Source organism: Nicotiana tabacum, chromosome 4 (genome assembly GCF_000715075.1).
Source record: "Nicotiana tabacum cultivar K326 chromosome 4, ASM71507v2, whole genome shotgun sequence".
Classification (NCBI taxonomy): domain Eukaryota; kingdom Viridiplantae; phylum Streptophyta; class Magnoliopsida; order Solanales; family Solanaceae; genus Nicotiana; species Nicotiana tabacum.
Window position 1 is genome coordinate 90,535,807 of NC_134083.1, and position 72,089 is coordinate 90,607,895.

Below are 72,089 nucleotides of genomic sequence, written 5' to 3' on the forward strand. Positions count from 1 at the left end.
TGAATTAAAATCTTAGGCATTATTGTGTAGTAAATTGGGAAATGGAGAAAAATTATTAAATCATCTGTTTGCCATGCCTAAATCCTTATTGTTGAATTTATTTTTATATGATAATTTGATGTGATTGTTACTTAAAATATTTATGAAATTTCGTGAGTATTGTTGGTTTAATATTTCTTCGAAATTAATTTCAATATGAATTTTCTTATGCAAATAATTAATTTAAGTGAGCTTAAGAAGAAGTGTTAATATAATTATATAAATTTGCATTAATGAAGGCTTTGCTTTATGCTGAGTAATCTCTATCTCTATTGATTGTTTCTGGGTGTTATATACATTGTGTGGAGCCTTAGTCTATTTGTTGTGAAACTAATTGATTTTGATATATCTTTGGAATTTGGTTGTGGCCATTGGGCAAATTATGATATGAATTGATTTTTATTATGTTGCCGTGTTAATTTCTCGTGTAAATTATTGTATTGTGTGAGTTATTATTTTGGGGAGATAAGGGTGGCATTTCACCGTTGATATTATGTGGGTATAAGGGTGGCATTTTACTGTTGTTGTGTTTATTGGAATATTGTCTGGGCGGAGCGATAAAGGTAGCTATTGATATTGTATGGGCAGAGCGATAAGGGTGGCTATAGGAGCGATAAGGGCGGCAATAGGAGCGATAAGGGTGGCTATTGTCAGGGACGATATACAATGATGTGGGGTTGTGGTGTTGATAATTTTCATGTGATGTTGTGATTTGCTTGTGTTTATTTTTATACCTTGTGCAATTTGTTTTGTTGTTGGTAAATTGATAACAATCTGATTTATGTTGAAATTGAGAGCATGTGGCCATTGCCATGCGGATTATAAAATGAAATGTGGCATGAGGTGCCTTGAGTAAATAATGAGGATATTTGGCATGTGAATTGTCCGTGCAATTATGATATAAAATGTGGGCACGAGGTGCTGTGATGGAATGATAATGATAATTAGCACGTGAATTGTCCATGCAGTTGTGATATGAAATGAGGGCACGAGGTGTTGGGAAAATATGATGATTTAATTATGGGCACGAGGTGCCGTAAAAATATTAAAATGGGCTGAGACCCGTATTTTTATGATTATGAAATGAGGTGTCACATGATGACTTTTTTTTAATTGAAAGAATTATATTCAAAATATTTATTTGGAAGGATTTTTATTCAAAAAGAATTATATGAAAGAATTGTATTTGAAAGATATTTATTTGAGGAAATTATATTTGAAAAGATTTATTGAAAGAATTATATTTGAAAAATAATTATTTGAGAAAACTACATTTGAAAGAGAGCTATTTGGAAGAATTATATGCGAAGGATATTTATTCGAAAAACTTGAATTAATTGGGCGTACGTGTATTTATTAATTGTTGAATGATATTTATGGTATTCTTGTTGTCTTACTGCGCATACTACTAGTTGTTTTATCCTACCCTTATTGCTATCTGTTTCCTAGTATTTTGTATATTATATTGCACATGTTATTAGACTAGTGAGTGTCTTGACTGTACCTCGTCTCTACTCCACTGAGGTTAGTCTTGATACTTACTGGGTACCGACCGTGGTGTACTCATACTACACTTCTGCATATTTTTGTGCAGAGTCAGGTATTGGAGATATCAGACTTGAGCAGAGTTAAAGCGGGATCGTAAGGATTCAAGGTAGAGCTGCTTTGTCATCGCAGTCCCTTGGAGTCTTTTCATTTCATTGTACTGTTAAATTTTAATCAAACATTATTGTATATTCGGTCCTCATGATCATTCCATGTATTCAGTTAGAGTTCGTGACTCAGTACTACCAGTCTCGGGAGGTTGTACATTCATATTTATTCCGCTGTTAGTTTTGGTTACTTATTTTTAAAAAATGACTTCAAAAGGTAATCTAAATCGGCTTACCTAGTCTTAGAGACTAGGTGCCATCACGACGCATGTGGTAGAATTTTGGGTCGTGACAACAACGCAAATTACAAAACCACAAGCACACATACGGAAAGTATCAACTAGAGGAACGGGGCTCAAATATACAAAATGACCAGCCGAGTCGTTCTGGAAGGTATTGAAAGGTTGTGTGCTATTGAACGACATACAATAACAATATACCTACCATACAACTTATGTAAAAAGATGGAGGATATCGTATCATGACTGAATAAATACTAATATATTATTTTATTATATTGATATATATTTTTGCAACACTAGTATACTATTTTGATATACTATATGCTAGAAATTACACAGTTTGCTAGCATTAGTGTTAGTATGATGTCCTTTTATTCATAGATTGCTATTACTACTTAGAGTTCAACTACTTTCTTGGTTTCAGTCTTATTTTTATCTTGTTGTTATTTCTACTTGTTGCTACTACTTTTTTCATCATTTCTCCAGCCGAGGGTCTATCGAAAACAACCTCTTTGCCCTTCCAGGTAGGGGTACGGCTGCGTACATCTTACCCTCCCCAGACCCCACTTATGAAAAATTACTGGGTTTGTTGTTGTTGTTATTGTTGTTGTATATGCTAGAAATATTTGTAGTGATATACATATTTTAAAAAGAGAAAAATAAAAGAAAGTATATTGAATAAGTTATTTTCTGATAAATAATATAGAGAAGTTAAAAAAACAAGGTATACTTTGAAAATTATATAGGAAAAAGAAAAAAAGGAGCGAACGAAGATGTACTATATCAATAATATGTTTTAATTATAAAAAGGGAGAAAAAAGTGAATAAAATCAGGTTATGGAGAAAAGAAAATAAATAAAAAAATTGAATGAAATTAGAAAGGGAGAAAAAATAAAGAAAAAAATGAAAAGGAGAAAAAGATATAGAAAGAATAGAAATAAAAAGTAAAAGGAGAAAATAGAGTGCAAAAAATTAAAATAAAAAGAAAATAAAAGAAAAGGAGAAAAAATGAGGAAAATAATAAGGAGCAAGTTATGTTAATATGACTGCAGGGGACTAAAAAGGGTATAAAGAGTAATTATTTTAAAGGGCACCATTATAAATAGGAGAAAATATGTATTGATGGGTAAATTGTTTGTGTTGTATAGGTAATCCTCAATTTTTCCCTAAAGTGACTATTTGTCAAAATCGTCCAATTTTGCCTCGTGACGTTCTATAGCACCTTGATTATTTTTTAAGAATAAGTAAACCCATGCATAATTTTTCTATTTGTAAAAAAGAAACATTATGAGGTCACATGCATGTTTGACGAATTTGGAGGAAGTGAACGGTGTTTTATTTGTGTTTTATACTTATCATATACGAAACTATAGTATTACAATTTTATTTTCTGTGAGGGGTGTTCTTATTTATACTATGAAACTAACGCTACTGGCACATACAATACATGCACTTTATTCAACGTTTGATTTATATTCTGAATCATGTACAACTAATTCTAATATAACTTAATATATTCATTGGTGTATTATCTTGTACCACCAACAATATGAGATAACTAATTCATGTACAACTTGTACATAGATGAAACACAAAAAGGATAAAATTATCCTTGTATTTTTCCTATAAGCAAATGAAGATCAATCCAATGGTATAAGTATAAACTCATTGCTTTTTACTTTTTAGTTTAAAAATAAATAAATATTTAAATAGTATTTTGTCTATGCAATTTTAGTGTAGAGAACCAAACGCCCAATAAGATACAATTTCAAGTATTACTAATCCGTACATTACTAATTCTTGCATTATAATTCATGAATAACCTATTTTCTTTGTACCAAACAACCCCTAAGTATTAAATAAAAGGGTTTAAGTCTTCGAAAAAAACTAAAAGTTTCACTAGTGACGTATGGCTAAGAAAATGAGAAATTTAGTGTAGTTGTTTTTGTTTTAGAATGAGTTTTTTCACCTATTTATGAAACAAATGCCTAAAATTTGAAATGAAAATAATTTCTATTTGCTTTAGCAACAACGGGAGAATCCAAAACTCCAAGGCGAAGGAGGAGGAGAATAACATTTGAGCATGAGATATAATTTTGACTTGTCGAAGCCCCATGATGCCAACGACGTCAACGACGGTGGCCGTCAATCAAGAACGGCACCTTCAGCTTCTACGTCCAAAGAAGAACTCGAATGGCTACCTTTATAATATTCATTATTTTTATGAACTTTCACTTTTTAAAATTTTTATTTTAAAATTTAAGGACATTGTTTAATAATATTTGTGCATTTTTAAAAAGGTATGCACACGTGCAAAGCGTCCTAAAACTAGTACTACAAATAATGGGAAACTAAAGAGTAGAGGAAACATAATTGAAATACTTTTCTCTTTTCTGAAAACAACAATTTAGCGTTAAACTAGCATTTGTTTTCAAAAATAGTTAAATTTCTTTCAACAAAATAGTAAAGGGTCGTTTGTCATGATGTATAAGAAAATTATCATGGTATATAACTTTGTATAATTTTATACAATATTTTGTCACGATCCAATTTTTCACTATAGGTGTCACGACCTAAAACTCGACATGTCGTGATGGCGCCTATCGTAGTACTAGGTAAGCCGACATCTAACACATACCAACATTTTTAAAACTCAAATGTGCGGAAGAAAGTTTAAATAATTAAGAATTTTCCAAAATACCGGATATGAACCTCGAAACTCAATACAAAATCCTCCCAAAAGATCTGGGTGTCACGGAATATATGAGCATTCTACATATATAACAACATAGTCCGGTACACTGTTTGAAAAGTAAGACTAAATACATAAAACCAAAAGATAAGGAAAGGAGGATCAACGTCTACGGACGCCAAGCAGCTATCTTGATGATCTCCGAACAGGTAGACTCCACGATCAACGACTGCCGTGCCCGAAAACCTGAATCTGCACATGATGTGCATGGTGTAGTGTGAGTACAACCAACTCAATAAGTATCGCAAATAAACAAGGCAAGGTAAGGGAAGCTTAATGGATGAAGTCACTAGTTAAATCAGTACAATTCCATCCTTCTTAATTAACATGATGTGAGATTTAAAGCTAGTCCATAAGGCTTCGTGATACGAATATCCGTGTGTGCATGTGCACTGGTTCTCGACTGTACGGATCAACAGTATTATGGCATAGAGGGGATAGAAAAACAAGTAAATCAGATAAATGATCAAGAAAATACAAGTTTCACACACTGCACGGACAACTCACGTGCTAACAATAGAATCTGCACAGACAACTTATGTGCGACACGGACCACTCACATATCAATAATATCAATATATGGATCTACACGGATAACTCACGTGCCAATAATATCAATATATAGACCCGCACGGACAACTCACATGCTAATAACATAATCCACCCGGCATAACCGCAGGCCCCTGTCCAAAATATCATACAGAAGCAATAAAGCAAGTGTACAGGTTTATAATGAATGAAATAGGATTCCCCTTATCCCTGGACTAGTGTAATAACATGCTAAAGTGTAGGCATATACAAAGTATGCTATCATAGGTAAATTCGGAAATTTCATCAATGAAAAGCATTTATCAAGTTTGTTCAAGGATTAATCCTCTAAGCAGACTCATCATAGCTCAATTAGATCACATAAATTGTTATCACATACTAGATATCGAAACTCGAAGCTTAACAGTTATTTCTGGGCTTATAGGAGCCCGAGCTCAACCCTAACATGAATATACAACCTCGGTGCCCTGCACATGGGATCATCCCCACACATGTGCGCACCCAAAAGCGCGTGGCTATCACAACAATTCAGGCAACTAATGCCTCAACCGAGTTTAAATACGATACTTACCTCAAGCAACTCGAATCACTCTACTAGCAAGCCCTTGCCTCAAGATCGGCCTCCGAACATCTCGAATCTAGCCATAAACAATTCGATATAATCAACACGAGCTAAAGAAATCAATTCCATAAGAAAATACCAAGTTCTTAATCAAAAGTCAAAAGGTCACTCTAAAGTCGGCTCCGCGGCCCACGTCTCGAAATCCGATAAAAGTCACAAAATTCGGAAGCTCATTCAACCACGAGTCAAACCATACCAAATTTACCAAAATCTAACACCAAATCGACACCCAAATCCCAATTTAAACTCTCCAAATCTCTAGCCTCAAACTCTCAAATTTCACCTTAAATACACACAAACTAGGTGAGAAAATCAATGGGGTAACACATTTATTGAATAAATTAGACCACAAGTGACTTACCTCAAGAAATCCCCCGAAAATCCTCTCAAGAATCGCCAACTCCCGAGCTTGAAATGTTAAAAATGGTAAAAATCTTTAGATCATAACGGGTCCTGAATGTTGTCTTTAGAATATCCGAGTCATGAATCATCAACTGGTGATACCCAGACCTCAAGTCAATCTTAGAGAACACCCTCGCTCCCTGAAGCTGGTCAAATAGATCATCAATGCGCTGAAAATGATACTTTTTCTTGATTGTAACTTTGTTCAACTGCCTATAATCAATGCACCTCTGCATAGTACCATCCTTCTTCTTCACAAACAGAATTGGTACACCCCAAGGCGACACACTAGGCCTAATAAACCCCTTATCAAGAAGTTCCTGAAGCTGCTCTTTCAATTCCTTCAACTCAACTGGTGTCATACAATACAGAGGAATAGAAATAGGCTGAGTGTCTGGCACTAAGTCAATACCAAAGTCAATATCCCTGTCGGCCGGCATGCCCAACAGGTCTGCAGGAAACACATCCAAAAAGTCTCGCACTACCGGAACAGAATCAATAATAGAAGTATCAGCACCCACATCCCTCACAAAGGCCAAATATGACAGACATCCCTTCCCAGCCATCCGTTGGGCCTTCAAATAAGAAATCACTCAGCTGGGAACATAATCTAGAGAACCTCTCCACTTGATCCTTGGCAAACTCGACATCGCCAATGTCACGGTCTTAGCGTGACAATCCAGCATAGCATGAAATGGATATAACCAATCCATACCCAAAATCATGTCGAAATCAACCATACTCAGCAATAAGAGATCAACTCTAGTCTTCAATCCCCTAATAGTCACTACAAATGACCGGTACATATGGTCCACAACAATAATATCGTCCACCCGCGTAGATACATGAACGAGTGAAACTAAGAACTCAAGGGACATATCCAAATAACGAGTAAAATAGGAGGACACGTAGGAAGAAGTAGAACCGGGATCAAATAATGTGGAAGCATCTGTGTTTCATACTAAGACAATACATGTGATCACCGTGTCTGAAGCAACGATATCTGGCCTGACAGGAATAGCATAGAATCGGGCCTGACCGCCACCTGATTGGCCTCCCCCTCTTGAGCGACCCCTGGCTGCCTGAGCCCCTCCCTGAGCTGGCTGAATGGGTGGTGTAACTGTTGGTGCTGGTACTATCGGCCGAGAACTCTGCTATGGAACCCCACTCAACAATCTAGGGCAATCTTTCTTGATATGGCCCATGTCCCCACACTCGAAACAACCCCTCCTCTAACGGAACTGTTGCTTCTGATAACCCGAGGAACTGCATGTAGAAACCTGAGTAGACGAGGAATGGTGAGAACCCAGCGCTGGTAGTGCGCTGAATGAAGACGGGCCTAAGTGAGCACTGTAAGAACCGTGGCTACAGTGCTCATCATCAGTCATAACGGGACCCGCCTGGGCCTGAGCAGCTGCAACCGATTGGGCTAGTGCTACCCCTAATGTCTGAAGTCCCTGCATCACCAGCTCTGGTGTATGGGCAGCGGGAGTCTGAATGCCTCCCCCGGCCTAAGAAGTGGCTGTCACAGCCGGAACAGAAACCATCTGAGCAAGGTTTGTGCACAGTGTCAAAATCTGAGCGAAAGCCTCCTAAAGGCCTGGAATCACAATGGGCATAGTTGGTACCTGAGTTGGCCCCACTGGCTCAACCATAGCTGGTACCTACTCCTAAGTTGGAGCAACTGGTGGATCTGCAGGTGCTGCTCTAGCTGTTGTACGAGCTGGACCTCTGCCCCTACTGCGACCTCAGCCTCTCTTGGCCCTAGTTGGTGGTGTTGGTGATTGGCCATCCTGTTCGGTAGCACGTTTCCTCACTATCTGTGAGAGAATAGAACAACAAAAATTTAGTGACCGGAATCAACAAATTTGCACGACAAGAATACAAGAATGTGAAGTTTCCTAAGGGTTCGGTAGCCTTTCAAAAATAAGTACAGACGTCTCTGTACCGATTTGCAAGACGCTACTAAACCTGCTCATGACTCATGAGACCTATGTAACCTAGGCTCTGATACAAACTTGTCACAGCCCAAAATTGGACCAGTCGTAATGGCACCTATCGTAGTACTAGTCAAGCCGACATCTCACACATACCAACATTTTTAAAACTCAAATATGTGGTAGAAAGTTTAAATAATTAAGAATTTCCCAAAATACCGGATATGAACCTCGAAACTCAATACAAAATCTTCCCAAAAGTTCTGGGTGTCATGGAGTACATGAATTGTAAGGCCCCGTAAATATTTGCCAAAACATTTAAGGTTTTGTGGTACCGAGGTAGGCTAATGGGTTTGAGGATTGTAGAAAACGAGCCACGGTACGGACCTTCTAGGTAGAAGAATGCACTAAAGATTCCGCGGACCGCATAAGCATCGGAAAGTGGAGCAGAAAATGAGCAAATTTTGAAAAATAGTTCTGCTGGCTGCATAATCATTTTGCTGGCCGCAGAAAAATTCTGCTGCCCACATAATCGATTTTGCTGCCCACAAAATGATTCTGCTACCACATAATTGACTTCGGGGTTCATTTTTGGAAAATTTCTTATCCGACCCTATTTTGATATAAGGCCTTAGAGGGTCATTTTACAAGGTAAAATCTAATTTTTTATTTTTTATTTTTAGAGAGAGAAGGAGAAGACCTAGCATGCTAATCATCCATTCTTGCCCCAATCTTCAAGAATCAAGGAAGCCAATTACAAGATCTTCATCTAAGAGGTACGGTTCTACTCCCTAGCCCTAAATTTCGGGATTTGGACTATAAATAGATCATGAGAAGTATGATTCTTAGGTGTGAGAGTTACTCTTTGTGCATGAATGTACCCATAAGGGTGGTAGGGAGGTTGTCGAACAAAATTGGGTGAATGATTTATTGTGGGATGAAAGGATTCCACCATATAAACCTTGTAGTGTAATTTGCACACATAGTGCTTGATGAAATGCCTAAGTGAGCTGAAACCATGAAGCTCTCCCTATTTATGGTTCACTTTTGTTATGTTTCTAAATAGATTGAAGTTGCCAGGATTTCCGGAATATTGTAGTAATGTAAGGAAAGCTCAAGAAAGGTATGTTGGCTAAACTTCTCTCTTAAAATTGAATCCCACGATTTTTCTTGTAAGTTCTGAGTTGTTCATTATAAATTGACTATTACGAATAAGCTTTGTGCCTAAAGAGATATGTTCAATATGTCTTCCGAATGCCCTTATCATGTTATGTTATCCTTCGGGAATGTGTTCAAAGTATGGGTTGTGTATTAAAATATTATGGCTTTGAGTCGTGTTTCAAATGAAAGTTATGATGTCGAATTGTGTGAGAAAAACTCGATGTGCTTAAGACTCATAATTGTCCATATGTACACCTAAGGTCTTGATTAGAAATGCCTTGTTATTGATAACCCATAAAATGATGGAAAGTGAAAGAAGTGGGTAGGAGATGTAAAGTGTGCCTACCGTGCCAATAATGAAAATTATATTTGTGGCCAATGGTGACAATGAAATGAAATGATGCGAGAACGATTATGAAATGAGCCTTGATTCAACTGTTCCAAAATGACTTCGAAAATAGATTTGCCTAAAAGCTTATGTACTTAAGTCATGCCCAAATATGGTTGTTTTAACTAATGTTATGCTTTATAAATATTTCTAATGTGTTTTGAGTTCTTACATATTCTTGAGTAGAAATTGTGTATTGCTCTTTTTGGGAAAAAATATTTCGAGAATAAATGGTGTGTTATTCGCTTATGATTTTAACTTGCACTTCGATTGCCAAACATTTTACTCCACCTCTTGGAAAGAAATCTATTGTGTTTAAAGCCTTCATTACTAATGAACCTAAAGTTGTGATTTTCGGAATATTCCGGAATCTTCATTACCTATTTATGTGTTTAAAATCTATTGAGTTGTACAAATAACTCATGTGCCAATAACATAATCCGCCTGGCATAGCCGCAGGCCCGTCCCCTGTCCAAAATATCATACATAAGCAATAAAGCAAGTGTACAGGTATATAATGAATGAAATAGGATTCCCCTTATCCCTGGACTAGCTAAAGTGTAAGCATGTGCAAAGTGTGCTATCGTAGATAAATCCGGAAATTTCATCAATGAAAAGCATTTATCAAGTTTGTTCAGGGATTAATCCTCTAAGCAGACTCATCATGGCTCAATTAGATCACATAAAATGTTATCATATACTAGATATCGAAGCTCGAAGCTTAATAGTTATTTCTGGGCTTATTGAGCCCGAGCACAACCCAAACATGAATATACAACCCGGTGCCCTGCACATGGGATCATCCCCACATATGTGCGCACCCAAAAGCTCATGGCTATCATAACAATTCAGACAACTAATGCCTCAACCGAGTTTAAATACGATACTTACCTCAAGCAATTCGAATCACTCCGCTAGTAAGCCCTTGCCTCGCAATCGGCCTCCGAATGTCTCAAATCTAGCCATAAACAATTTGATACAATCAACACGAGCTAAAGGAATCAATTCCATAAGAAAATACCAAGTTCTTAATCAAAAGTCAAAAAGCCACTCTAAAGCCGGCCCCCAGGCCCACGTCTCGAAATCCGATAAAATTCACGAAACCCGGAAGCCTATTCAACCACGAGTCCAACCATACCAAATTTACCAAAATCTAACACCAAATCGACACCCAAATCCCTAATTTAAACTCTCCAAATCCCTAGCCTCAAACTCCAAAATTTCACCTTAAATACACACAAACTAGGTGAGAAAATCAATGAGGAAACACAATTATTGAATAAATTAGACCACAAGTGACTTATCTCAAGAAATCCCCCGAAAATCCTCTCAAGAATCGCCAACTCCCGAGCTTGAAATGTTAAAAATGGTGAAAATCTCGGAACCCTCGTTTTAAATAATCTGCCCAGCATTCTCGCTTCTACGGCCAATTTAGCCGTTTCTGCGGTACCGCTTTTGCGGTCCATCACTCGCATCTGCGGAAGCCACTAAGCCGACCAACCGCTTCTGCGGGAGTGCATCTGCGCAAATAATCTGCTACTGCGAAAATCGCTCAAATCCCTAGGGCCTGCATATGCGCTCCAGGTTCTGCATCTGCGGAGGCGTATCTGCGGCCCACTATCCGCTTCTGCGGAAACAAATCTCGCCCCTCAACTCCGCATCTGCGAAGCCTTGTTCGCACCTACGGGCTCGCAGATGCGGTTACCCCCTCGCACCTGCGTCCTTCCCCAGGCCAGCCCAGTTCTGCAGCTGCGGCCAATCCTTTGCATGTGCAATCACACCAGAAAACTCCCAGCTTCAACAATGCACTAAGTTTCATTTTCGATCCGTTAACCATCCGAATTTAATTCGAGGCCCCCGGGACCTCAACCAATTATATCAACAAGTCCTAAAACACAATACGAACTTAGTCAAGCCCTCAAATCACCTCAAACAACATCAAAAATACGAAACATACCCCAATTCAAGCCTATTGAAACTAAGAAATTCCAACTTTTACAAACGACACCGAAAACCATCAAATCACGTCCGATTGATCCCAAATTTTGCACACAAATCACAAATAACACCACGGACCTACTCCAACTCCCAGAACTCTAATCCGAGCCCGGTAACCACAAAGTCCACTCTCGATCAAACTTCCAAATTTCCAAATTTTATCATTTCAAGACTAATTCAACTATAGACCTCCAAATCACAATCCGGATACGCTCCTGAGTCCAAAATCACCCTACGGAGCTAACGGAACCATCAAAACTCAATTCCGGAGTTATCTACACATAAGTCCACATCCGATCAACCTTTTCAACTTACGTTTTCATCTTTGAGACTAAGTGTCTCAATTCATTCCGAAACCTTACCGGACCCGAACCAACTACCCCGGTAAGTCACATAGCAGTTATAAAGTACAAAATGAGCAGTAATTGGGAGAACGGAGCTACAGCTCTCAAAACGACCGATCGGGTCATTAAAATAGGCCATGATGGCGTCCAACATCGTCGTCAGACAAGCCAACGGTAAACTATCAACTTAATTATTTATTTTATTGCTTTTGAAATCATTGTTTTTATTAAGTAAAGGAAATTAAGCATAGAAAGCCATGGAGATATGAAGCATAAATCAAACATAAAAATGAAATAGTGACAATATTAAGAAAAATCATAAACATCTACTAGTAATTTTCAAAACTAGGTGTCACAAGTGCACGGACAATCTAGTAGAACATACAAACCACTATAGCTACTGTCTGAAATAAAATAGACATAAATGAAAATATAACAGACAGGAGACTCCGGATGCTGCAGATCGAAGCATGGAGAACAACTCACCACTAAGTCTCCGGATAACGGGTGCGCGCCCGAATGGTCACCAGATGTACCTGCCTCAGTACTTGCACAATTAGTGCAGAAGTGTAGCATGAGTACGTAAATTAACGCATACCCAGTAAGTATCTAGTCTAACCTCGAAGAAGTAGTGACGATGGTTCGACATCGACACTTACTAGTGGTCAATAAATAAAGTACATAAAATTTAAATAGGCATGAAGTATAACAGTAATAATGGAATGGGAAAGACTGTAAGTAACATGATCCCTCAACATAATAACAGTATAAAATCACCAAATATCATGTGTTATCTCAAGCAGATAAGAACCATCAAGTAAATATCAAATCTCAAGTTAAGAAGGAAATATCATGTATATTCTGATTCCTAGCGATATTACATACGAATTATGCCGAGGTCGTACGACCTAATCCCTAATAATCGTGTACACTGCCGATGTCGTATGGCTTGATCCATGAATGCATCTCAAATATACTGTCGAGGTCATACGACCCGATCCAAACTACTATTTCATAGCACTGTCGAAGTGTATGACCCGATACAGGAATAGAGAAACTCTTCGAACTATGGGTCAAACAATTGCAACACAAGGATGGGCACATAATAAAAGCATAATTTTTTGCTAACAATCAAGTATTCTGCCAAAAACTCAAGGTAATGAAGCTCGGCCTAACATAATCCCTAATCAAAATTTCAATCATAAATTTAAGTATTTAGACTAACAAGTTGAGTTCATGTAAAACAAATATTGCATGATAAATAAGTCTATCCTGACATAAATATGATTTTAGCTACATACAGACTCTCTTCGCCTCGTGCCTACATAGCACCCACAACTAGTATCAAATAACAATTTAAGCACCTACGGGGATAATTCCCTCTTACAATATTAGGCAAGAGACTTACCTTACTTTCAAGCCCTCTACTCGGCTCACAAACTATACTAGTCGCCTCAAAACAACGCTGAGTAACCCGAAACTAGTCAGAAGTCGTACAAACTAATCAATATATACTCAAAAGTTTATAATTCATCTATTAGAGTAATTTTCCAACCCAATTCAGAAAGTCCATAAAAGTCAGCCCCAAGCCCACGTGTCTGGATTTCAGAAATTTTCGTAGGTAAATGTTACCCATGACCTTACGAACTCGAATATGTAATTTCTACTCAATTCCATAATCAATTTCGTGGTCAAATTCTATTTTTACCAAACCTTAAGGTTCATAATCCCATGAATTTTACAATTTATATATTAAAATCTACCCATAATCTATGTAGTAAACTCACATTAGGTAGAATTCACTTACCTTCAAATGCTAGGTGAAAATCCCTCTCCAAGAAACTCTAAAATAGGCCAAGAAATGTGAGAAATGGGAACAATTAGTCCAAGTCCAGACTATAAAATGTGATTCTGCCGAGTGACCCTTCTTCGCGATCGTCGAAATCTCCTCGCGATCGCGAAGACAAACCTGCCATCGCAACCCAGAATACCTCTTCGCGAACGCGATCCTGCCATCACGATCGCGATGGCTTAGCCTGGCTAATACTTCGTGAACACGAAGACCAACGACCTGTTGACCCCCAGCCCAGCTCCTTCTTCGCGAACGCGAAGCTTCACAGCCCCAGGCTTCCCGAACGCGGCTCTACCTTCACGAACGTGAAGCACAAAATTTTTCCAGACCAAATCCTTCATTGTCTGTGTTCGCGAAGAAGGAAACCAACACCAAAAAAAAATGTCATTTTGGACCTAACTCCGGGTGGTTCGAAACACACCCGAGCCACCCAGACCCCCCTCCAATTGCATCAACAGGTTCATAAACATAATTCGGACTTGAATGAAGTCTCGGAACACGTAAAACAACATTGAAACCAAGAATCGCACCCTCAAACCAAATTAATCAACCTTTGAACTTCAAACTTCTTCAACTAGCTCCAAACGCGACAAATCATACTTAGACAACTCAGAATGATGCAAAATTTTATGCACAAGTCACAAATTACAATACGAACCTATTCCAAAGCTCGGAATCTCAAACGGACATCGATAACACCAAAGTCTACTTCAAACCAAATTTAGGAAACTCTAAAACCTTCAAGACGCCAACTTTGAACAATAAGCGTCGAAATGCTCCCGGATCACCCGAAACTCGATCCGAACACACGCCCAAGTCCAAAATAATCGTACGAACCTATTTGAACCTTCAAATCCTTGTTCTGAGGTCTCTTACTCAAAGTATTGACTCAAGTCAAACTTGGCCACCTTAGGCTACTATAATGAAACTAAGTGTTCCGAATTTAACCTGAACCCTTCCAAAAGCAAACTAACAATACCTGCAAGTCATAAAATATAAAAAGCACATTCGAAAAGTCTTAAATAGGGAAACGAGGATTTAGAAAGTAAAACGACCGATCGGATCATTACATGTTTGATTTATATTTTGAATCATGTATAACTAATCCTTATATAGTTGAATACACTAATTGGTATATTATACCGCTAACAATATGGAATAACTAATCTAGGTATAACTTATGCATGAATAAAGCACCAAAAGAATAAAATTATCATTGTCCATCCTAGAAGCCAATGAAGGTCAAGTATCCAATGGTATAACTGTAAACTCATTGCTATTTAATTTAAAAAATAAATTAATATTTTAAACGATATCTTGTATATGCAATTTTAGTATAATTAACCAAACACCCAACAAAAGATAATTAATGTATTAGTAATCACAACATAATTAATCCCTACATTAGAATTCATGGATTAACTTATTTCATGCCAAACAACCCATAAGATTAAATAAAAGGCTTTGATGTCTTTGGAAAAACTCAAGGGGTCGTTTGATTTTCCTTTCTTATACCTTAATTCACGTATAATCATGTATAAAATTTAGTATAACTTACTACAATGTTTAGTTGGTACTTCGATCTTCGTACAAAATATTGCACAAATTATACAATATTTTGTTGGTGTTTTGATTTTTGTATAAAATCTTGCACAACCTGTACAATATTTAGTTAATTTTTTCCCCTTTTTTTTACCCATATAAAATAATACTTGTATACCATAGTGAGAGAATATTTGTATTTTATGCGGGATATATGAAATAAGAATACATCTATTAAACAACACGTGGATTAAACTAATAAATGACAAAATTACCCGTTCACTTTAGATTTAAGTTCCTTTTGTATTTTTATGACTTTAATTCATTTCTTTCCGTTGTAGTGCTTTTACGATTTCACATGACACAAAATTTTAATAAAGAGTACATATAAAAAGAATCATATTACTGTTCTTTTCAATAGTAAAACATGTTTGCATATCAGTCATAGATTGAAATGAATCGGGACATCTGCTGGGTTGAAGTGTTAAACTTCATTAATCACTATTTAAAAATCTCTGTTATCTTTTTAATATACTCCTTCCGATCCACAATAAGTGTTCATTTTATCTTTTATTTTGGTCCAAAATAAGTGTTCATTTATATAATCAAGAAAGAATTAATTTTATTTTTCCAAAATTTGCCCTTTTTAAATATTTCAATATGTCAAGCTATTAATTAATTAAGGTTAATTTAATAAATACATCTTTTTTCCTCTAGGAGTTCGTATTTCCTTAATGGATGTGCCAAAGGTAAAATGATCATTGCTTATTGCGGACCAGAGGGAGTAGTAAATATTTTAAACTTGAGTAAATTGATATAAGGCCCTGCAGTCATCCCTAACACATATTATTTCAGTTGCCAAACAATTCAAACATCCAATAGGAAAAAAATTCTATATTGTAATACATGCATAACTAATTCTCAATCTGTCTCATATTATCTGTCATGATTCTTTTGTACACGCCTCCCAAGAAAAATTAGGAGAAAATAATCAAAATCGTCCCTAATGTATGGACATTGGATCCATTTGGTCCCTGATGTATAACACCTAATGGAAAGAGTCCTTAATGTATACCAAAAGCTAATCAGTTTGGTCTTTAGTCTTAAAAAGTGACGTACCATCTAAAAATCCATCAAAATGAACGGAACGCACGTGAGAAACTAAAGTACAAACAAAAACCTTTGTCTTCTTCCATCATCCCCAAATGTGAACCCATCTCTTTTCCAACAAAAACCCTGTTTATCTCTCTTACAGATTGAGTAAAATCAGTCGAGACAAGCAAGGTTTCTCCATTGTTGAACAATGTTAATCAAAAGAAATGATGTCCGAATAATGAAGATGTTACTGGACTTGTCCGAATAAGGTTTCTCCATTGTTGAGCTTGATTGCCGAACTAGTTGCATTCCAAATAATGAAGATGTTACTGGACTTGTTGACAAAGAGCTTGAAAGGGAGAATCACGATTCTTGGAATATTTAACATGATCTACTGTTATTTTTTGTTAAATGGGACAAGGTGTTGCTGCTTTTTGCTATGATGAAACCTGAAGATGCTGCTTTTTTGTTGAATGAATCTACTGTCTTAGAAGAGTAGTTTTAGTTAATTGTTTAATTAAGCCATGTCAACTATTGTTATGCAACTATCTTTTCTGGTATTTCTTAAACCAGAGAGAGACTTTATTTTCTTTGTCCCATAGTTATGTAAAGTTATTCTTGATTTTTAGCTCCTCAGACAAAAATCTACATCTCATGAATTTATTACTAAGTTATATGCTACTATCGTATGCACCTTGTTCATCTAATTAAGAGACAAAAATCTGCAATGGAATATCACTAATAGCTAGTAAACTTTACAGAGTTAGTACGTAATTCATGACATTTTTACCTCCAAAATACAGTAGCATATTCATGACAAAAAGCACAATCAAATAAGACTTTTAATTGGTAAGAGAGATAAAAAAAGATTTTTATTGGAAAAGAGATGGGTTCACATTTGGGGATGATGGAAGAAGGCAAGGTTTTTGTTTGTACTTTTGTTTCTCACGTGATTTTGTTCATTTTAACGGATTTGTAGTGGGTACCGTCACTTTTTTATGCTAAAGACCAAACTGATTAGCTTTTGGTATACATTAAGGATCTTTTCCATTGGGTGTTATACATCAGGGACCAAATTGATCCAATGTCCATACATTAGGGACGAGTTTGATCATTTCCTAGAAAAATTAGTTAGGGTGAGTTTTTTTGACTACTTTACTCTTATTCATATCTTAATATTTATATTTTTCTTCATTGAATATTTTCTCACTTTATGTCATCTCCATCAATTGCATTATCTAAATTTCTACTAAATGTGAATGCAAATCACTAAATATTATTCGTTTGGTCTTCAAACATGTTCACTGAATCGTCAACCTTAAAATCCCTTGAACCTTTTGTATTGCTAAATTTTTTAATATTGTCTTTAACTTCATGATGTCTTGAATCTTCGACAATCAAATGAGTTTTCACTTCCTTCTCCATTTTCTCATAATAGCATAATCTTGGTTTAAGAATAGACTTTATAATATAGTGGTAGAAGTTGTTAGGATTCCGGTGTTTATTGATTGCATTTGTGTAAAATATGATAAAGTGTTTAAGAAAACAAGGTTGATTGATTGGTGTTTGAACAAAGTTATCCATAATTGAGGTGTATATAGTTTTCAAGGATAATTATTATTGAGGGTAAAAAGGAAAAAATAAATAAATTTTGTTTGAACTTTAAAAATGACAAATAATTTGAGACAACTATTTTTAGTAACCATGACTGATAATATGAGACGGAGGGATGTACCAACATAACATATTCATGTATAACTAATACTTACATTGCTAACTCCTACATAAATAATACCTCTATAGTCAAACTTCTCTATAACATCCTCATTTGTTCCATATATTTTTTGAACGTATTATAACATGTTATAGCGAATTGCTGCTATAGAAAACATATATTATAACAAAACATGAAATTTGGTTCCGAAAAAACTTGACTTTTATAGTGAAGTGCTGTTATATTAAGATATTGTTATAGAGAGGTCTTGACTAGGGGTGTCAATAGTTCGGTTCGGGCAGTTATTTTATAAAATTTGTACCATATTAATCTTTCGGTTATTCTATTATGTATAACCAAAATTAGACTTTTCGAAACCGTCTCAATCATGTCGGTTTCTCTTCGGTATCGGTACGGTTCGGTTAATTTTCGGTATTTTTTTAAATATCATGTAATTCACCGGTAGAAGTAGAATGCAATAACATATGTTCTTTTATAGAACTTAGCAAAACTCTATAGACATTTTTACTGTTTAATGGGTGCTGAATTAAAAAAAATGAAAGATGGTTAGAGTATAGATCCATCAACTATTCTACAACAACGTAAAAGAAACCAAGCAAAAGCAAATAAATATAAATCACACGAGTGGAAAGATATTAACCAAGTTGAGACTCAAGAACGAAGTCTATAGAAGATTAAATATTCAAAAAAGATAAATCTAAAATATATGAAAGGAAACATATTCAATACATTATTGTTTGCTACTTATAATCACTAGAATACTTTGTGTCTTGCTAATGAAGATAATTGAAATAACTTTATTTAAGTAGAAGTAGTATAATAGGTTTTAGAATAAGTATTTTGAGTTTAATTATTTGTTGGCTTGTAACAGTTTTCATAATTCTAAGGCCCAAAAAAAATTTAATCCATTATTATTTTTAAACTTACTATATAAATATATTTTTTATATGTAAAATTTATTCGGTACGGTTCGGTATTTTTTCGATTTATTTTTATAAAATAAAAAACCTACCCTAATTATCGGTGTGGTTATAGATTTATAAGTTCGGTACGGTTCCATTTGTTTTCGAATATACATTGACACTCTACACCCCTAGTCTTGACTGTATAACTAACAATCTCCTAACCAAACTAACCCTAAAAGTTTCACTAATGATGTCTGGCTAAAAAAATGGGAAATTAGTGTGGTTCTCTTCATATGCCTAAAGTTTGAAATGACAATGATTTCCATTTGCTAGCAGCGGGAGAATCCAAAACCCCAAGGCGACGAAGTGAGGAGGAGAAGAGCATCTGAGCATGAGATACAATTTCGACTTGTCGGAGCCCCGTGAAGCTGACGACGCCGACGACGGTGGCCGTCAATCAGCAACGCCAACTTCAGCTTCAACACCCAAAGAAGAACTGGAATGGCTACCCTTACAAAACCACCCTGTATTTTGTGCTCCGAGCAGGGATGGCGCTGCCCATTCCTCCAACTTCACAATGCCTAAAAACCTTTTCGCGTGGGACGGAGCTTCTCGTCTCTACTTTTGGGACTCCTACAAAAGCTGTCTGCATCGGCTCTCCGTTCGATTGGGCGAACCGGACCGTACTTCCGTCCTTGCCGCTTCTCCCTCTAAGGTCCCTACTTATTCTACATATATTCACGAAATGCACATTCCCTCTTCATTGTTTGCGATTTTAGTATTCTCAGAAAAGTGAGCATGAGAAACTTTAAATTAGGGCTGAATTGAGGATTATGGCATTCTCCTAAGATTGTTCTAGTAACATATGGAATGCAGCTCCAATGTTTTAAATACAACTCTAACCGAACCCCCAAAAAAGAGAAAAGAGAAGAAAAGAAGAAAAAAGAGAAAAGAGAAAAGAGAAAAACTAAAGAAAAAGAATTTTATATGTATGGATTGTGTAATAGTAACTAAGCATGATGAGATGAGATGGCACACTGAATTGATTGATATATGACAAAAAAGAGAGATTATTATAAAGATATGACACTTAAGCTAGACTCGTTAGGCTTATTGAAGACAATGGGGGATAGAACCTTGAGACTGTTTGATCCTTGTGAACTTTAGAACCTGCGGCTGTGGGATGTATCAACACATTATGCTTCTTTTTTCACTTTTTCCTGAGCTAAGTCATAGGATTATTTCTCCAAAGTTCAAGGAGCTAGAGGGATAACTCCTTTGAGTTCCTCAGACTTTGCTGTTGAAATGTTGATTTTCCTTCTTCAAAAGAAACATAATAAAGCTGAACAATTTGCATTATATGTTAGAATAAACTTCAGCACGATCTTAAACTATTATACCTCTTGTTTCTTCAGGTTCAGCCTTTCAGGCACTGCCTAGTTGAGACATATTTGAACTTCTCGCACATTATTCTTTGATGCTCTTGGCATTTTATCTGAAAGAGGAAATTATGCTAACTTAAACTTGGCTAGTATTTTAACTATTTATTTAATTTAAACAGATCATTTTTGGGGCTTTGAGATAGTTGTGATATCAGATTCATTCTGTTAGACAATAGTTGATCTGACAGTTATGTTCACTTGGATAGCTGAACTGTCATTTATCTACTGCACACCAGAATACCTGTTCTACTAGACTTCTACAGAGAATGCTTCCCTCTTCCTACTTTCGAAGCTTCTTTTTCTTGTTGTGCAATGTTAAGAACGACATGCATAGCACAAGAATTGAAGACTAACACTCCTATCTGTGTTATCAGGTCACTAGTCCAATGATGACAAATAAAACATATCTGTTTGCTGATTTGTTTTTTTTGGTTGAAGTGCATTGGTACTACTACCTGATAGCAAGCTACTACTGCTTTAAGCTACGCATTTGGTGATGCTGGTTGTTGTTCAGGTACTGCAAGCTGATATGCAATTGGATTTTGAGGTTCAGCGAATTTCCATTAATAGAAATGGATCAGCACTTTTCCTAGTTGGCTTGGATGGTTTATACGTCATGTATCTCTATGGGAGGACTTCGACCAAAGAAAATACAGTTATATGCCGGTATAACTTCCTCCTTTTGGTTTTGCTAGGTTATGTTTTCTTTGGGCTCCAAAGTGTTAAAAACAATAGTGTTATCAACGTCATTGTCCTGTTGATGTTTGTTAACAATTTTTCAATTGAAGAGTACATTCTCCTTTATCTTCGAAAGCGTTGTGTGTATTTAGTCTGATGCAATATTATTGCTCGTTGCATGAAAGAAGTTATGACTTTTCTGGTATAGCTATTTAAAGCCACTGTTCCTTTAATTTTTTTTCCAATCATTTGAACCTTATGACTTAACATTTGGAAGTAGCATTGGTTCTTGAAAACTGATTTTGATCTTGCATAGGTAATATTCCCCCTTTGTTTTTTCTTTATTTTATTTGTTTATTTATGTTTTTGAGATTTATCTTTCATCAAGAGGCCTGAGAATCCATAGTTACAATGCTGATGTCTCGTCTGATTCAAAGCGGTTCAGATTTCATGTGACTGCAACTAACAGTAATACCATCTGTTTGTTCTGGCTATTGCTAATCTAATAACGAGATTGATATGAATTCACACATGGCTCCTGAATCTTTGTAAAAAATGGTTCCTGGGATTCTTGTGAAGAGATATTGTACCTTGTGCTTTAAGAAGAAAGTAAGTTAGGAGCTAAAAAACGGCAAGTGATTGCAAAATTTGGTTGTTGGGGTTTTCTGGTGAAAAATAGGCTTATTCTTCTTAATTTGAAATCGAAGTGTTTGAATATATCAAATGACGTATGCCGTGAATGAGCAGTGATGGCATCCTGATATGAATTCACAGTCTAATGCATTGTGCATAAGCCGATTGGTCTGAGGTGCAGCAGGTGATGCAAAGGACATGTTACATATGTGGGCTTTTTGAAAGAAGAGAAGACGCAAAGCATAGAATGTTACCACCTTAGCCATCATGTGGATCTTGTGGAAAGAGAGAAATGAGAACTTCTGAGGGGGTATAAAAAGATTTTGCACATTTTAGAAATAGCCTATTGGTTTTAGTTAGTCTTTGGTGCACCCATGATGTTCTTATTGTGTAAAAGTTTGAGTGCCATTTATGGAGAACCATATTCTGTGTAGGTTCTTCCCTTTTTGATACATCGCTTGTATACAGGAGTTATCCTGATCTTAACAAAATAATTTTGCCTTATTATAAAATAAAAACTTCAAAATTTCTGTTTTATTTTCATTTGTTTCTATTTAATATAAATAAAGGACTTTTATAGGGTCAGAATGCAGGTTATTTGTTTCGACCTCCTAATTTACATTCTATTTTGTAAATAGCAATATCAGGAAAATTCAAGTGAAGAAGAGTTTCTTTTTAAGAGTGAAAAATATTTATTACTGTAATCCTTGAACAGACCAGCCAGATTTTCCTCTCACCTGTATTAGGAGATTAAATGAAAATAGACATGATGGATTCCTTCTTCAGTAACAAGATTTGATGGTAATTATGTTGTTGTCTGATAATCAGTTGCGGTGCACTAGAAGCCACTTTGAATGTGTTCATTTCCTTTTGTCGCTTGCAGGACAGTTTCAGTTGGTTCAGAGATTTACTTTGACAAAAACAACTCAATACGCACGTTGCAGGTTTGTTGGCACCCTTACAGTGACACCCATCTGGGAATCCTCTCTTCTGATTCCGTTTTCAGGTACTTGTTTCTTCATTGTCAATTTGTATTAGGACTATTTGATGATAAAGTTCTCAACTGGTGTATGTTAAAAACCTGTAAAGAGTTTTTAAATCTTTGTTTGTAGACTTCTTAACTGGATTAGTAATCATTTTGCAGTAAAAACTGTGGTTGCTTCCTCGTGATCCTCATAAATCATGGTTTAATGCATAGAGAGACCTACCTAACACCTATTGGATATCTTATACTATTGATGGTACTGGCGCTGGTACTTTATCTACTACTTAAGGATTGTTAGCACGAGCAGAAGGCACTTCTCCTGGATTTCCTACTGCTTGATAAGTTTTAGTTACTAAAAGTGGCATATATTCTGCTCCTTGTTTCTTTTGATGAGTTGAATTTAATCACATTTTTTTCCTATGAAGTAAATGTTTTTGACAGAATCTTGAAGTTTAAATTATTTAACACAAAGTTCCCAAGAGTAAGTTTCTCTTTGATATGTGCTTCATTTTTCTTATGATATGGTTCCAGTAAGATTATTGGAATTTGGTACCTAATGATGTGGCCTAGTGGTCAATGAAGCGGATGCAAACCTTGGAGATCAGGGGGTTCAAATCCGAGCATAGACAAAAAAATACTAGGTGATATTTTCCCATATGCCTAAGCCTTGGTGGATAGATTTACTAGGTATCTGTGCTGCTAGAAGGTAGATCTCTGGTGGAATAGTCGAGGTGTAGTACACAAGTTATTCCAAACACCATCATTATTAAAAAAAATGCTGAAATTTGGTTAAGATGGTCCTGGTTGCCCTGACTTGGGATAGTAAATTAGTGTTTCTTGACAAAGACTTTGCTTAAAATAATCTAAGCAATTAGTCTTTTTTAAGATTTTCAATTTGTTTAGTGGTTACTGGTCGTTTGAAATGCATATGAATGCCTCAAGGACAAAAGCCATGGTTGGTTTCGAGACGAGGAAGGAGGCATCAAGATGGCTCATTCCCTCATCCTATAGGTACGAGTCATTCCAAGACACATCCTATCCTAATATGAGAGATTATTTAATTATAGGGGAAGATAGTATAAATAGTAATGGAAGAGAGTTTTCCATATTAAAAGAGACTATTATGCACTTAAAACGAATTACCAAGCTACAAATGATGTGTTGCTTCATGTTGCTGAAGAGACACTACTAGTCATGTTGCTTCCAATCATTTGTTCTGTGAGCTGCTCCTGCTCAAGTACTGAGTATACCAAAGAAGTTGTGGAGCAGTTTAGTTGTTCGGTTTCTCTAATGGATACCAAATTAAATGGATATTCGGGTGCAAACAGGACTGAAACTAAGGTACAGGAGGACCTCACTTATTTTCTTTAACTGTATTTATGAACCATTAGATAGGCTGACAATAGACAAGTTTGAAGGAGAATGAAGGATATAGAGAAGAATTTCTTTATGATAGAGGAGAAGGGGCTCTGGGAATGTTAGTTTTGACTATTACTTCATGTTTTGGGAGTTTAACTGACATGAAATCTTAACTATTATTAACAATTCTCTATTTGTATAAAATAGATGCCATAAGCTTTGTTATTCACGAGTTCCTATAATCAAATTAATCCTACTTTACTGTTGACTTTTTTTTGGGGGCTTAAATGACGTGATTCTTAACTATGAACAATTCTTTATTTGTATAAAGTAGATGCTACAAGCTTTGTTATTCATGAGTTCCTATAATCAAATTAATCAAATTTGTCTTTGACTTTTGAATTCTGAATAAAGACATATTTCTTGTAAAATTCCTACATAATATTTGACCTCCTTGCAATGCCTAGGTTTCAATTTAAAATGAAGTTTGCTTTAAAAAAAATAAATTAATTAAAATGAAGTTTCTTTGATTACTCTTAAAGACTTAAACTCTTTCTTAGCCAGGTATACAAGTACTCCCCAAGTTGCATGTTAGTCATACTTTCTCTGCTGGTTGACCCTTTTTTCTTTGTAAGCAAGATGGCTATATTCAGAAATCACTGCAAAATTTTCTTAACCTATATTTATTGATAACATTGAGGGTAGCAAGAGATAAAGCCGTTGAGGAAGGTATACTGTACCTATCTGCCTGCCTATACTACCTCCCTCTAGGTTTAATTATGTTAAGTAGTTAGTCATGTACAGTGTCCCACATCGGGAAGTAGATGCATATTATTATTGAATCACCCTATATAAATAGGGCATTGTACAACACTTTAGAAGATGAATAATAGATTTTTCTCCCGTGTATTCTCACATGGTATCAGAGCAATCATGAGAGATTTATCGCTGTGCATAAATTCTAGCGACTCCGGGAAGAGAAATCAGTTAACCGGAAGTCTTTTTCCGGCAAACACAGGTCTGCCGCGAGTAAAAAGCCACTATCCGTCAGTGTTGTGCAAAAACCAACACCACCAGGAAGTAGATCAGAGCTCAACGAACAATCCTTTAAAAGATCTCCGGTAGAAAAGGCACACGCGCCCTCACGCGCCGTCGGAAGAATTTCTCCGGCGAAGCTTCGACGTCCACGCGTCGGCGCGTGAGGCAGTTTCCGGTCATAATTTGGGAAAACTTCTTCAGGACAATGTCTTCTCCTTGCAAATCCGAGCATACCCATCCAATTTAAATCAAATTCCGACCACTTTTATATTTTTCTGGCGTTAACAGTGATTTTTCCGGCATGAACAGTAATTTCCAGAAAAGATACTCTCAGGAGATATTGTTACAAAGTTTGTGAAGTCGAATGATCAGCTAGCAGATATTTTCACCAAGTCTTTTACTGGTTCTCGTATTAGTTAAATCTGTAACAAGTTCGGTACATATGATTTATATGCACCGGCTTGAGGGGGAGTGTTAAGTAGTTAGTCATGTATAGTGTCCCACATAAGGAAGTAGATACATATTATTATTGAATCACTGTATATAAATAGGGCATTGTGCAACACTTTAGAAGATGAATAATAGATTTTTCTCCCGTGCATTCTCACAAATTATTGAAACCAAATACCACCAACATATCTTGAATGGTATATTGGAACTAAAAGTATGCCAAGCTAGCTTCATTAATCTTAGAAGAAAAAGCACCAGCTTAGTTTTCCGACAAAAGCCTTAAGTGCTGATTATAGGATCAGTGGCATGCTCATAGCCTTGAGAGATTGAGGCCTAAGCAATAAGAAGGGCTGTTGAGGAAGGTTTTGTTTGGTGTTTTAGTGCTACATGGTTGTCGGGAGCTGTCAATACATATGCCACTTCCACATAGAAAAAGAAGACTTGTGGCGAGGACTTCTTCATAGAAAACATGTTATTAAATTGGCTTTCTTAAACTACATTGATTGTGAAACATCTATTGAGTATTTGAAGTAACAGAAAGAGGTTTCCGTTTGTTCTGTTCTTCTTTTGGGTGCATGCCGTCATGTTTGCTTTTCTGTCAATGATATATCTCTAAACTAAATTGTTCCCTAATTTGTACAAGTAGGCTTTCTAAAACAGAGAGCTATGGAGAACACCATGCTGTTTTTTGGTCTGCTACACGAGTCTAAATGTACTCGTGGCCATCTGAGAGCTCTCTAAATTGTCTAAGTCAGATGCAATACATCATTAGCATATTCGTTCAACTGCTGATCCTTTTGGGCATGGTGAGCTGAAAAATGTTCAGAAGTAGCAACAAATCCCAAAGATTGAAGATGAACAAGGACAACAACCTTACTTTAGGAAATGAGCTGTCAGTAATTTCACCCATATGGTTGCTCATTAAGACAAAGTGATGATGCTCTTTCATTTGCAGTAGTACAAGTTGATAGATTTTTTTTTTTTGATGAAGTAAGTAGAATATATCATAAAAGGCTTCAAGAAGATGCAAAAAGTAACAAAAGAAGTGAGTTTGACAGCTCATTTACTATTAAGTGCTACAAAACTAGAGAGCTGACAAAGTCCAAGAAAACGTCAGTTATTGGATCCATTTACATTTAGAGCCTAAACCTTGGTTTCATTGGAACCATGTTATTGCATAAAACGACACTGCCTAGACAGTAACTTCTTCTCCCCTTCACTTCTCACTGGGTGTGCATGTGCAAATGATCACTATTTTTGGGGCTTGTAGTTGTCAGAGCACGTAGAACTGCAGTGTGGCATGATCTTTTTGTTATCCAGTGGTGGAGACATCTTTTATTTTTATTTTTTTAAATTTATTCTCTACGACTTTCTTAACATATCAGATGCATGTTAAATCACTTGCTGATTGGAGAATTATGTGTTATTTCTTTTTATCGACAAATTACATTGAGCTATATTTACTGATGTTTCTTCATATACAGGGTTTATGATCTGTCGTCGGCCCTTGGTCAGCCAGAACAGGAGTATTATTTGCAGCCTGTGGAGCCTGGCAGTTCGCACAATGCTACATCAATCTGCCCCGTCGATTTTTCTTTTGGGGGTGATCATTTGTGGGACAGGTTCAGTGTAAGTTCCATTCTTTAACACTTCTCTGTTATACTGTAGACCTAGTGCTTATATGCTCAGGTATTCTGTAATTATGCCCTGATGACAAATTCTGGGGACTTGATAGATTGGACTTCATCAGTGATTCATAATCTTTTAGCTATATGGATATGTTGGATGATAAGAATAAAGGAATGGCATGGTAATAGTTTATGATTCAAAGCTGTATCGATATTTTAGTGAGAACTATATAATGAACAAGGTTTACACTTCCAGATAGATCGAATAATAAATATAGGGTAAGCAAATTTAACGCCCATTATCTAACATCTCCAGGTAGCGGTGGTTATTGATCAAGTGGTTTTACTGTCACTAAGAGGGTGTTTGGATTGGCTTTTAAAAAGTAGCTTATAAACTAAAAGCCAAAAGCCATAAGTTGGTAATACCCAACTTTTTTTTATTTTTTTGTACTTTTCATGCCTAAAAGTAAGTGCTTTTAAGCACTTTTTATCATTCCCAAACACCACAAAAACTAGAAAAGTGCTTAAAAATCCAAACACCCTCTAAATTTGTGTGGTAAAGTTGAGTTTTTATTTTATTTTCTGCAGGTTTTTGTCTTGTTTAGTGATGGCTCAGTTTACATCCTATGTCCTGTTGTTCCATTTGGAAGGTAATTTACCAAAGATCACAGTTCTGCTAATCTTAAGCTTTTGTTCAGAGATAACAATGGACAGAGAAATTTAATTTTGAATTGATGGTTGTGAAGTAATATGAAATTATTTTTAAAGGTCTTTATACAAAATATATTTCCATAATGTTTCTGACTTTTCTTATTCTTGCTCAGTTGTAAAATTGATCTGCTGATAGGTAGTATTTTTTTTTTTTTTGATAGGCTTGTCTGTCTTTATAAGAGATCTCATAGACTATTGTCTTCCCCCAAGAGGAATTATTTCCCCTCCCATATTTCTCGTTTCATTTTTTCCTCAAGACTTCTAATTTGAAAATGTTTTTACTTATTTCTTGTGTCTGCTATTTTTAGCCTATGCAAGAGGCAGGTCGCAATATTTCACTTGATCTCACTAAAGTAGATTCTTTCCATTTGAACAGTGTGTACAAATGGGAATCTATACTGGAGTTATATAGTGATGCGCATGTGTTTGGTCTGAAATCATCGAATTCAAAAGCTGTGAAAAACTCAAATTTGGCAATCTCTTGGTTGGAAGCAACATTTCCTGAACTAGCCCGGAAAGAAGTTCATGCAGAAAATGCTTCTGTGCTTAGAGCTCAGCCTTATGCTTTATTTGATGCGTCAATCTCATTGCAGGTACTTTACTAACGAACAGTTCTTATGTTCTTGAGTATATCCAGCTGGTCCATATCCGCCAATACCCCCTTTGACTTGCTTAGATGGATGAGAACCATCGCAAAAGTTAAGGGAATTTATAGCCTTTTTGGCCAAGCTTCTCACCATGCCAAAAGTGTTTTTTTTTCTTTCAAAAAAGTGTTTTTTCCTCAATTTGAGGTGTTTGGCCAAGTTTTTGTTTTTGAAAAAAAAGTGCTTTTGGCTAGAAGCAGAAGCAATTTTGAAGAAGCAGAAAAAAGTAGATTCTCTCCGGAAGCAGAAGCAATTTTGACTTTTCTTCTTACCAAAAATAACCTTTGCAAAATATTATATATACCAAAATAACCTTACTTAGTTTAAACTATTAGGTAATATAAAATGACTTTTGGGTTGAACTTTCATATTTATTGGATGATTTTTTGATATATTTAAATTATCTTGAAAGAATAAAGTACTTTTCAATTTTATTTTTATATTTTACTTAAATAAAATAAAAAACTTAATTATTATCTTTAATAATAAATATTTGTAATTATTTATCTACTTATATAATATTAACTATTAAGCAAATCTCTTCATGTCCTTATATGTAATTTGACACATAAAAGTACTTTTTGAAAAGCTTGGCCAAACATAAATTATTGTTCAAAAGTGCTTTTCAAATTGATTAGCCAAACATAAACTGTTTTTCTTCAAAAGTACTTTTTTGAAAAGCACTTCTCAAATTAAGCTGATTTTTCCAGCTTGGCCAAACAAGCTATTAATCTCTTTTGCATTATGACTTGATTCATTTTTCATCAATTGTTTTTTCTCTCTCTTGTTATTCAATGCCATATGTGAATATTCATGAATATGAACTGTCAGATTTGATTGCCCTAGTTGATATGCTGTGCAGCATGCTGTCCTTCCTTACAGCAGGAACAGGCTACTTATGTAAATATTATTTTTAAAAAGTGGATCCTATATTATTTTTTAATATTTTAATTATGTTTACCGTGCATTTTAGATATAGCAGTCATAAGTTGGACTTCATCGGGCACCATTTATACCTTGAACTTCTTCAGAGACCAACATTAATTTGATTTTCAGTGATTAAGGATATGAAGGAAGAATGCATCTATGTTTACCTCGTTTTTATTTTTAATCGTTCTGCTAATATGGAAGAGGTAAAAAATGGCTCTGATTGCTGATTGTAGTAACATGACACCGTTGAATACTGTAAGCGATTGTATTGTTAAAAACAGAAGATTGGTTGATACTGATTCATATGGGAGAACAAAATAGTTTTCTACCTTTCATTTGAGCATACACGGAGGAAGAAGTACTCATAATGCTTTCTAGCTGGATTGCTCTAGCAAGAAGCAAGATACAGTAGAAAGTCTTTTCCGTCTGTCCTTATTATCTAATGTATTGATTTTATGGGCTAATGTCTTGTTGGATGAGACACTCTTTTTCTGTCTCAGTTGCTTGTGTATCGGTGAAGGATGCCGACTCGGACAAGTCTTATAAACCTTAGTCTAAAGATTGCAGTGGAAAACACGGTGAAACAAATTAAGGCCGTATTTCAACGGAAATGGCTCCCATTCTTCTCTTCATGTATCTCCTCGGAAAAGCAATCCACTGAACTTTTATGTCTTCGTGTGGAGGGCCTCATTTCTGTTCTCTCTTATTCTTTTTATGCTGAAATAAATACTACTATAATCTTGCTTAAATGAGTACTATTTTGTCCTTTTTTCCTGTTTCTTGAAGTGAAAAATCTGTGTGAAATTTTAATTTCACGTGGTAACATCAAAGTTTGGCTGCACTACTATTCCTTATCTCACTATGAAGGAAAAGAAGTTATTTCCAGTGATTACAAAGCAAGCCACTTTATTTGCTCTGGCTTAATCTCTTGGTGGAATCGTTTTTAAGAAAAGCTAATTTGTTTGTCTTTCCAACTATATATCACCTTCTTAACACTGGCTTTACTTGCAGGGGCCCTTACGTAAAGTAAGTCACGGCGTTGAAGAAGACTCGGTTCATCCTCCAGTTTGTGAAGGGCGTGCTGTCAGTTTTCTTTATGATTTAGTTAGCAAAGATTCTATTGTCGTAACTGCTTGGAGTGGTGGCCAGTTGCAAATTGATGCTTTAGCTGATGAAGTACAGCCGGTTTGGAAGGTCGGTAGCCCACCTCGGGTTTGTCTGGATTCAACTGATAGTATAGTTGGCCTTGCAATGATTTGCGAGTCATTGTCCAGTGACACCTCTATTTCGAAGCTTGACCTGCCACCTGATCATACCTTATGGTTGGGGCATCCACCTCCTCTTTTGAGGCTGGCTATTGTGGATTTAGCTCTGCCCAGAAGAAGCGGTTCTGTTATATTGATGTTTGTTGATCCCCTTATTTCAGAAAGAATATATTGCCTTCACAATGGAGGAATTGATTCAGTAGTGTTACACTTTTTGCCTTTTACTAATCAGAGTAGTGGCAAAGAAGACATGATGAGAAGTCCCTCTGTGCATCCCGTTCTTAGCACTTTCCAAGGAGAAGCATCCTCAGCCTCCCCACTTTGTGGTTTCTTGGCTCTGTCAGATTCTTTCGGAGATTCATGGATCGTGGGTCTTACCCCTTCTAGCGAGTGTATAGTGTTGGAGATGGAGACTTGGAATACACTGGTTCCCCCAATTATTGATAAGGTTGACAAACTCAGAGACTCAGAGGGACCAAAAGATACAGATATTCCTACTATCATAAGCAAAGAGCTCCTTACCGGGCCCAGGGTAGTTCTTTTGCCTCCTTCATCGCCTCATTTACGCTCCGTTGCTGCTGATTCAATTGAAGGCCGATCAACACTTCATCAGTATTTCAAGCTTTTTCATGAAAATTATGTGGAATATGCCCACAAGGTAACTTTGTGCTGTCGTTACGCTATAATCTTGATAGCAGTTGTGACTTTTTCCTGCTGGACTTCTCTTTTTAAGTTAGATTTTGCCTTATTATCTATCTGATCCTTCAAATTTTCCGCTCTTTTGGGGTTTCAGTGGGGCGTCTGTGTCTGTCTGTCTGTCTCTCTTATTATTTGTGCTAGTGAAAGTTCTGGTGGCAATTCATTTTTATGAATTAATTTTTCTGTCAGTTTAAAAATGCGTTCCACCATTAACTATCTTTGACATGTCTGATTTCTTAAAATTTCTCAAAATTGTGCATTTTCTTTTTCGGATATTGGAGTAGCTTTTTGTAGTTGAACTTCTATTGGCCCTGATAGATGTATCATGTATTTCATAGTTTTAGAATGTTCATCATGCTATTTTTTTGAAGTTACAGGATGAGCCTGGAGAAAGAAACTCATCTTTCTCTCTAGTTTTTTGGCAATACACCGTCTCCAACACTCCAAAAAACCAAAAATATCTTTCCAAATCGAGTAATCGACAATATAAGACAGTTCTGAACCATCTTTAAATGATCAGAAATTGAAATCAACCATCCTGAAATCCTAAAAACACATCAATCCACACCCTTCACATCCTCTTTTAGCAACTTTTGGCAAGTGAATTTGGATTTACGTTTGGATTGATTTTCTTAGTAACTTAAACTTAGTATAGGAGGATGAGACTGGAACATAACTTAGGTAACAATGGAATGGAAAATTTCGTCTGCTGTTGGATTAAAGAGTTGCCAAACGATAACAATGAAAAAGCTTGCAAGATTCGAACTCATTGAGAGGCGACGAAAATTTATGAGCAGGAGGTGATGGACAGACAATGTAAGGTGGATCTGTAATGTCTTAAAACTAGCTTCTGAAGGGGTTGGTCGAACCGTCAAGAGGATTATGATGGGTGATAGTGGTTCATTGAAAGAAAGAGGCTTTTTTTCAAACAGTGGTCTCCAACTATCGCGTGCAGTTGGAACACAGAGGAATCAGAACAAGTCTGATCAGATTGGTGGTCGTTCTGCATCACTTAAGGATCAATTTTTTTTTTCGAAACAATTGAACCTACATTCGAAGGATTTCTATGTTTGGATACTCGAGAAACGCCCTTTCAGATAGGTGAGAATTAGAGCAAGAAAATTGAGAAAAGGATTCTGCAACCATTAACATAGAGGTGGGAATTGGATCCTCTAAATTCCAATTTGGGTTGAGTTCGCAATAAGAGTGAGAAAAAGCCATTGTAAAAAAAATAGCATGGTCAGAGATAGTCAATGGCCAAACTCTGTTCTCTGGTGAGGTCCTGTGGCCAGCTTTTGAAAAGTTGGAAGTTGCAAATGAACATAACAAGATGCCGGCCTAAGGTATACGGCCTGCTATCTCTTAAAATTTCATACAAATGAAAGCGGGGATACACAGTTCCCCATTTTTTTACTCTTAATAAAGGAAAAGCTGATAAACTGGAGAGATGAGTAATGAACCAGATTAAAATAGAGTAAAGAAAAGGAAAAGGGTAAATATAAGAAAAAGGCTGGGATAGCAAGCAGCAAGCCGAATGGTAAGGCCTATACTGACTCCTGCAAAACAAAATGCAGAGCTCAAATTAAACCTGATATGCTTATGCCCAGTCACTTGAGATAATATATACACACATAGGTAGAGATAGTGGACTCGATGGTTCTAGAGGTGGAATTAGTGCCTTGTTGGAACCTCCTATGCTATCACAAATCTCTAATAATCTTGCTCTAATTGAGGAGGATCACAATGTGGAATTGAAAAGAGCATGGAAAATTCGTCAATGAGGACTCTCCGAAGGTCCTAGCAAGAAGGAGACATGGTAGCAGAGCCTATGGAGGTCCTGATATGGACCTTTGAGGAATCTGAACCAATTGCGGTTCAGATCTTTGACATTCCTGTGATGGTGTTAATACTGTTGATTTTACCGGCATGTATCGAGAAGTCTGGGTGGAAATAGGTGTCAAACTGGGTCAAAGAGAGCATTCAGTAAGCAATTGGGAATGCAGTTTCTGAGTTTCGAAAAAGAAGCCATGGACGTGTTCATGAGAATAGAGAGGAAGAGAGCACAACCAAGTGTGGCTCTGGTTTTTAAAGTAGCAGAAAGAGCTCAAGACGAAGAGATCAGAGGTAGCTAAAGAAGCTGGAGTTCCTCATAAATTATGGGGATGAAGGTGATTGAAGCAAGGGTAGGAGGTCTGTTGAGTGTCCAGATGAAGATCAAGGTATTCTGCTGGAATGTGATAATGGGGAAGGGGCTATTCTGAAAAGGCTGGTTAGAAAGTGGCACACAGACATAATTGCTTTCAGTAAACTAAAGTCAATGAACATGAGATTTTACTCAACAGGCATGTGGGAAATGACTAGATCCATTATGTTGGCGTGTGGTAACTGGGAAAGGAATGTGTCATATTTTAAAATAAAACAGCTGGTTGGACAAGGATGATTGCTTGTAAGCAATTGGTGCAACTCGTACAACGTTTAAAGGCTGAGCTGACTTCATACTGGCAAGAAAGTTGAAACTTCTTAAAGAAGATCTGAAAGTGGAGCCTATTAAGATCTTTCAGTTCGCCTGGTTCTCTCTTGCTTGCCCATGGATTCAGCAACAGTTCGAAAGGTTGCCCTATTCGGGAATCTCCGGATTTATGCTGATTTTCAACTCCTCGAAGCATTTTGTCGATTACTACGTCCTTCCTCCAAGGAGGAGAACAACTGGTCACAGAGGCCTTTGTAGAAAAAGAGGTAGAACAAATAATCAGTAGTTGTGAAGGGGGCGAGGGAAAGTCCCTGGACCTGATGAATTTTCCGTGGCATCTTCTCTGAAGTGCTGGTCTGGGGAAAAGCTGAGATGATGGAAGTAACTAAGTTCTTTCTCAGGGGTATATATTTGAAAAGAAAATAAATGCTTCTTTCATAGAGTTGACTCAAAATTATTGCTAAGCTGCAGTCTAAAAAAATGAAAGTATCTATGGGGAAACTGATTACTAACTCACAGATGGAGTTTGTTAAAGGGATACACGAATAACTGTTGCTGCTTCGGTGGCGGATGAATGCTTTGATGCGAGAATTAAGTAAATTTTGCTAGGCATAGTCTGTAAATTGGATGTGGAGAAGGATTATGATTATGTAAATTGGTCTTTTCTGATATCTATGATGAGAAATGGGAAGTTGGATCTCTTACTGCATATATAACCAATCCTAAATGGAGAATCTGAAGAACTGTTTGAATCACAAAGCGCCTTGGACACTGAGATCTTCTCAATCATTTCCTTTTTAATTCTGGTGATGAAGACTTTCATTGGATGCTGGAATCTGCATTTATGTGGGGTGAATCTCCAGTGATGCATTTTGAAGGTGGTCCTAATAGCTTTTGAAGTACTGGATCAGATAAATTGGATCAGTTGCTACATATATTCAGTGAATGAGGTGACAAATAACCATATCCTCTTCAACGTACTTGGATTGCGTTTTGGGTGAGCCGTAAAACTTCAGCTGTATGGCAAGGAGTCATTGACAAGTTTGAGAAGAGACTTATCTGCAGAGAATAAGCAGTATTTACCCTTATGAGGTAGAGTGACCCTGATCAGTCGCCTGCCAACCTACACGATGTTACTGTTTCTTACCCCAAAACTTCTAGAGAAACTAGATTGACTAAAGAGGAACTTTCAGGGGAAGGTGACGGGCATCAGAAAAATTTCTACTTGATTAGGAGGGAAAAAGTTATCCTGCCAAAGATATCTATAGGTGAGAAATCTGGGCATTAACAATACAAGCCTATTATTTAAGTGGTTGTAGAGATTTATTAAGAAAGATAATGCTCGTGGGAGAACATCATCAATACCAAATATGGAGTGATGGACAGCTGCTGCACAAAAAGTTGGTCCAAATTCCATCGTATGTGATTTATGGAAACACATTGGAAACCTGTGGCCAGAATTCATGAACATCACTTCAAAGTGGGTGATGAACAGGAAAACATTTGGATGGGCCCATGGACTGGGCACTACCTTAAAAGATGTATATCCAGATTTATACATCTTGACTGTGTACCCAGAGGCATTTTATAGCACGACGCGGAGAAAAAAATAGCTGGTGCTCAGGAGAAACTGCAAGGACTCAGATTGAGAGGTTACGGCATCTGCTTAATAGATTAGAAGACAAGGACTGGATGAATGGAGGCAAGGACACTCTGTATTTGCTACAAGAGAACAGTGGCTAGTACACTGTAAAATTAGGGAATAAAACTCTTGGGGTCTGTTTGGAAAGCCACCCGGTAATTGGAATTGGTGTAATTACTAGGTAATAATTACACAGCCTAGTAATTACACAACCTAGTAATTACGACGACCTGTTTGTTTGTCATAACGTTATTACAGTGTAATTACAAGCGTGTTGTTTGGTTGCACAAGTATAATTACACAGTTAGATTAAATTTTAAATGAAATAATTATCAAAACTTAAAAGTTAATATAATAAATATATGCGTATAAATAATTTTTTATAAGTATAAATGATATTAGATTTGGTATTTAAGATGCATATTTTTTCTTGAATGTACACTAATTAGTAATCATATATTTATAACTAATATCGTAAAAATAATTGATATATATTTTGCAAATTAATAATATTTAGTTTAATTAATTATAAAAACTAAAAACATACGTTTTGTAAGAACATCACGGAATACATGTTTGATAAAATAAATTAATATTTATAAATATAATATCATAACATTTGCAAATGTTTGACAATATCTATCAATTCTAACTAAAAAATGAACAACATGCAATGTGAAATAACAAGCCAATTGTCACGTCCTTAGTCTTGAACTAAGCGCACGTGCGGCACTTGACAACTTGCTTACGATCTTGCACAACTCGATCACGATCTTGCTGTGCCAAGTCAGCCTAAAATACTACACTCAAGATCGCTAAGAGAATGTTAGATAAGAAAGACGAGAAATTTGCCAAAGGAAGCTTTTTATTGAAGAGAACTTGATTATTTTGCTTGGTGAGTTACAAATGAATAACCCCCTTTATATACTAGTTTCATAGGGGCTAGTGAGTAAATAATAATTATTACACAAGGCTCTTATTCGTTACAAGTAAGCCCCTTCTCTAGAATATTCTACATAGCTAGAATCTTCTAAGGACTTTCCTAGCAATTCCATAGGGTTCTAAGGTCTTCCATGAGAGATCTCTATATTTCTCTAGAACCTTCCCACATGTGCTAGTCTATTTCATATGTAATCTTCCACTTGGCATTGATATGTGCCAAATGGCACCTACGTGGCATGATGATGTGGCGGGTCATGACACTCTCCCCCACCCAATTTTGTGCTGCCCTCGGCACAAAGCATTGACACGTACGCACGCACCTCGCCTTGGTGTCGCCGAAGATCTTTGTCCATTAGCCATGATGCTCTAAGGAGCGGTCCGCCTTCCCATGTCACAAGGTACTGGTCACCTTTCTTCTTGCCCTGTTTGTACTTTGGAAGGCTAGCAATGATGGCCTCGATCCTCCGCCCATCGGATGCCTTTCCTTGCTCTTGGCCTGAATCTGCCCATGACCCGACCAAGTCTAGCATCTTCTCAAGCATCGGGTACATGCTTCCACTCCCTATTTGGCTGCCCTCCGTGGTCACAACTTTACTGGCAAACTTGACCCCTCTGCTTGGTGCTTCGTCTAAGTCCGATAGCGTGCCATCACTTTGTAACTCGCCATCCTCTTCAACAATGTCTGCCCAACGTTTCTTGCTACCACCATTCTCCATTTGCTTGGCGCCAAGATAGGCTTTGGAATCCCCTACTTTCGGCTTAGATTCCAAGCGCATCCCCCCAATACAGGCGGTCCCTCTTGTGTCACCCTGGTGTGCTTGAGCAAAGTTCCCGATCATTGCTGCAAGCCTGCCCAAATCCGGGCATTCACTTGCCCGATGTGATCCTTTACAGAAGTAGCACCCTCCCATAGGCACGTACTCGCTACCGTTTTCTGGCCCCTTGCCGTTTCGCTTGGACCCCAGTCCATTATGGGATGGCCCCTTGCCATTGCCCTTGTGTACCTCGGCTATGCCTTTCCCGTTGTCCTTGTCATGATCTCCCCTACCTCTCTCAGCATTGCCTTCTTGGCAGGCTCCATCTTGAAGTCAACGAGCAACTCGGCTACCCCTATGGCCTCGTCCATGTTGGCTACTTGATGTCTTCTTAACTCCTGCTTTACCCAATTTTGCAACCCATCCATGAAGTAGAAGAGGGAATCTTCCTTGGACAATGACATGATTTGCAGCATTACGGTAGTGAACTCGCGCACATACTCCCGAATCGTGGCCGTCTGTCGGAGCTCTCTTAGCTTCCGCCTAGCCTCGTACACCACATTCATCGGGTAGAATTGCTTCTTCAACTCCTTCTTGAACTGCTCCCACGTCTCAATCTTGCATAGCCCCTTCTCCATGTCAGTACACTTTCGACGCCACCATAACACGGCAACCTCGGTCAAGTATTTGCGTACCTTAACAACTTCGTCATCCTCCTTGACTACCTCAAAGTACTTGTCCATCCTCCAAAGTAAGTTTGCGTGCGTCCCGTGCACCGCCATACTGCTTTCTCTTAGGACCTTCACATTGGTCCCTTTTGTAAGTACCACGCCCTTGGTAATTCCGACCATGGTTCCCTACAAAGCTTCCTTCTTGCAATTTCTTGTATTCTTTCTAACATTCCTTTAGTCATAACCTTTGCTCTGATACCACGTTGTCACGCCCTTAGTCTTGAACTAAGCGCATGTGCGGCACTTCACAACTTGCTTACGATCTTACACAACTCGGTCACGATCTTGCTGTGCCAAGTCAGCCTAAAATACTATACTCAAGATCGCTAAGGGAATGTTAGATAAGAAAGACGAGAAATTTGCCAAAGGAAGCTTTTTATTGAAGAGAACTTGATTATTTTGCTTGGTTAGTTACAAATGAATAACCCTCTTTATATACTAGTTTCATAGGGGCTAGTGAGTAAATAATAATTATTACACAAGGCCCTTATTATTTACAAGTAAGTCCTTTCTCCAGAATATTCTACATAGCTAGAATCTTCTAAGGACTTTCTTAGCAATTCTATAGGGTTCTAAGGTCTTCCATGAGAATCTCCATATTTCTCTAGAATCTTCCCACGTGCTAGTCTTCCATGAGAATCTCCATATTTTTCTAGAACCTTCCCACGTGCTAGTCTATTTCATATGTAAGCTTCCACATGGCATTGATATGTGCCAAATGGCACCTACGTGGCATGATGATGTGACGGGTCATGACACAATACTACTAAAACAAGTAAATTGGAACCATAAATATAACACAATTTCAAAATCCCACAAAAAAACACTTTAACATATGTCAAATTCCAACATAATAAAAATAGGGTCCAAGACAACTTAAGAATAAGAAACATAATAAGTTTATAATCTCATTCAACAACGAAATTCTACTTTAATGACATCACTCATTATATGCCATGTTTGTTAATGATTTATTATTTCTAATATTAGGAGATGTAGTTTCAAAAACTAGAATAATAACGCAGTTACGCAAAATGAAGAAAATAAAACAAATAAGAAATAAAATATACGAGCAATTACATGGAATCACAAGAAGTAAACGTAGAGAAATAAAAGATAAATAATATACAAAGAAAATATATTTTAAAATTAAAAAAGAAATTAAAAAGTAAAAATAAAATAAAAAGTAAAATTAAAATAATGGAAACAAAATGTTATAAAGGAATTAAAAAGTAACCTTGTAATTACACAGCGTAATTACCACCAATTCTCACCCCCCTTGAGAATTGGAGTGTCTCCAATTACACCAAAATCCATGCTGACAGCTGACCAAGTAATTACCTGGCTAAACAAATATGTCAAACTGTGTAATTACACCCAATTACACTCAAATCCAATTCCTAGGTGGCTTTGCTCTTACACTTTCCCTCTCTTTCCTAAGTACATCTTGGACTATGGAAAACAAAATTCCTCCTCGTGTGGACTGTGGAGGGAGGCAAGGTGAAAGGCATGCACTGGCTTGTTTGGGCTGGAGAGCTAGCCTTAAATGAAGCATGTCTCATGCAAGACACCCTAGCTAAAAGAGATGTTGCCACATGCAAGTATGTTAAAATGTGGCAGAATCAGTTAGCCCTTGATTATCCAGTTCCTTGGGACCTTTGGAACCTTTTCTTGAATCTATTCCACAGTAAATTGGCATTCCCAGGAACATTTTCAGCCGTTTGAAAGGGAAGAGAACCCATATGAGTCTTAGAGAATCAGAAAATTGTGGAATTTAATCCCTCTTTCCATAATCTGGGTGCTATAGGAGAGGAGGATATGGTTTGAAAGAAAGAGGACTGTAGTGTATCAACTAAAGCACTTCTGTCTATGTTAATACTTGAGCTAGTAAATGATACTCGGATCATATTGAATTTATCAGCTCCCTCCATAGCTAATGATGGAAACTGCATCATCTGTAATTTGTTTTTTCCGGGCATCATCTGTAAATGGATTTTGTGATCTAGCAGTCCCTGGGTGCTACATACATCAATAGTCACCTTACCTTCTAGGGAAAAAAAGATTGTTCGTGATGCCTGTAGTATTTCATTCTCAAAATCATCTATTTTTTATAATTATTCACTGGAATTCTGTTTTGCAATTTGATTGGATGAAAAGATTATTGTGCAAATAATCTTCTGTTCCTAAATGACATGTGCAGACCATCTTGTACCCAGGATGTAGCTTTAGGTAGATGATCAGGTGCATCTGTTGGATGCTACTTCGTTTCTGCGGAGCAACCCCCCCCCCCCCCCCCGGCCGCGCGCGCGCGCGCATTTTTTTTTAATTGATTTATTTAATTAAAAAATTGCTTGAAAAGACATTATTTTATTTATTTAATTTGGTAGCAGTTCTTCTGCTTGTTTTGATGGTATTGTTAATCTCCCTATTCTCTGAAGATGTTTATTTTAAATCTCAGAAGTGTGTGTTTTGAAGAGGAGGAATTTAATACTTTGATTTGACGCCCTCTTCCTCCTCATTTCTCACTTGGGTCAAAATCAGAAGATAATCTTGTTTTCTTCCCTCCTTTTCAGTTCTTTTGACACTAGACTGGTCTCTTAGTTTGATGATACATGGTACTTTTCTTCTTTTATCAGGTGTACTTTGAACTTCAGCATCATGCACCTCATGTAAAGAAGATCATCGATGACCAGCACTCTCGATTGCACAAAGCACAGCAGAAGATTTTGGAAGTTGAAAGGAAACAGGAAAAGATAGAGGATCGTATTGAGCATGCAGTTCAGTTTCACAGTAAGCTAGAAGAGCGCTTGCAAAGCCTGCGACACCTGCCTGCAGCACACAAGAGATCTCTATCAAAAGCTGAACGAGAGTTCAAGTCTGAACTTGGTATTTGCTTCTCTAATGCTAATGCTTAATGTAGTTTTATTTGGTTTATTGTGAACTCTGACTTATCATTACCGTAAAAAACAGTATAATGCTTGTAAATATGTTGTGTCTTCTGCATATGGCCAAAAGACTGTCTTTACCAACTCTCTGATGCTCTAGAAGCATCCGTAACAGGAGCTAACCTATAAGCCCGAAAAAGAGCTACTCATTTAATTTTCTGGTTACGCGCCTTAAAAGACGAGGTTCCCTTTACAAAACTTAACTTGAAAAATTCCGCAGCGACTTCCCCACAATTTGGAGACGTGTCAGAGTCAGGCGCATATATTTCAATATTTTCGAGGGCGTGAAGAGCTTTAAATTGAAAAAAGAAAAACTGCTATAAAATCAACTGTCCAGATCAATTCAAACAATCCTATGGTCTAAATTCTTTTTATTTTTCATTTTCTTTCTTTCTTTCGTTTTTCTTTTCCACCTCCACCCCCATCTCAATCTACACTACCTCCACCACCACCACTTACACTACCTCCACCACCAGTGACAACACCCGTTTTCTTCTCCGCCACAACGCTACCTCCAAGACCTTGACCAGCCCCACCTCAGACCATTTTAATGCATTTGCTGGAGTCGAGGAGAGGTGTTGGCTGGCGTTGGGTGTAGCTGTTGGGTTTTTTCTCTTTCTTTTTGGGTGAAGCTGAGGTGAGACTGGTGGTAGAGAAATTGTGAGGTGAGTGAGATTAGAGAAAATGGAGATTGGCGGGAGAGTGGTCGATGGTTGGCGGTTAAAGGTTGTTACAGAATGAATGTAGTCATATTCCTTGTAATATACATGATAGCATAATTGTAGGGATTCTACTTTCATGGTAGAATGAATGTAGTCATATTCCTTGTAATATACATGATAGCATGATATTAGGGATTTGATAACAGAATAGGATTTTCCCTTTTTTAATTCTTTCCATAGTTAGAATTCTCTGCACATGTATATTTGTATATACAGATTGCTTCATGGAATAAGATATGAACTATTTTCCCATACCTTGTCTTGTTACATGGTATCAGAGCCATGGTGAGAAACTCCGGTCAATGACTCCAGCAGTCACTTCTGTTCTTTTTTCGGTGATGGTTTTGTTTAGCTATTACGACCTAAACCCATTATTTTTATGATTTTCCGATCACTTTCACTGTACAAGTAGTTTTCAACCAGTTTTCCGGCGTAATTCTTAGTTTCCGGCGAGGTCTTCTGGTTTTCAAAACTTTCTTTCCTCCTAGGGTCGACTGAAGTTTAGTGGAGAATTTTCCAGTGAGTTTTTGGCTACCTGCTTGTGTTCTCTGATTCAGTTGGTATTTGTTCTCTGATTCGGCACCTTGATTTGATAGTTCTCTTATTTTTGATATATTTAGTTCTCTGCTTCGTGGAATCATGACCATGTGTTGGTAATTGCTGTTTGCACTCTCATCTTTGATTCAAATCGATTCTCTGATCTGTGGGTGACTTTATCACAAAGTTCTGTTTGCGACCTTTTTGTTTGCTGATTTCTTGGGCAATCTTTATTGGTGCGGCTGTTGGAATTTTGTTTTAAGAAACCAAAGGAAAAATGAAGCTAATGTTGCTACGGCTCCAAGTCCAACAATTTTGGTCTCAGATGAGTTTCTAAAATTCCTTCAATATCAGTTATCAGTTAAGGAATCTTCTTCAGTTACTACTTTTGTTGGATCAAATGAAACTTGGCTTATCACCTCTTCAAATAAATGAGTGATTGATTCAGGTGCCACAAATCACATGACAGGTAATCCAAATATTTTTTCTAGCTTTTGCTCACACAAAGCACCCTCTTCGGTTACTCTAGCTATGGATCAACTTGTAGCAGTGTTGGATCTGGGACTGTTCTATTACCTTGTCATTTGTATTAAGTCTACCAAACTTGGCCTTCAATTTGGTTTCTGTTAGTAAAATCACCAAAGACCTTAATTGTTGTGTCCCATTCTTTCCTGATCATTGTTTGTTTCTAGATCTTACAACAAAACAGGTTATTGGTAAAGGATATTTATCTGGTGATCTCTACATCCTTGATGAATGGGAGCCACGGTCTATTTCATGCTGCAGTGTTGTGTCTCCCTTTGAAACACATTGTCGATTGAGACATCCCTCTCTACCTTTGTTGAAGAAGCTTTGTCCTCAGTTTTAAGATATTTCTTCATTGCATTGTGAGTCGTGTCGATTGGCAAAACACCATCGCATCTCGTTAAGTCCAAGGGTTAATAAGTGAGTCGAGTCGGCTTTTGAGTTAGTTCATTTTGATGTTTGGGGACCATGTCCAGTTGTTTCCAAAATTGGGCAATAAGTATTTTGTCACTTTTGTAGATGATTTTTCTCGCCCAACTTAGATTTACTTTATGAACCGCTCTGAAGTGTTTACTCACTTTTCTGCCTTCTGTGCTGAAGTCAAAACTCAATTTAATGCTTCGGTATGTATTCTAAGGAGTGATAACACTAAAGAATACATGTCAGAGTTATTTCGGTCGTACATGAAACAACATGGTATACTACAGTAATCTTCATGTGTTGATACACCCTTTCAAAATGGAGGTGCTGAGAGGAAGAATATGCATCTACTTGAGACAACTCGGGCACTTTTATTTCAAATGAAGGTTCCTAAACAGTTCTGGGTTGATGCAGTCTGTACGACTTGTTTTTTGATTAATCGCATGCCATCTACGGTGCTTGGTGGTAATCTGCCTTACAATATTCTTTTTTCAAACAAGTCATTATTTCTGGTGGAACCTAAGGTGTTAGGATGCACATGTTATGTTTGAGATGTTCGATCCTCTGTTATCAAGTTGGATCCTAAGGCATTGAAGTGTGTTTTCGGAAGGGGCAAATATCTGGTGTCGACTGATGTGGTATTTTCAGAGACTACACCATTCTTCTATGCACCTCCCATTTCTACAAATCAGGGGGCTCCTAGTTCTTCTATTAAGCTATTGTGCCTTCAGCATCTGCTCCAACCGTGTTTGCAGGACCACCAATTGTTCAAGTCTACTCGCGGAGGCGAGAGACAAATGACACGTCCCGCAACAGTTCTTCGCAAAGGTATACGTACTTACAAATCCACATATTCCATTGCTAATTTTGTTTCCTATGACCGCCTGTACTCTGCATCTTGATCTATGATTGCCTTTCTGGACTCCATCTCGGTACCTAAAATAGTGAAAAAGAGGCTTTGATCATCCCGAATGGTCTGATGCAATGCTTGAGGAAATACATGCCTTAGAGGATAACCACACATGAGATTTGGTGGACTTACCCAAGGGAAAGAAAACCAGTGGGATGTAAGTGGGTCTTCACAGTTAAAGTGAATCCAGATGGTTGCGTGGCGAGACTTAAGGCTAGACTTGTGGCTAAAGAGTATGTTCAAACTTATGGGGTGGATTATTCTGATACCTTCTCCCCGGTTGCCTAACTCACTTCTGTCCGCTTATTTATTTCTCTATCTGCTTCAGAGAATTGGCCTTTACATCAGTTGGATATCAAGAATGCATTCATTCATGGTGATCTTCAGGAAGAAGTGTATATGGAGCAACCACCCGGTTTTGTTGCTCAGGGGGAGGGGGAGTATGGGATAGTCTAGTCATTTGAAGAAGTCCTTGTATGGCTTGAAGCAGAGTCCTCGAGCTTGGTTTGGCAAGTTCAGTGAGGTAGTTCAGTAGTTTGGGCTGAGAATGAGCAAGTGTGATCACGCAGTCTTTTATCGGCAATCATGACACTATTCTCGTTGTTGTATATGTTGATGAATTGTTATCACAGGAAGTGACTATGCGGGGATCTCTTCCGTCAAGCCTTTCGTGCATACTAAGTTCCATACGAAGGATTTGGGCCAGTTGAAATACTTTTTGGGAGCAGAAGTGAATAGAAGCAAGAAGGGAATTCTTCTGTCTCTAATTGCAGAAACCGAAAAGTTGGTAGCCAAACCCTGCAGTATTCCAATGGTTCCTAATGTACATCTTATGAAAGATGACGTCGATTCTTTTGATGATCCAGAGAGATAGGAAATTAGTTGGGAAGTTGAACTATCTCATTGTGACTCGTCCAGATATTGCTTTTGGTGTGAGTGTTGTTAGCCAATTCATGTCCGCACCTACGGTCAAACATTGGGAATCCTTGGAACATATTCTATGTTACTTGAAAGGAGCTTCTGGACTTGGAATATTATATAGCAATCACGACTATACTCGTGTCGAGTGTTTCGCAGATGCTGACTGAACTGCTGACTGGACTGGATCCAAAATCGATACTAGATCTACAGGTTATTGTGTCTTTGTTGGAGGGAACCTGGTATAATGGAGGAGTAAGAAGCAAAATGTTGTATCTCGGTCCAGTGCAGAATCCGAGTATAGAGCTATGTCACAGTCTACGTCCGAGATTATGTGGATACATCATCTTTTAACTGAAATTGGGTTGAAACATCATACACAAGCAAAATTCTAGTGTGATAATCAAGCTGCTCTTCATATTGCCTCAAATCCGGTGTATCATGAAAGAACTAAACATATTGAGGTCGACTGTCATTTTATTCCTGAGAAGATTCAGGAAAACTTGATTTCCACTGGCGACGTGAAGACATGAGAGCAACTAGCTGATTTGTTCCCCAAGGCATTGAATGGAACTAGAGTTGATTACCTTTGTAACAAACTGGGCAAGATCAATATCTATGCTCCAGCTTGAGGGGAGTGTTAAAGAATGAATGTAGTCATATTCCTTGTAATAGACATGATAGTATAATTGTAGGGATTCTACATTCATGGTAGAATGAATGTTGTCATATTCCTTGTAATATACATGATAGCATGATTTTAGGGATTTGATAGCAGATCTATAAGATTTTCCTTTTTTGATTCTTTCCATAGTTAGAATTCTGCTTCATGGAATAAGATATGAACTATTTTCCCATGCCTTGTTCGGTTACAGAAAATGGTTGGTCGTGCAAGGAGCTGTAAACTTTTTTTTTATATGGCTGAATGGGTTGTTTTTGCTGCAGTTAAGGATGTAACAGAGAGGAGATGGTGTTTTCTTTTCCTTTTGCCGAAGCCCACCTGGGGAGGTTGCCTGCTGGGGTTTTTCTTTTTTCTTGGATTAATGGGTTTTGCAGCTGAATGTAGATCAATAGCACAACTAAATTTGCTTGTTTAGATAGTGGCTGTAGTGTCTGTGAGAGGAAGCAAGTGTTTCGGAATGGAACATACAGAGAGGTCTGTAATGGTGGTCGAGTAGTGGGACGGAGACTGGGGTGGGTGGGTTGGGGGATTTTCAGTATTTTTTTGTTTAATTTTCGACACAGGTCACTCTATGGGTGGCCCATGTAATCCACTTCCTGAGACGAAATGGTCTTAGGCCATCTGGGGGGTGGTCTTAGCTACATAATTTTACATATTAGTTGTGTAAAGGAAACCCTGTTATTTAAGGCGTGTAAATGGGGTGGGTGGGTTGGGGGATTTTCAGTATTTTTTTGTTTAATTTTCGACACAGGTCACTCTATGGGTGGCCCATGTAATCCACTTCCTGAGACGAAATGGTCTTAGGCCATCTGGGGGGTGGTCTTAGCTACATAATTTTACATATTAGTTGTGTAAAGGAAACCCTGTTATTTAAGGCGTGTAAATGGGAAATTATGTATTAACCTTTTTCTGGCTTTAACCTTCTCTTATATGGAACTGACTTCTGTTTTGTGTAATGCAGACAGATATAGGGGAGTGGAGTTGGATGCTCTGCGCTCTTCTATAGAAGCAGTAAATGCCAGGTTGAAAAGATTCACACATTCTCCACAGGCCAATCGATCAAATGAACAGCGACAATTATCAGTGAGGAGAAAGAGCCATGTTCAAGAAAATGAAATGTCACTGCTTAAAGCATCACTTGAAAAGCTCTCACTGGTGAACAGTGAAAATGCAAAGAAGGTTAAAGTAGTTGAATCTGCATTGAAATGCCGCGAAATAGGCACTTCATGATATCACACCGGTTATTCCTCTCAACTATATGTTTCGGATGGAATGTTGATTTTTGTTTCTTATGCACAAGAATGCAAACAATTTCCCTGGAGTCGAAAGCTGTTGGCGGTGGCTACAGAATCACTCTTTTAAGCAGCTTGATTGCCTTCCCATTTTCCGGCAGGAAGAACGTACGGTTAGTGAGTGTTGGTCGCAGAATATGTCGTTGGATTAGGTTAAAGGTACCGCTCTCGGGGAGAAATTACGATTTGAGTATTTCCCGGAATGAGGTTACTTCTGCAAAAGCAATATGTGAGGCTAAATTTTAACTTTAGATTGTATCTCTCGAGTGAGATTGTATATGCAATCATCATTTACCAGATTAGATGGTTAGGCTTCTCGTTGGCATTGTTTGATGATTTTATAGGTTCTCAGATACTCGAATATTTGTCTAAATTTTGTAGTTCATTTTCGCTGTTTTAGTGTTTAAAAAAGAAACTTTAAGCAAAGATCTTTATCATGCCGTCTTGGAAGTCATATATATTTTACGCAGTTCTTAAAAGAAAATAAAATATAAAGGGGACTAGAATATTAGATGAGCTGCATGTTTTAGATTTTTTCCCGTTTAGTATATATTTAAGTTATAAAAGTCCAATATAATAGATCTCCGCTGTAGTAACTGGCCTCTTTCTAGAGATTCATACTCAATCATTAACTAGAGAAAAATAAAATATTTGTAGAGAAAATTAATGTAACGCAGGGGCTCTTCAAACTCAACACTTCTTGACCACTCCCTTTTTTAATTTCTATATATGTTTTGCCCTTTACTTTCGTCTTCCTATATTCAGCCTCTCGAAAAGGTTGGTTGTATTTCAAACTATCTAGGTAACCATCCAAGGATTGGTCTCCCTTCCCCAATTATTGTACATCTTGGGAAGTTATTACTACTTATTTTTACTCATACATGGAAACATCTAACTTTTGTCTTTGTTTCTGTCAAGTGTAGCCTCTATCGTAACGGTAGTGGATATTTCTCAACATTCATAATTTTACTGAACCACAAGCTAACTTACCTTACCACTGGTGTGTCATCTTCCGACCATGAGTTTTTTTTTGAATAGAAATACATTACTGCTATGGGATATGACGGTAGCGACGGCCTTGCTACCCTTGCAATTAAAACATATATTTGTTCTTCACGAGGATTGAACCATGGAATCGAACGAAAGATAAATTCTGAGTTGATATAATTCTCCTTCAAATTCAATGTGATATACTGGCCTGGACGATACCGAGACAAAATCTTCGGGTAGTGTTAAACAGTCTAACACATGAAGAAGATTAAGAATTCCGACTGTGCATTGTCCTTTTAAGCCAAAAATAAGTCTGCGCAGTAGTCTGTGAGAAAATTTGGCAACCAATTCTAATTTTGCAAGGACTACAGGGGCTGTTGGGTAGCAGAAATTGAAGAAAATAGTAAGTGTGAAGTAGTGAAGCATAAGTAGGTCTTTTTTCCGCAACAATGTGCCGGAACGGTCCGCGATTGAGCTGGTGAGCTAGCTGCGGTGCATTACATTAGCAGTTGTGGTTGGTCATGGGTGAAGACTTACTAGGTATAGTTGTTAACACTGAAATTTCACATGGATCAGTCGAATAGCTAGTCCAATAGAGAAAGAAATCTGAATCGTCAAGGTCAACATTGCCTAATTAGCCGGTCGAGCGAAAGTTCTTTGCCTTCTTGATGATGAGCCTAGGACGAATAACCACGGAACGTCCAACTAATTAGATACCAATAAGCAACGAATTGTACAAAGAACACACATTACCAAACCTTAGAAACATTGGTTATTGTTGGGAATAAACAACCGATAGAAATAATATTCACGGTAATAAAAACGGAATGCTAATGTAGCACTAAGATATGACACTCAACAAGAATAAAATAGTGACAACGACTCTAGTATTTTTACGTGAAAAATTCTTCCGAATAGGGAAAAACACCATGACCCCGGGATGAGCAACTGATATCACTATAGCAAGGAATGTTATATTTAGTAGGCCGGAGTAAACTACTCCAAAGACCACTAAAACACTCGACGAAATAACCGATTTTTGATATTCCTACCTTATTACAATATCGCTCATACTCTCTATTTTCCTTACGGACTATTTTATTACAACTTGTCAGTGATACTTCACATTGCTTTTGTTCTCAGTGTTTGGTGTGTTGAAAATGAATGAAATGGTGCTCTATTTATAATGGAACGTAACTTGGTCTCCAAGCTCAAAATTAAAGTACAAGAGAAATGCCCAAAAATCCTCCCACACAAACTTCTTTCATAGTCCCCGGGAAACAATGACACCCAAGTCCTTGACTAATAGGCTCAAACCTATTTTCTGCACATGCCTCTATCAAATGGGATGGGCCCTATAGATCTTCTCCTCTGGTGTCATTCACTTAAAAGGAGGTAGTATCGACTTCTAGTTTAAGTATATACCGACAAGTTCTTTGCACCAGAGACGGATCTAAGATTTAAATTTTGATCGATTAAGCTTTTAAATTTTTTAGAATTAATCTCATTGTATTGTTAAAATTATGGGTTCAAATCTAATACTTCTTGAGATTTTAATAGGTTTTTATATATAAATCTATACTCCATGTCGAATGTTATGGGTTCAGTTGAACATGTAGCCGAAAGGCTATATCCCCCGGCTTAGCACAACTCGAACTTATCTTTTGATACCATCTTGGTCAACATATCTGAAGGATTCTAAGTTGTAAGAATCGTTTTGACCTGTATAGATCCGTCCTCTATCTTTTCTCAAATCTAGTGATATGTCACGTCGATATGCTTCATTCTTGCATGATACATGGTGTTCTTGCTTAAGTTTATTGCACTTTGACTGTCACAATAGACGACATACTCCTTCTAATTCAAGCCATGCTCTTGAAGGAATCACTTCATCCATATAATCTCTTTGCTAGCTTTATTAGTAGTAATATACTCCGCTTCAGTTGTAGAGAGTGGGAAACACTTGTGCAACTTTGACTGCCATAATGTAGCTTCCCCTGAAAATATGAACAAACATCCAATTGTAGATTTTTTACTTATCAAGATCACCTTTCATATCAATATTCATGTAACCCTTCAAGACTAGATCGGATCCTCTAAATACAAGCAGTCTCCCGCTCATGTACCTGCATATCCACTTGACTGCTTCCCAATAGTTATTTTCAGGATTTTCAAGGAACCTGCTAACAGCATCAACTGCATGAGCAATATCAGGTCTGATGTATACCATTACATATATCAGGCTTCCGCCTGCTGAAAAATAAGGAATTCGAGCTATGTTCTCTTTGTTTGCCATTGTTGTAGGATACATCTTCTTGCTCAACTTTAGATGAATAAACAGAGGTGTGATAACAGGCTTAACGCTCTTCATGCTGAAGTATTCTAGTACATGTTCAATATACTTCTTCTGAGATAACCACAACTTTTTGCTTATTCGTTCCCGAATTATCTTTATGCCCAGAATTTATTGTGCAGGGCCCAAGTCTTTCATGTTAAATGACTTAGACAAATCTCGCTTCAACTTGGCAATCAACTACTTTCTTATCCTATAATCACTATGTCATCCACATACATTAAAAAAAAAATTATTATCAAAAAATCTTTTAAGTACACAAATGGATATGAAAAAGTCTTTGTATATGTTTGACTTTTCATGAGTGAGGCAAACTTTATGTACTACTGCTTGTTGCCTGCTTTAACTCATAAAGACTCTTATTCAATTTGCACACTATATGTTTCTTTCCAGCAACTTTAAATTCTTCTGTCTGCTTGATATAAATCTCCGCTTTCAAATCTGCATAAAGAAATACAGTTTTCACGTCCAAATGCTCCACTTTAAGATCTAGGTTATTTGCTAAGCTCAAAATTATTCGAATAGAATTTATTTTGTCAAAATCAATATCTTTTTTATATTCGAAGCATATTACCACCAATCGAGCTTTATATCTAATCAGCTTGCCATTTTTATCTTTCTTGAGTTTAAAGACCCACTTGCACTTTAGTTGTCTTTTACCATGCGGAAGTTCGACCAGCTCGTATGTGCCTTTTTTATGTAGAGATTCTATCTCTTCTTACATGGATTTCATCTACTGGTTCTTTTCTGGATGGGATAACACCTCCTTAAGTCTTTCTAGCTGCCCCTCATCACTAATAAGGATATACTCTGAGGAAGGGTACTTAAATGAATCTACCTTTTGCCTTTCTAATCTCTTCAGAGGTTGAGATTGTTCTTTTTCTTCCTGAGTAAAGTACTCCACTTGCTCGCTATAATCATCAAGTTGCTCCCCTTGTTCAACAACCTCATCGGGTTGCTCCCCCTTCTTGGCAACCTCGTTGGTCGTACTTTCTGCACTTATAGGATGGTTAGAAGTAGAAATAACCATAACAAAGTTAGGAACTATACAAAATTCTTTTTCTTTGCCTTCTCCGAAGGATCAGCAGTTCCAACCTCACTTTTTCGGGAGACTATATTTGTGTTTCTTACGACCTTCTTCTTTATAAGATCCCGGAATCTGTACATGAACTCTTCATCTCTATATCCGATGAATATGCAGGGAATAAATTTATCTTCCAGCTTTATTCTCTACTCTTTCAGTACATATGCAAAAGCTTTGCGACTGAATACCTTCAGATGCAAGTAGGACACCTCCTTGTTGGTTCAAACTCTCTTTAGAATGTCAAACTCTAATAGAACTGATGGACTACGATTGATCGTGTAACATATTGTTTAAACTACTTCACCCCATAATGACTTATGCAATATTGCCTTATGAGCACACTTCTCACCTTCTCAACAATGGTGTAGTTCATGCTCTCAGCTATACCATTATGTTATGGGGTTCCAGAAACTGTCTTTTCATCTATGATCCCATGGCTTGAAAAATTACTCCTCAATTCCCCTAAATTATACTCACCTCTATTGATTGGTTTGGAGATGCTTTAGCTTTCGACCCGTCTCTCTTTATACTATAGCATAAAATTTATGGAAAACTTGAAATACCTGATATTTGGTTTTTAAGATATAAACCATAATTTTCGTGAAGCGTCATCAATAAAATTAACAAAGTATTTGTTACCACCTATCATTTCTATTTTTATTGGACCACAAATATTAGAATATGTCAAATCAAGTATATTTAATTTTCTTTCAAACAATATCTGAAATAAGACTCTATGCTGCTTACCAAATAAATAATAGTCACAAGGTTTTACCATCATTCCTTTGGAAAGAGAGAAAAGTAATTTCTTGGAAAGAATCTACAATCCTTTCAAGCTCAAATGACCTATTATTATATACCACAAATATGTAGAAATCTCATCTTAAACTGCGCTCAATTCCCCTTAGCATATTTTCAGATCTGCCCTCTACAACGTGCCACATGCAACTCCCTTTGAAATCACCAATGATACTTTGATGAATCTCCACTTTTGATTGGTAAAATAGTTCTACTATCCATTTCATCCAAAGCTATTCCCGAGATCAAGTTCATTTGTAGGTCAGGTACATGCCACACATCTTTTAGAACCAATGTGCATCCAACACTTGTTTTAATATAAATGTCATCGATCCTCGTAATTTTTGAGTAACTTGTGTTACTCATCATTACAGTGCCGAAATCACCTGCTACATATCTGCAAAAAAGATCCTTATCGGTGGGAAGATTTTGTTGTGTCAACCACCCATTTTGACTTTGGACCTGCCAAGTGCATGCACTCCTCTTCCTAATTTATGAAAAGAACAACATTCTTCTACCTTCTATGATGAGAGCATGTTCTTAATTTTCAAGCTTCTTGTTAGATATATGTTTTAATGGTAGACAATATCTTAATTCTAATTGTAGGAAACCAATCCCAAAGAAGAAAGTCACAAGAATTAGAAAGATTCTAGCAGAAGATCTAAAAGCAAGAATCAAGGAGTCAAACGTGCAAGTCAAGATCCAGAAGCAAGAATCAAGGAGTAAATATGCTGTGATTGTGCATTTCATGAAAAATGAATATTCGATTTAGCTATTTACAGAAGACATCAATCAATCAGTGTAGAAGATCAATCAATCAGTATGGAAGATATACAGAGAATATTCAATCACGCATCACAGAGAATATTCAATCTCAACGGCTTGCAAAAAAAAGGAAATCAAGGAAGCAAAGAAAAGAAGTTATGTTCTATTCTTGGAAGAAAATCATCTTGATTGATTATGAGAATCAACTCCCTTGGGTTGCCTTTTAGCCATAGGACTATCATGCCGTAAAGAATGGAGACCTATCTATATATATGACGACACGGCCGATCGTCTTAAGAATTAATTCCATGATACCCTATTAACTATATATATATACTACAAAAGATGCAAAGGAAGGACATACTTTGATCGAACCAATATCAATCTCTTTGTTCTACTTCAAACAAGCATTGTAGTTTGCTATAGATTTACTGTGTAACTAGGGAGTGAAGAAAGAGAGAAAAATCACTGGTGATGCATTGTATCAAGAAGAGAGGAAAGAATAAAGTGACCAAGCTGTTGGTGTATAACAACACCAACCCATCTATACTAAGCAACTTCATACTTGAAAGAGAACACCCTTGCCACCCAAGATGATTGGACGTAGGATTCATTCTGAATCCGAACCAATATAAAATATCCTATGTCATTTACTTTATGCAATTTATTTTCCTGTATTTAGTTTACATCTCATATCAAACGTCCAGTCGACTAGAACCCAACTTAGTCGACTACCTCGTAAAAGAAAACAAAAAATTATAATTCACCCCCTCTTGCACTTTCAATTGGTATTAGAGAAGGTCTCACATTTTTGTTTAACAACTTGTGAGAAAAGATCATGACAAATCAATTAACTATTGGAGCACTATTTCAAGAGGGAACATCGCAAGTCAGGATACCATATTTCAATGGACAACACTTTTCTCAATGGAAAGTGCGCATGAAAATTTATGCAAAGTCCTATGATGTCAAAGTATGACGCGTCATCAAAAAAGGAAAATTATCCACTACCAGTAGCAGCTCAACCACCCGCTGACCCTGAAGATATAGATGAATACACAGACTAGTAAATCACTGTTGTTCAAATTAATTGTATGTAACGAAACTTGCTTTATAATTCAATTAGTGGAGAAGAGTACGAGAAAATTTCAAGCTGTGATACCGCCAAGGAAAATGTGGGACAAACTGGAAGTTACCTATGAAGGAACCAGTAAAGTGAAAGATACCTGGATAAATCTGTGGGTTCATGATTATGAACATCCAAATGAAAGAAGGAAAATCCATTGAGGAGATGTTTGCAAGATTCAGCAAAATCATTGCCAATCTTCCTTTGGCAAACCGTACTCAAGTGGTGATCAAGTTCGAAAAATCCTGAGAAGTTTGCCTACTACATGGCAGACAAAAGGTAGGCGCATTCGAATCTCAAGATCTAGACAAACTTTTATATGATAAACTACGAGGAGATCTTATAGTATTTGAGAAAACCCATCTCAAGAAAACTCGCCAGGAAGAAAAGAAGAAAACAATTTCTTTCAAAACTACAACTGAAGGTCCTGAAAATAATGCTGATGATTATCCAGAAGCTCTTGAAGAAGAAGCTCCTGAACAAATACTCTTGATGCTGGACCGATGAAGATACATCAGACGACGAATGTAAAGAAGACACTGAAAATTTCTTCATGGCACGAGGTGAAACAAGTGAGGTAAGGCCTTATGACTGTGATAGATGTAACGAATTGTAGGATATTCTTGATCTTACCCTAAAAGAGTCTCAAAAATTTCTAAATATTAAAGAGACTCAATAGGGAAAAGAAGGACTCGTAACTCGATCTTGAAGTATGTGAGATCTAAAGAGATGTACTTCAAGATGATGTTCAGGAATTGCAAATGCAACTTAATGGCATGCGTAAGTCTACCAGTCACAGTTCTGTTAAGTCCAACCAAGCGACTAACAAGTCAACTGAAAAAGGATATGCCAGAACAAAGTCCACAAGTACTAACACTAGTGGAAGGTCAAATACTTGATCAACCCCTATGACTCATTACTATAATAGGGCTGGACACAAATATTCCTTTTGTAGATTTCGTAAATCAAATGTCTCAGGATGGATTTGGAAACTAATAAATAGCACTGATCCTGGTAGAACTAACCAACAAGGACCCAAGCAAGCTTGGGTACCTAAAAGAAGGTAATAATATTTCTTTGCAGGAACACCACAGGAAAAGTCAAAAAGGAAAATGGTATCTCGACAATGTGTGTTCCAGTCACATGACGGGCGACAAAAATCTTTTCAAGGAAGTTACCAAAATCAATGGAGGAAATGTTAAGTTTGGTGATGATTCAAAATGAGAAATTGTCGGGACTGGAACTATTCCGTTTAATAACAACTGTGTCATCATTGAAGTTTATCTTGTAGACAGACTAAATTACAATCTGCTAAGCAGCAGCCAACTATGTGATTCTAGATATGAAATGAAATTCAAGAAAACTAGTTGTGCTATTGAAGATGAATCAGGTAAAATCATTCTTCCAGGAAAGAGGTATGGAAATATCTACATTTTAGATTGCATTGATAATTTGGAAAGTCATATATGTCTTATGATCCCTGGCTTTGGCACAAAAAGCCTGGTCATGCCAACATGCATTTGATTGAAAAACTCTCCAAATATGATTTGGTCATTGGTCTTCCTAAGCTAAACTACTCTAGAAACCATGTATGTGATGCATGTCAGCTTGGTAAGCAAACTATAAACTCTTTCAAACCCAAGGATATTGTTTCCGCTAGCAAGACACTTCAAACTACTGCATATGGACTTGTTTGGACCAACTAGAACTGCTAGTATAGGAGGAAAACGGTATGCCTTTATTAATGTGGATGACTACTCACGTTTTACATGGATAATATTTCTAGCTCACAAAGATGAAGATCTAAAGAATTTTGAGATTTTCTGCAAAAAGATAGAGAGAGAAAATGGGTACCTTATATCAACTATTCAGAGTGATCATGGAGGAGAATTTGAAAGCAGAGCATTTGAGGAATTCTGCAATGATCAAGGATACACTCATAATTTCTCAGCACCAAGGTCAGCACAGCAAAATAGAGTGGTTGAACGTAAAAATAGAACTCTGTAGGATATGGAAAAAACCATCATACTAGAACATTCCCTACCAAATCACTTCTGGGCAGAAGCAGTTAGTACATCATGTCACATTCTCAACAGGTGCTTAATCCGACCTATTTTAAAGAAGACTCCATATGAACTATCAACAAGTAAGAAACCCAACATTGGATACTTTCATCCCTTTGGAAGCAAATGCTTTATTCACAATAATAGTAAGGATAATCTTGGTAATTTTGACCCAAGAAGTGATGAAGGTATATTTATCGGTTACTCGAATAATAGTAGATCTTTTAGAATCAATAATAAGCGTACTTTATGCGTAGAAGAATCAGTTCATGTTAATTTTTATGATAATAACTCTGGCAGAGAAAGTAGATCTAGCAAGTGATGAAGAGATCAATCAAAATCAACCAAAGATCAGTGAACAAATGATTTCAAAAGAATCCACTGATAGTACAACTGAAATCCCACAGTCGACTAATGAAAACATCAGTGAGCATGATCAACCTCAGAATGAGTCGACTACTCAAAGTATGGAAGTAGTACCAAATGAATGGAGAAGCGAACAAGAATATCCTCAGAAGTTTATCATTGGAAATCCAACTGATGGAATGAAAACAAGAGGAGCTCTAAAGAAAAAGGCTAACAGTGCTCTCATATCCCAAATAGAGCCAAAGCAAGTTGATGAAGCTCTCAAAAACTCAAGTTGGGTACATGCTATGCAAGAAGAACTTGATCAGTTTGACAAAAATCAAGTTTGGATATTGGTGCCCAAACTTGCAAATGCAACAATCACAGGAACCAAGTGGGTATTCAGAAACAAACTGAATGAAGAAGGTAAAGTTATCCTGAACAAAGCAAGGCTAGTTGCTCAGGCCTACTCTCAGCAAGAAGGAGTCGATTATGATGAAACCTTTGCTCCGGTAGCACGGTTAGAATCAATTCATATTTTACTAGTATATGCTTCTTTTAAAGGTTTTAAATTATTTCAAATGGATGTTAAAAGTGTGTTTTTAAATGGCTTCATTGATGAGGAGGTTTATGTTAAACAACCTCCTGGTTTTGAAAACTCATAGTTTCCTTATCATGCGTTTAAGCTGACTGAGGCTCTCCATGGGCTAAAATAAGCACCTAGAGCTTGGTATGAAAGACTAAGCTCATTTTTGGTCAGTCATGGATTCTCAAGAGGTAAGATTGATACTACTGATGTGCTCAGAACACACACTTAAATTATGCTCGCTAATCAAATATACTATAGTATAATATCGTATCCACAAGGATTGGATTTAAACATTATTCTCGTAGTTTCTAGCTTGATTATTATCCAAGATGATCAACAATTGAGATTTATATGATTTCTAACTAAAATTAACTAAGATCTAAAGCTATTGACTAATGACAATTGAAACAAGGATAAGCAAGGAAGTTATCAGTGGGAGAAAATAGGGATTGATAGGATAGGTGTAAGACAATTATTTGGGATCTAACTCTAGATAATTAAATTCTAATGTTCAAGGAATCTCTCGAATTCACTGAATTATTAGTTCAAACGTTCAGCAAAAACTCCTATCTCGATTAAGTTTTAACCTCACAAGCGGAAACAATTTAAGCACGTGAAGATATGCAAGAATGCGTAGTGGATTGGTCTTTAGGAAAATCTCTTTCGATTATTCTCCTAACTAGGTTTAATCAATAATTCAATTAGCCTCTTTCGATTATTTGGAAGAATCGATGAACTCAACAAACAATATAATACAAAGATGCCACAAGCTATGCCTCTCTCGATTACATGAACACGTGAATGTAGATGCAACAGTTAAATCATCCGAAAACGCTTCAATACATAAAACGAGAGTTATAATTCACAAACAATCATCAATACACCAAATCAATTAAACCCTAAAGGTAACTACTTCATAGATATGGAGAAATTCGTCACAAATATAGTTAAAGTAATGGAAAATATAAATTCAATTCAAACTCGGGTCTTGAGTGAGGAAGGAATGATGAAATCCTTGTGCTCGTGTTATTCCAACTCCTTCTTAGCCTCCTTAGGTTGAATATGTGTCAAAAGTTTAGAAAATAATGTTTTCCATGTATTTATACCAAGTAGGGTAGGGCCCAGACGAAATCACCTTTTCCTAGTCGAAATAGGATATTTACTCTGTAAAAAATACAAGGCCCACATGGGGCGACATGCCATGCGGGGCATTAGTGAGAAAATCTAGAGAGCTGAGTTTTTCATTTTGCAAGAATTTTGCACTAGCGTCGCATGCCCCGCTATGCATGGCGCGGGGCGATAGTGCAATTTTCTCAGAGTAATTTTGTTTTCTCATTTTTTGACATCCAGTCTTGGTCCTCGACCCCCGAACGTGATCCCGACTTAATATCTTGGGCTTTTACTCAGACTTCAAAACTCCAACTTATTGAAATTAGCTCCAAATTATCTTCATAGCTCAGAATTACTTCATGCAAGGCATAAAACACACAATAAGTGTAAAACACTACCAATTTAACCTCAAACACAAATAAAGCGTAGTGAATTAGAGTGCAATAAGTGACTAAAATACGTAATTATAGCCTACCATCAACGCCCCACACTTAAACCATTTCTCATCCTCGAGCAATCAAACTACACTTCACATAGACACGACCCTTTTAAACAACTCTCATAACTCATTACACCAAAAATAATTAAAACAGATTAAGCACTGTAACGTAACATCCTTGCCTCAAGATTTGACTCACAAGCACCACACACTTTTCACAACCCTCTCACTTACTCTAACACATAGGTCAATGACATTACCTTTACTTCATGAATTAAGTGCCCTCACACAATAATAGAGAGTAGTTCCATATGTAATAGAATTTAAGAACAATTAGGAACTTAACATAGAAAGAATTCACTCACTCTTAGAAATAACATTCATGTGCCGCAAAAGACGTACCATAGGCTTGCCCGTATTGTACTACTCTACTAATTGAGCTCATTCAGTCAAGGATCAAGTAGGACTTCATTTGGTTGTAATGTAGGCTGCAGGATGGGTAAGATACATATGGATATAGTTACTACACCTCCCTAAGCACTTTTATACATATACATAACCATTCAAAACCCCACACTTATGTCAAACCATAACTCCACCTTCACATCAATATACAAAAACTCCCTACTTCTTTAAGCCCAATTACATCAAGAGTTACCACTATCAAAGAATATTTTGCACAACAAGACAATATTTTTTCTTTTCTCTTTTAATTCAAGTGGCTCTTTATTTTTTGAAAGAGCGCACCTTTATCCTTAGTTCAATAGTTTCACTCAAAAGCCAAACCAACCACCCCACACTTCACTTTTACAAAGTTCATAATAAATTCAAGTGCTCACGAGAGGTACAAGGTTCAAATAGATGGTCAATTCAAACAAATGGTTAGGGCTTGCAATGTGGTTGCCAAAGAAACAGGATTACAGGCTCAAAAGATTTAACTACGATACATAACAATTAGGTGGGAAAAAGCATATATCTGGCTCAATAAAAAAATGCCTATATCCCTTCCAAGACTGAATAAAACTACCATTTCGCTTTGCAAACACACGGAAAAAGTTCTAGATATCAAATGCAATGCACAAAATAACACAAAACCTCACACACACATGGCACATAACTCACTCAAGATTGGACTATCAAGACACTCTAGCCAAAGTAGTTAAGCAAAGTTAAGATCATACAATTTAAGGTACTTATACAAGAGTCAAAAACTGAGCCTAAGCGTCACAACTAAAGCACTTACTATTCTCAAGGTATAATAAATTTAAGGGATATTGCCTTCAATTCAATTCATAGCATAAGGTTTCCTACTCCTAAAAAATAAAAACTAACTACACCCGGTTCAAACAAAACCCTTGAAAAAGAACTACAACACAAAGAAAAACCAAGGGGAAATTATTGCACTACATCCAAAAGAAAATATTTTTGTCTTTTTCCTTCCGACTTTAATACCTCAAGAAACATGTCGATGATATCCATCGTCGAAAAAAATCGAAAATTTTAATATTAACTAAAATTTTTATGTTTTGTTTCATTTGTTTTTCTATCTCTAACTACTAAAACAACAAAAACTAAAACTAATATACATACATACATACATACATACATACAATATATCCCCCACCCCATACTTTAAGTTGTGGCATGTCCCCATGATACACAATTAAAAAGCATAAGGTAAAGGAAACTTCCATGAACATCTAGTCGGGGTCTAAGTCGAAGTCGGGCTTCATTCCTCGCCTTCGAACCAATACGCACATCCATACAGACAGCTTCTTCTCAACCTTTTTGGGATACAACCCACACTTATCTTTCTCACTCGATATATCCTTCTCTTTTGAGCCCTTCACTTTCCACTCAACACTCGCAGCTGGTTTGCCCTTTTGTGCCCCCTTGCTACATTCATCTCAAAAGTCACAGTCTCCTCACCCACTCTAAGCATGAGTTTTCTCTCATGTATATCTAATATAGCTCTACCCATCGCTAAGAATGGTCTTCCTAGGATAAGGGGGACCTCCTTTATTTTTTCCATATTCACCACTATAAAATCCACAGAAAATACGAACTTATCTATCCGAACTAACACATCTTCCTCTATCCCCTCGAGTGTTATAGTTGTTTGGTCTGCTAGCTGCAAAGATATGGGTGCAGACCTTATCTCTCCAATCTCCTTCTCCAGTTTCCTGTAAATAGATAGAGGCATTAGATTAATTGAGGCACCAGAATCACATAAAGACTTATCAAAATTAATAGTTCCTAAAGAGAAAGGTATAGTAAAACTCCTTGGATCTCCACATTTTTGTGGGAGTTTATTTTGTAATATTGCACTGCAATGCTCTGTGAGCTTGACCACTAAGGTCTCTTCTATCTTCCTCTTCTTTGTAAGGATCTCATTCAAGAATTTGGCACAAGCAAATATTTGTGAGAACACTTTTGTGAATGGTAAGTTTACATGAACCTGTTTCAGCACATCTAAAAATCTCCCAAACTGCTTGTCCAACTTTTCTCTATATAGCTTTTAGGGGAAAGTTAAAGCAGGCATATGCTGGCTCTCCTCAGGTTCCTCCCTTCTCGAAGTTTCTCCCTTCTTCTTTTTCTAAGCTTTCACCTGGCCCTTCTTCTTTTTATCAACATCATTCTTCAGCTACTCCCACTTTCTTTTTCAAGTTTCACATCATTTTGGATCAGGGTGAGATCTTCCAACACTTTTCCACTCCTCAGAGTTACATCATTCACCGTTTCTTTGAAATTTCTCTCAGTATCAGCGGGGAGAGTTCCTGGAGCCCTCTCAGAAAATATTATTGCAATCTGTCCCACTTGCCTCTCCAGGTTTTGAAAAGATTTGCCTAGTTCTTTGATAGTTGCTCCATGGGCATCCAGCCTCTCATCTGTATTGATAATGAAGGCCTTCATTAGCTCTTCTAGACCGGAATGAACGTGTTGTTAAGGCTGATATTGCCGCCTCAGCTAATTTTGGACCGCTGGAGATCCTTGTCCCTGGGGTATAGAGTTATTTTGTTGCCAAGAATTCGCAGTACCTCTAGGTGAACTCTATGAAAAAATAGGGTGCCTCTGACCCATTGCATTAAAATTGTAGTTCCCCACAACATTCACTTCCTCAGTTGAGGCTTGACACTCATGAGTAGGGTGTCCTCTTCCACATATATCACACGCTGCATGAGGCTCATTTTGTATCGAGGCTAAGGTCAGCCTTCCTTATTTCTTTATCCATATCATCAAGTTATACCTGCACAGATGTATTAACATCCACTTGGTGAACACCAGTTGATCTTCTTCTTTCAGCACTCTCAGAGGGCCACTGATTTGCATCTTCAGACAACTCATCAAGAATTGTAACTATCTCCTCTGGAGTCTTCTTCATCAAAGGGCCTCCAGCTGCATTGCTCAATGTTCTACGTGAGGCCGATGTCAATCCATCCCAAAAGTCCTGGAGTTGTATCTAGAGTTCAATTCAGCTATGTTGACACTTTCTAACTATCTCCTTAAACCTCTCCCATGCTTCAAAAATAGTTTTAGTCTCTTTCTGGCAGAAGTTATGGATTTCTCTTCTAAACTTGCCAGTCTTAGCTGAGGAGAAATATTTATCAAAGAATTTTCTAGTCATCTCCTCCCATGTTCTAATCGATCGCGTGGGTAAGCTTCAAAGCCACTGCTTTGCATCATCCTTGAGTGTGAATGGGAATGCCCTTAAATACACTGCATCTTGTGACACACCATTATATTGAAAGGTGTTCATAATCTCCTCGAAGTCCATTAGATATGTGTTTGGATCTTCGTTTGGCTTCCCTCTAAAGACACAACAATTCTGAAGGGTTTGAAGCAACCCTTGCTTCAAATCTAAATTGTTTGTTGCAATTGGAGGTGGTCTAACATTTGATAATCCTTGATTATTGACCGGTCTAGCATAATCACCAAGTGGTCTCCCAGGCTCGGAAGCTATATTTCTGAACTGGTCTGCAGCCAAGGGTTGATTTTGAGAAATTCTTCGACCCCTCTCTTCTTCATAGATAATATGTGCACCTCTCATAGTTGCTTCCTCAGCATCCCATGCAGCTTTTTCTATTCATTGGGTTGCTTCTCTCGCAGCCAAATCTACATTATCTTCACCATTTCCAGCCATAGTTTCTTTGGTTGAGGATTGCCCAACCTTTTCTAACGTCTCGGTGAGGTTTCTTTTCTTCCTCAGCTGTCGCAATTGCTTTTCTATCTCGGGCTCGTATGGTAGCACTTCCTTCATAGAAGTTCGAATCATGTACCAATCTAAACCTGTAACCTATGCACAGTCAAAGAACACCAACCGTATAAAGAGAAAAATAAAATTAAATAAAAAGAAAAAATTCCTGAATTAGCACTACAAACTATTTCAAACATTGTTGATTGCCAATCCCCAGCAATGACGCCAAAATTTGACGAGCTTAGAACACACACTTAAATTATGCTCACTAATCAAATATAGTATAGTTTAATATCGTATCCACAAGGATTAGATTTAAACAGTATTCTCATAGTTTCTAGCTTGACTGCTATCCAAGATGATCAACAATTGAGATTTATATGATTTCTAACTAATATTAACTAAGATCTACAGTTATTGACTATTGACAATTGAAACAAGGATAATCAAGGAAGTTATTAGTGGGAGAAAATAGGGATTGATAGGATAGGTGTAAGATAATTGTTTGAGATCTAACGCTAGATAATTAACTTCTAATGTTCAAGTGAGTCTCTTGAATTCACTCAATTATTAGTTCAAACGTTCAACAAAAACTCCTCTCTCAATTAAGTTTTAACCACACAAGCTGAACCAATTTAAGCACGCGAAGATATGCAAGAATGCCTAGTGGATTAGCCTTTAGAAAAATCTCTTTCGATTATTCTCCTAACTAGGTTTAATCAATGATTCAACTAGCCTCTTTCGATTATTTAGAAGAATCTATGAACTCAACCAACAATATAATGTAAAGATATCACAAGTTATGCCTCTCTCAATTACATGAACAAGTGAATATAGGTGCAACAGTTAAATCATCCAAAAACGCTTCAATACATAAAACTAGAGTTATAATCCACAAACAATCATCAATACACCAAATCCATCAAACCCTAAAGGGAACTACTCCATAGATATGAAGAAATTCATCAGAAATATAGTTAAAGTAATGGAAAACATAAATTCAATCCAAACTCGGGTTTTGAGTGAGGAAGGAATGATGAAATCCTTGTGCTCGTATTGTTCTAACTCCTCCTTAGCCTCCTTAGGTCGAATATGTATCAAAAGTTCAGAAAATAATATTTTTTCATGTATTTATACCAAGTAGGGTCGGGACCAGATGAAATCACCTTTTCCTAGACGAAATAAGATATTTACTCTGTAAAATATACACAGACGTGCCGCATGGGGCGACGCGCCATGCTGGGCATTAGTGGGAAAATCCAAAGAGCTGATTTTTTCACTTTGCAGGAATTTTGCACTAGCGCCCTGCTACGCATGGCGCGAGGCGGTAGTGTAATTTTCTCAGAGTAATTTTGTTTTCCTATTTTTTGACATCCAGACTTGGTCCTCGACCCCCGAACGTGATTTCGACTTAATTTCTTGGGATTTTACTCAGATTTCAAAGCTCCAACTTATTCAAATTAGCTCCAAATTATCTTCATAGCTTGGAATTACTTCCTGCAAAGCATAAAATACACAATAAGTGTAAAATACTACCAATTAAAGCTCAAACACAAATAAAGTGCAGTGAATTAGAGTGCAATAAACGACTAAAATACGTGATTATAGCCTACAATCAACTACCCTCTTCATCAAAAGGTCATCTTCAGGAAATCTCATTATTCAAATCTATGTTGATGATATTATATTTGGAAGTGCTAACCCTGTTCTATGCAAGCAATTCTCACATCTCATGCAAAGTGAGTTTGAAATGAGCATGATGGGAGAATTGACTTTCTTACTTGGACTTCAAACTCATTAATCAGATGAAAGAATCTTTATATGTCAGACAAAATACACGAATGAGCTGATACAAAAATTTGGAATGAGCAATGCCAAGGCACTTGGGACTCTCATGAGTCCAGCTACATCTCTTGACAAAGATGAGGAAGTAAAACCAGTGGATGAATCAAAATATCGTGGAATGATTGGATCGTTACTTTATTTAACTGCTAGTCATCCTAACATAATGTTTAGTGTGTGCAGATGTGCCAGGTTCCAAGCAGCTCCCAAGGAGTCACATTTAACAACAAGCTTGAAGATTTTTCAGAAGCAGATCTTGCAGGAGATAAAGATGACAGGAAAAACACAAGTGAAACTTGTCAACTACTTGGAAGATCACTGTCACGCCTCGAAATCAGGAGCGCGACCGGCGCTCAACTGAGTAAACCCAGTCGAACAAGCCTAATTTACATTAACCTCTCATCATTACTCATGCATGATTTACCATAACATAATAAAATCTTGACTTTCATATTAAATACACTTGGCTCAATGGCCCATATTTTCTTTCTCGTGGTGGTTACACAACTCTATAAATAGCTGTAAATACTGTGAACATAAATACATGACAAAACTCAAATCTTTAATTACATGACCCACAGTGTACATGGAGCTTCTATGACAATGGATACCTATATACATAAAACGAACTAGATCCAAACACCCACTAGAATTGTAGTGGGCTCACCATAAGCTGAGTAGTGAAGAAGATCCCTATCAAAGATCCATATCATCCTATAGAAGTATACCTGCATCCATTAAAATATGCAGCGCCTCCGACAAAAGGGACGTGAATACATGTGGAATAGTACTCGTAAGTAAGGCAGTCAAAACAACATATGAAAATACGGTAACTCAAATAAGAGGCAATTAAAGTACATCAAAAAACTACGAAACATCCAATAAAATCACATTTCAAGTCTTATTATACTTGCATCATTCTAACCTTCTTTTAGGATCAACTGCACCATATGAACTATACATGGAATGCATAATATAATGTAATTGTAACAACATGTACAAACAATACCAACGAAAGTGGCACCTTCCTCCCTTAATTTACACATATACATTTCGTAGACCGTCCTTAGTGTTCACATATCATATTATACACATGCGTCTCATAGACCGTTCACAACGTTCACTTACACAATACAAATACACCTATTCAAGGGCTTGGAAATACAACATGAATATGATGAATCATGGTAACAATAAATGGGCTTAGATAACCGTTAACGTCAAGAAAATTTATCGTTATTAAGTCAGGGATCCTTTATAATATTCAAGGGCTTGGAAATATAACATGAATATGATGAATCATGGTAACAATAAATGGGCTTAGATAACCGTTAACGTCAAGAAAATTTATCGTTATTAAGTCAGGGATCCTTTATAACCACCCTCACACAAAGCGGCCATGTCGCCTTACCCCAACATATGCGGGTGGAGGTATATCACGATACCACAACCTCTACACAAAACGGTCCTACCGCCTCAGCCCAATATATGCGGGTCGAGGTGTATTCCACAATACCACAATCCATACACAAAGCGGTCCTACCGCCTCACCCCAATATATGCGGGTAGAGGTGTATTCCACAATACCACAATCCCTACACAAAGCGGTCCTACCATCTCACCCCAATATATGCGGGTGGAGGTGTAATCCTAATCACAATACCATATATAAACTCAAAGCAACATAGTTTGTCATTACATTTTACGTCGTAATTACTCATATCATTGGAATATTTCATGTTCATGCTCATCATGGAGAAACACAACTCATTACATTAGCGCATGCATGGTAAATCAATAAGTCGATTTCAATGGCACATGGACCCAATTCCTTTTCTTAAGGTTCATCGTCATTTACCAAAGGACATCTCCCTTCCATCTCATTATTCACTCTCTTGATCTCTTGAGGTTATTAACTAGGTTCATGACTCTTGGGGACTTAACAATAAAATTCATTTACATATATTATTTCAGAAGCATACAATAATAATTGAAACCATTGGGACATACAACACTTCGAAATTCTCATTTAGGCAACGATCACATTTCATGTTCATACTATCACTTACTTGTACTTGCCATGGGTGATCATAGAACATTAAGAGCATTTAGAATATTTAGGAACACCATAGCCTTTACTCGCAAGAACTTAGGGGTTTATAACATATTGGAAACAAAAGTACAAATATGTACATCACATAACCTTTCACACCCTATATCACGTAATCCGTACTTTCAACTACTTAGAACATTATTATTTCATTGACTCTCTTGGACATACATATTATTCTTCTTTCATGGCACAATGGCCGTATTTCATATTCCACACTTTCATGTCTTTCCTTTCATGGATCATCATCCTAAATATCAACATATACAATATCCCGAAAATCACAACTTTAGGTTCATTAGTAATGAAGACTTTAAACACTATGGATTTCTTCTTGAATTACTTTTTCCCAAAAAGGACAATACACAATTTTCACTCACGAATATGTAAGAATGCAAAACACATTGAAAATACTCACTAAACATAGCATTAGCTAAAACAGCCACATATGGGCATCACTTGAGTTCATAAGCTTTTAGGCAATTCTATGTTCAAAGTCAATTTTTGAATAGTTGAATCAAAGCTCATTTCATAATCTTTCTTACATCATCTCATTTCATGGGCACCATTGGACACAAGTATAACTTTTTGGCCACACTTTATATCCTCAATTCACTTATTTCACTTCCAACCATATTTATAGGTTATCAACAATAAGACATTTCCAATCAATATTTTAGGTACACATATGAGCAATTAAGAGTCTTAAGCATATTGAGTTTTCTCACACAATTTGACATCATAAACTTCCTTTGAAACACCACTCAAAGACATATCATGTTAATACACATATGTTTCTTGAACACATTCCCAAAAGATAACATAATGTGATAGGAACATTCAAAACATGTTTTAAATACATAATTCTCGACACTTTACTTATTTGGGACATTCAAATTTATTGGCAACAACCCGGAACATAGAATAAGGAACTTGAGACATCCATACATGAAACTTACGGGAACATCATTGAATTCAATTATAAGAAGGAAGTTTAGCCAACATACCTCGCTTTGAGCTTTTCTTAAATTACTACAACGTTCCGAAAATTCTAGCAATCCCAATCTATTTTGATACATAACAAAATTGAACCATAATTAGAAAGATATTCATGGTCTCAGCTCATTTGAGCATTTTATCAAACACTAGGTGTGCAAATTTGGCTACAAGGTTCTTCTACAAGATTTCCTTCACTCTTTAACCCAATATTTACTTATTTTAGCCCAACAATCTTCCCACAAATCTTATTGGTACATACATGTATAAATAATACTCTCATACCCAAGAATCATACTCCTAATCAACCATCTTCTACCCAAATTCGAAATTGAAAAACTAGGGTATGGAACCTTACCTCTTAGATGAAGAACTCGTGAGATTTCCTTGTTGGATTTCAAAGTTTGGACAAGATCTTGACGAACAAAAAACTTCATATACTTCCTCTCTCTAGAACACTCTCACTTCTCTCTAAAAACCTCAGATAATTGCCGCAAAATAAACCCCAAAGCCTATTCATCAAAATGGGGTCGGGTTATGAAAATAGAAAAATTAACCCTCCGAAAGCAGGTCTGCGGTCGCATAATAGACCGCAGAATGGGTATGCGGGTCGCAAAATGGTCGCAAAAAGCGGTGCCCAAAACTGGGCTGTTCTGGTCCATTCTACGACCAGTTTGCGGTCGCAGAAGCACTTTGGCGATCGCAAAATTATTCTGCGACCGCAGAATTATCACAGAATCTCATTTTTCCAGCCTTTGATAATTTGGTCATAACTTCTTGTAGGAGTTTCCAAATGATGAACGGTTTAAAGTGTTGGAAACTAGACTAAAAGAGATTTAATTTGATAGGTAGATCATCTCCTAAGTATTTATATTTTGGTAGAAGCATGCATTTGAAGTAGGATCTTGTGCGAACTCACTTGAAACTTTATCCCATCATAAAGTTTTCAACTTAACTTAGCCTTGGGGCTTTTATTAGACCATAAACCATTCTTAATGTACATCATACATATATTATCATGATTAATTGATATCATTCATATAATAGTTCTTGTCTATATATAAAATAATATAATTAGCGCACATCAACTTTCTTAATAGCGCTTAAGTACTTCGAAATTTTCCGAGGTGTTACATTCATTTATTCCTGGAATAGTAAGAAACAAGGATCGGTTGCATTATCTACAACTGAAGCTGAATACATTACCATTGGACAATGTTGTGCTCAACTACTTTGGATGACTCGTCAACTAAGTGACTATGATCTTTCGTTTAAGCCTGTTAAAATTTTTTGTGACAATTCTAGTGCCATCTGCCGTTCAAAAATTCCAATGCAGCATTCTAGAGCAAAGCATATAGATATCAAGCATCATTTCATTAGAGACCATGCTCTTAAGGGGATATTGAATTATCATTTGTTAGCACTAAAAATCAATTAGCTGATATTTTTACTAAGCCTCTTCTAGAGGACATGTTTCAAACCCTTAGATATTTACTTGGCATTATTACTTTTTCAAAATAAGGCATTGAAATTTTGGTACTTTTCAAAGATTGCGTGTTTCAATAATTTTGGTAAAACATCTTTTATACCGCGTACTTCATTATCACTGTTTGCATTATTAATTAATTAGCTCCATTTTTAGCACTTCTTTGCACCTTTTTGGTTTACCGAGATGGAAACTGAATTAATCAGTCGTGTCTGTTGCCTTTCTCTTCCCTATCAGTCACGTTGATTCAGTCCCGTCTCTTCACTCCTCCCTCCATATCTATAAGTCCGCCTCTTCTTTGCGTCTTCTCTATATAACATTCACTCAAACTCTCTAATGGCTAAAGCTTCAAAAAAACCCTCTGCTTCCACTCGCAAAAGCACCCGGTCCAAAGGGAAACCCCCTTCTCAACCGTCAGAACCAGTCACTATTGGCTCTGACCACTCTGAGGGTTTCTCTTCATCTCAAGAAAACCTCTCTGATTATCCTCGAACAGAAAATGCACTAGGATAGCGACCTATGGAAGAGGGAGTAGAAGCGTTCACTCCAAAGAAGGGGAAGATAAACCTGGACAGTGCGTTGGAGTTAGAATTGAACTATTGGGATTCTCACAACAGAGATAAGTTTGTCTCCATCAAAGGAAAACCAATTGCTCATGGAAGAATCATCAATATGGAAGAGATGGAAGCCCTAAACTGCAAGGTAAAAGATTTCTTCACTTTTCAAGGATGGGAAAATTTCTTTGCCCTAACCCATCCAAAAGTCTATGAAGATCTATTTCGTATGTTCTATGCAAATCTCCATTCCCAGAAATCTGATAAAATTGAGTCACTCGTGCTAGGTCAGCGTATCATTCTGGACTGTTCTACTTTTGATTCCCTGTTTAAGTGTAAAAGTTCTAGTTACTCTGCTCTATTTAAAAACTCCCGGCCTGATGATTTCTAAGTGTCATTTGAACAAGCCAAACAATGTCTTGTTGATTCCCTGTCTGATCCTCTGTCAAATCAATTAGGACCCAGTGACATCAATTTTGAAAACCATATTCTTGCCCACATTGTTGCCACCAGCATTCTTCCCTGAACATGTTCCTACACCACACTATCTCAAAGGGACACCTTTTTGGTCTACTGTCTTCTCACCAAGCATAAAGTGAAACTGTCCTCCTGGGTAATAAATTTCATGATTGAATATGCTGAAGATCCTTCGAGTCTACCCTACGAGATGGTCATCACTCACCTTCTCGAGGACTTCAATATTCCTCTCTCAAACTATCCCTATGTATCTGTTTCCAAGTATTATAATAATAGGGCATTTGTTAGCATGGGATATGTTGTTGTGGATGGTACTTGGATAAAGAAGCAAGAAATTGAAGCCGTAGTGATTCCCTCCAGTTCCAAGGTAAAGATTGATACTTCTCATAGTGCTTTCAACAATCTAGAGTTGCTTGAAAAGATAGCTGCACTTAATGACAAGCTGACTACTATCAAAGAGTTACTCTTGGCCACCCAGACCTCAGTTGGAGATATCTATGCAGTTGCAAAGGAAACATGATCTGACGTGTCCAAGCTAAGAGTCATGGTGCTGAAAATCACAGAAAAGGCAGTGAAAGCTTTCAAGGAAGTTCATGATCGTGTTGATGGAATCTTAGTCACAATGAACGCAATCTTTGATCACCTCAAAGAAGCTATCTGCAACACCCTTACCTATTTTCTCCGTCGATGATCTATGTTGGTTGCTTAGACAATATCTTTTGGTTTCTATGGATAAGTTTTTGTGTTTGCACATTTTTTTTGGATACTCTGTGGATGACTATAATTAAGCGTACTATCTGCTAATCTTATCTGCTAGTAGTTAAACTTATTTAGCCCTCTTTTTGATTGATGCCAAAGGGGGAGAATATAGTAGAGTATCACTAACTTGCAAGATGTGGTTTAGTCGACTGACTGAACAAAAGTCAACTACTGAGCATCTGAATGAGGGGGAGTCGACTCAAAGTACCTAACAACAAGTTGAAAGGGAGCCCGCTAAAGCTACGGAAGAGGAGTCTATAAACAGGGAATTAAAATGAATTAAGTTTTTTGTTATCATAAAAAAACAGAGATTATTAGATATATGTTTTAATAGTAGACAATAACTTAATTCTAATTGCAGGAAACCAATCCCAAAGAAGGAAGTCACAAGAATTGGAAAGATTCTAGTAGAAGATTTGAAAGCAAGAATCAAGGAGTCAAACGTGCAAGTCAAGATCCAGAAGCAAGATTCAAGGAGTAAATATGTTGTGATTGCGAGTTTCATGGAAAACGGATATTCGATTCAACTATTTACGGAAGGCATCAATCAATCGGTATAAAAGATCAATCAATCAATATAGAAGACCAATCAATCAGTATAGAAGATCTACTGAGAATATTTAGTCACGCATCACAGAGAATATTCAATCGCAACAGCTTACAGAGAAAAGGAAATCAAGGAAGCAACGAAAAGAAGTTTTGTTCTATTCTTGGTAGAAAATTGTAACGACCCGGTCGGTCATTTTGAGTATTACAACCCTGTTTCCCCATTTACTTCTCAAATTGTACTTTACAGTTATTGTGTGAATTGCCGGGGTAATTGGTTCGGGTCCAGTGAGG

General features: G+C 37.0%; 1 protein-coding gene and 1 non-coding gene across 4 annotated transcripts; both read left to right on the forward strand.

Annotated features, from left to right (window-relative positions):
• Nucleotides 1–19,378: 19,378 nt before the first annotated feature.
• LOC107779325 (nuclear pore complex protein NUP88) lies at nt 19,379–47,594 on the forward strand. 3 transcript variants are annotated; one of them, XM_075252182.1, is made up of 10 exons: nt 19,383–19,930; nt 21,172–21,323; nt 22,852–22,974; nt 27,285–27,429; nt 28,017–28,078; nt 28,516–28,732; nt 30,725–30,907; nt 31,211–31,636; nt 40,854–41,103; nt 46,838–47,594. In XM_075252182.1, the coding sequence occupies exons 1-10, from the start codon at nt 19,607–19,609 to the stop codon at nt 47,104–47,106; spliced, it is 2,151 nt and encodes a 716-aa protein (XP_075108283.1). In that variant the 5' UTR covers nt 19,383–19,606; the 3' UTR covers nt 47,107–47,594. The 3 variants fall into 3 exon arrangements, with proteins under 3 accessions (XP_075108282.1, XP_075108283.1, XP_075108284.1); XM_075252181.1 differs by having other exon boundaries at nt 19,379–19,930; nt 30,725–31,636; XM_075252183.1 differs by lacking the exon at nt 28,017–28,078 and having other exon boundaries at nt 19,507–19,930; nt 30,725–31,636.
• Nucleotides 47,595–62,303: 14,709 nt separating this feature from the next.
• On the forward strand, nt 62,304–62,407 carry LOC142180423 (small nucleolar RNA R71). The gene has a single exon (XR_012709049.1). It is a non-coding gene; the product is annotated as a small nucleolar RNA R71 (small nucleolar RNA).
• Nucleotides 62,408–72,089: the final 9,682 nt, after the last annotated feature.

Bases quoted from the DNA above. Each gene is read 5' to 3' on its own strand.
- LOC107779325 (XM_075252181.1), top strand. From the start codon at position 19,607: ATGAGATACAATTTCGACTTGTCGGAGCCCCGTGAAGCTGACGACGCC. The intron at 28,733-30,724 runs GTACTTTACTAA...CTTTACTTGCAG, and splicing joins ATGCGTCAATCTCATTGCAG to GGGCCCTTACGTAAAGTAAG. The intron at 31,637-40,853 runs GTAACTTTGTGC...TTCTTTTATCAG, and splicing joins ATGTGGAATATGCCCACAAG to GTGTACTTTGAACTTCAGCA.